This window comes from Pinus tabuliformis, chromosome 5_2, assembly GCF_031772625.1.
Source record: "Pinus tabuliformis cultivar Carrire ecotype Pingquan chromosome 5_2, CPIR1, whole genome shotgun sequence".
Classification (NCBI taxonomy): Eukaryota; Viridiplantae; Streptophyta; class Pinopsida; order Pinales; family Pinaceae; genus Pinus; species Pinus tabuliformis.
The window spans coordinates 126,533,938-126,606,026 of NC_142306.1; the positions used below are offsets into that span (position 1 = coordinate 126,533,938).

Below are 72,089 nucleotides of genomic sequence, written 5' to 3' on the forward strand. Positions count from 1 at the left end.
CGTTTGTTTCCTGCTTCACCTTAAAGATCCATCTAAAACCCACTATTGATTTATATGCTAGTCTTGGTACCTTTTCCCAAACATTGTTCTTTGCAATGGATTCCTATTCCTCCATTATTGCATCAACCCATACAGGTTTCTCTATTTCTTCCTCAAAATAGGATGCCTCAATATCTATAAGCTCAGTCATAAGGTCCATGTAGCCAATGTACCTCTCAAGTGACCTCCATTGCTTATGAAAATTTGAAGGATATCCCACATTATCCCTTGCATCCTGCACATGTCTATCAACTTAGTTATTTTTTTGCCTTCTCTGGAGGTTTTTCTTTAGTGAATGTCTCCACTCTCTGCTCCATAGTTTTTGGTTTCTCTACAACTTCCCGAGGTTCCTCTTTTGAAGCTATAATATCATCTTTTGGTGGGATCTAAAGCTCCCTCTCAAGAGAGCACCACATAGCTTTCTCCTCATCAAAATTTATATCCCTTCACACAAATATAATTATGAGTGATGGAAAGAACACATGTTAGTTGTGGGGAGTTTCTGTGTAACCCACAAATACCCCCAATTCTACAGTTGGCTAAATATTATTCCTTGATTCTTTGGAGAGATGGCAGTAAATAGAGGCTCCAAAAATCTTGAAGTGTCACACTTCTGACTTTCTTCCCGAGAAAGCCTCCTCCTATGTAATGATGCCAAGAATCTGATGAGGACTTCGGTTCTACAAACAGACTATTGTATTGCATACCTCAACCCACAATGCAAAGGTAGGCATTGGTCGTGAAACATCACCCTCATTGCTCCCAAAATTATATTGTTCTTTCTATCAACCACCCCATTCTGATGTGGGTTGTGGTGTGTTATCAACTCTCATTGAATTCCTTCTTTTGCACATAAATTTTTAAATTCATTTAACACATACTCACCTCCATTATTGCTCTTAAGAGCCTTCACCTTCTTGTTGGTTTCCTTCTCAACTAGTGCCTTGAATTCTACGAACTTGGAGAATGTATCATATTTCTTCCACATAAAGAGATCCAACACTTATGTGAGAAGTCATCAATGAAAAGGAAAAAATATTTGTGTCTGACAGTGGAGGCTATAGAGAAAGGTCCACAGACATGAGAGTTCATCCTTTCGTGGATTTCATGCACTTTGTTGTCCCGATCATGGAATGCGGATTTTATGTACTTCCCCAAGGTACATCCTTTGCATACATCATGTTGCTCAAGTTCTCCTTTAGGGAGGCTAGTGACTATTTGTTTTATAATATTCAAGGTGCCAATATGCAAATGGCCAAGTCTTATGTCCTAAAGTTCACTTACATTGCGGCCCTGCACCTTCTCTTCCTTAGTGCTTAATGCAACACAATCTTCCACATCTAACTTATATAGATTCTTCACACAAACCTTAATCTTATTCACCTATCCCGTGGCTATGTGTATCAAGAATGTTTTTCCTTTGTTGAAGGTCACGTCATAACCATGGTCTTCCGAAAATGCAACAGAGGTGAGATTTTTCTTTAGGCTTAGAACAGACATGACATCCCTAAGCTTGAGAGGGAAGCCTGACTCCCTCTGAAAGGTGTCTGTAAAAATACTAGTCATGTTGTACCTTCCATCATCCCCTAGCTTGATGTGCATATGGAGATATTTCTCCTCCAGGTCACTGAAAAAATATCTACACCTTGTCATGTGGAATAATGCACCTAAGTCCAAGTACCACACACTCCCCATCACTATGTTGGACATGCATGTGATAAGGGTAAATTCAAGGTCGAACTGTGAAGCCAATGTTTCACCCACTGCTCCTCCTAAGGTCTTCTTGGTTGCCTTTTTATATGGCATAGTGCCCGTATTCAGGACAATGGAAGCATTTAATTTTTGACAAATATTTCTTCTTCCCCCTTGGCTAGATTTTGGTTTGGTTAGAGATTTCTTTCCTTTTTCCTTATTTCCCTTTCCAACCAATGCAAATTTTTCTTCATCCTTGCCCTTGGATGAGGTCCCATATCTGGTATTCTACCTTATTTCCTCTTGTACCAAATCATCCCATAAGTGTTCCCAATTCGGTAGTTTCTCCCTCCTGTTCACTTAATCTTGATAGATATGCCAACTCTTGGGAAGGCCTAGAAGGGCTATGCTTACCAAGTCACCCTTTGAAACAGTAACACCAAATCCTAGAGGATCATCACAAACTTGTGTGAACCTCCTTAGATATTGCAAGATAAAGTAATTCTTCTACATCTTGATGTTTCAAAGTTTATCCTTGAGCACCAAATTTTTGTTGTCACTACTAGTCTAGAACAGATTTGTCAGTGCCTACTACATTACATAAGGATTTTCTTTCCCATGGAGATTTTTGACAATGTGGTCTCATACTCCCTCCAATATTATTCTCCATGCCTTGGCTACAACTTTCTTCCACTGAGCAAGGTTTTGGGCATTAGATTTTGTTGGCTTTGTAACATCTCTCTTGATGTATTCTAGCAATCCATTGTCATCGAATACCTCCTCCATGTGATCCTTCCAGTCAATGAAATTAGAGTTTCCTTCCAAGGAATACTCTAGACTCAGCCAATTGAAGGTCATACTCTTAGCTCTTAAGAGATCTTGCTACACTGAACTGCAAATTCGAACCTCTTGAGAAACAAATTCGAAATTCCTGCTCTAATGTGGATCCTGTTATGATATGATGTAGAAATTATGGTGTAGATTTGCAACTTCTCATGAAGTTTTTTCAAAATCATAAGACACAAACCTACTCTACTACTCTACAGAAGTTAATTCACAATTTAGAACAAAAAATTCAGACATGCAATAAGAAATAAAACACATGCACACAATATTTTTCATGGGGAAAGCAATCTTGCAAAAACTCCAATGCTTTCTTGCATCAATCTAATGAATATAGATGTATTAAAATTGCTTTACTCAAATGTGCACAACGTGTGAGTGAATAACCTATCTCTTTGCTCACTAAGAAGCCCAAACCCAAACTTTGTCAATTTCTGCCTCTACTTGAACCCCTATTTCCTTGTGCAATTCCTTGAGAAATTAGGCCCCTATTATTTAGGATTTTTTACAAAATGGATTGTGCAATTCCTAGGTTGATCATGTGACTGCATGCAACACCTATACGCTCAAGACTAGTCTATAGCTAATGTTACACTACCTTGGAATCTCCACCATAGTTGGGGAACTTGAATTCTTTTGCATGCATTAGATATTTTGGGTTGATTAATCAGTTAATTAGATGATTACTACATTTGACTTAAGTCCCACTGCACAACTAGCCTTCCATTAGTTCCTCCAACAATTAGAACTAGTTTAACTGAAAACAACTTGAGATAATTGACTTTGATTGCTACAAATTAGTAATCACACATGCTTAATTGAACTCTAACTCCTCCAAATCGAATTTCTTGAGTAGAATGGGTGACACATGCCATGTCATACAAGTTAATTGCATCCAAGTTGTTTACTGATGTGGAAATTCAAATTTTGTCAATTTAATCAAGGCAAAATGAAATTGACAATTTCTTGCTCCATTTTTCAACAATCCTTCGCGTGAATCTAATCCATGTTGCCAATCCAGCACAACAATGTGTTAATAACAACAACCAACGGACATAAGTAGTGTTCAAAATAAATAAAACAATCAAAAAACACATATTAAATCACAATTGATGGACACCCCGAAAAGTACTCCAACTATGTTACCACCTATCCACGTTCATCGAAAGTGCCTCCATTACTCCTCTCATGATGCACACCTTTATTTTCAGCCTCCAACACCCTAAATCCTATTATTTTTTGTCACCCTTGATCACGCTACTTCACGAAGAACCCATCAATAGTGTAAAGACGAACCCCTAATCCTTTATCTTTTTTACTAGCGCCTCATATTGAAAATTTTAAGACAAAAGATTTATTTTGTCTTAAAAAATTGTCTTAAAATTCCCCTCTGTGTAGTAGTGTCGAATGCAATGACATACAAGTTGTCTCTAATCATATCAACACAGATCGAAGGGACAAAAGAGTAATTAATGTCTAGGAAATCTTGTCAGGGAAAGTTTTCAAGTTCTTCAGAGTCGGCTACATCCACTAAACAAAGAGCCCAACAAGTCATTGTCTTTACATAAGATAACATGAATGGAAAGTGAAATAATAGTGTTGGTATAGGTGTGATATAGTAGTAACTGTTAGCCTCACTAACAAAAGGCCCAAAATTGGATCCACATATGCTCTTAAAGTCTCCAAATTTGCTTAAAATCATCCCATGGGATCCATATATGCTCTTGAAATCTTTAGCATTTGCTCAAAATCATCCAAGGGTCAAAATCGGCACAAGAGGAGAGCCCATGGAAGGGCATAAATGCACTATCGGGAGGTAAAAATGCTTGAAAACCATGAAAAACCCATAATTGCAGGCTTGAACAAAGGAATGAACAATAGCCGTTAGATCTGGATGATCAACGGCCCAGATCTAAGCGGCTAATCGCAATCAGCTGTGCAGAAAGGACAACTTAAAGTTGGGCACATGACACCACCGAGCAACAATCGCCAATGATCGGATCGGTGGGTCACATCAGCGGGGAGCATATGACATGCTATATAAATGACCCGAGGAGTGAGCGACACATGATTGCGATTTATCGCATCTCTATATCACATCAGCACTATATCACGGGTGGGGCCTATGCACATACATATGGGCGACCCGATAGCTGGACCCGACGGCATTATATATGAGAGTTCATAAATTTTGAAGTCCACGCCAAAGCTGTTTTTAATGTGTTTTCCATGTATTTCATTATATAATGAAATACAAAGGGAAACAGGGGTAGTGCGATAGCGATGGAACTTGGACCCGATGGGTTTCGGGAAGAAAAAAAAAAAACATATATATATATATATATATATATAATATATATATATATATATATATATATATATATATATATATATATATATATATATATATATTTTCTAGTCCGTAAAAGCCCAATTTTTAATGTATTTCATGTATTTTCATTATATAATGAAAATACGAAGGGAGAATTGGCCAGAAATGATTGCAATGAGTCCCGGACCCGAAAGGGTCTGGGAAGTGAAATACATAAAATTTGAAGTCCGCAAAAGCCATTTTTTAATGATTTTCAATGTTTTGGTGCATTTTTGAAACACAAAGAAATCGGGAAATAGGCAGGATTTCAGGCGGGCAGTGGGCGATAAGTGGTTTAGGCCAAGCTCTGCCCAATGCCATACAGCTGCTACCACGTGTCCAAGACAAGGAGAGAGAAAACCACCCTCATGAGGCGGTTAACTCCAGTACAAAAGAGGCACCCGAAATGGATCACCACTGTTGGATCTAGGAATCCCAGATCAACAGTGGAGATGTGTTACCACTGCAAGGTCAGACCCAAGAGGAGAATAAGTCATATCTAAGGATTCTCGAAGTCTGAAAAGGACACAGAGGGGTGGGATGTCTCAGTATTGTTGTGTTTTCTATTTAAAACAGAAAATAGTCACATATTAATAGAAAGGCGCCATTTAAAGGGATTATAAGGACCCGAAGACCCATTCCACCATATAACAAAGCCTGGGAGACATATTTCCGGGAAACAGGGGTCGGAAAGGGAAAGAGAAGGGCCACAGCAAGCAGCTCACCCGAAACAAAAACATCGTGGAGTAGACAGTGCAACTATCCAAAACAAACAGAAATATCAAAGGCCATAGTGCAACTCATCAGAACAAGCATCATGGGTATCTCTGGCACGAGAGAGCTCCCAGATAGCACATCAAGCTACGCAAAATATCTGAATGCGGTTATTATTCTGTCAAAAGGAGAAAAAACCTCCAAGCCATGCTTGCCTTCAGGGAATCAAACAGTTAAGGGACAGAGTGGATAGATTAAGAGTCTGAGCCTTCTAGAGAGCTTAGAAGCATTTTAGAAGGCTATAAATATCTGAAAACTAGATGTAACAAGGGTTCAAACTTTTGGAGATTGTTCCTCCTCTGTTCCTTCAAACTTCTCATCTTCATTCTAGCAATATAATCTTCTTTTGCTATTATATGTTCAATGTCCATTCTCTTTGTTGTTATATGCTTGCACTTGAATAGGTTATTCAGGTTTTCTGTTGTGTCTAATGCCAGATAACTGTCATCTTATCTTTGCATTTATAAATTAGATTTGCAAGTCTCATTTACTTCATGTAGCTAGTCATTCATACATGTTTATGTATGCAATCTATTGGTACAGTCAGTATTCTCCATCTATCTATTCAATCTATAAATTATTGAGCATTAGTGGTCTAAAGCCTTGTATTAGTGAGAGTGTTCATGCATGTCTTGAGTGAGAATAGAGCTGAAATGGCTATCTAACTTGATCCAAACCATCATTTATTCCAATAGTTCAGAGAATAATATTGAAGATTATATGTTACCAGGCATCTCCGAGCTACAACCTAGGAGATTTTCTGGAGTGATAACATAATTGGCACTGTTGCCGAGGAGAGGAAACTGAAGCTCAGCTTCCCTGGGAAACGACATAGATCCAGCTTTGATGATAGACAAAGTCTGGGCACTTTTTTGGTTGTAATCATCTATCTGGTGACTCTATTGGAGGCCGAACCTCTTGGCGACTCCACATCATAGTTCTGGCTTAGTTTGTGAGGCATACTCGGAGAAATCCTCAGAAGCTACAAGCTGACCCAGTACCTGACCCTGAAAAAACCATCAAAGAGAGAAAGGTATTGCAGAAAGGAGCATCAAGTTTAGGTAAACCTAAAAAATCTCCTATATCTCTTCAAGAAAGTCCTGTAACAGAAAAAATACATGTTAAGAGTATAGCATCTAATACTAGCAGTGAAGAAAAACTCTCAGAGATTCATAAAGCTCCTTGTTCTTTAGGTTCTCCTTTTGCTTTAAGCCCAAAGGAAACCTCACCTCCTATCCATCATAGTCCTTTAGTATTATCAATCACTCCTCAGCCCTCTATCATATAGATTGCCAGTACTCTTTTAGCCACCACAACTACGGCAGGTCCACAAGCACCTACCAAAATAGAAAGAATAATAGTTTCTAGGTATGGACCTCTAATATTGCCCACTTCCTTGAATTCCATGCCTACCGGAGAATATTAGAAATATAGGCCTAATTTCACTAGGACTGAAGGTGTTACTGTTGAAGAACATCTTGAGTCATTCTATAGCTATGCTAATAATTTGGACATCAGTGAAGATGATGTGTGGATGAGAGTCTTTGTCCAAAGCCTAGATGGAGAGGCTAGAAAATGGTTCAGAGAACTAACCCCAAGATCTATAGCAAATATTGAGGTTCTAGATGATGCATTTCTAAAGAATTGGGGGGATAAGAAGGATCTCCTCTACTACCACACTGAGTTTGTGAACTTAAAGAGGGAAAATGGTGAGTTTCTGTTTGATTTTAATAAGAGATTTAACCGTATGTACAACAAGATACCAGCTGAAGTAAAACCCACTACTACCTCTGCTAAACTCACCTATGCCAGTACTTTTGATTCTGACTTTTGCCTACTGTTGATGGAGAGGCGATGTGCTACTTTGGCTGACATGCGAGATGCAGCCTTGGAAGTGGAATCAAACATCATGGCTGCAAAGAAGCTCAAGGGAAATGTTGATAGAAGACGACAGAGGGGCGAGTCTTCATCATCCTCTGATCTTACGATAGATAAAATGACCAAAATGATCGAGTCATTAGCCTCTGAAATCTCCAAATTGAAGGTTGAGCAGCATCTGGGGAAAGGAAGAGTGTCTAATACCTTTGCTCCTAGAAATCGAAATCCAAATCCATATAGAAGAACTAATGAGCAGTTGCAGATTTTGCAAAGAAACAAAGATGCCAATGAAGACCAAAGGGTGAAGGCTCCTTTTCAAAATTCAGTTATGGAAGAAGAGCAGTTTGAAGAAGATGATGAGATCCATTGTCTGGAAGACAAAGGCAATTCTTCCTTTTTGACCTCAGCTGCCTATGAAAAGTCATTATTCAATGACCAGATCAGCCAAGAATGGGATGGTAAAGCTATTCTACAAACTATAGATCAGCAAAGATATAATTTGAGGTCAAAGATAAATAATGCCAAGGAAACTCTTGTTCAAAGAGTTGTTGTCCCTACAGTACAACAGGCTAATAATAAAAGACAACCAGTAGTTGATCCCATCATCCTCAAAGCTCCAGCTCATGAGGTAAGAGGCGTTAACAAGTCTCCTTCTCCTTTTAGTTTTCAATCAGAGATTTAGAAGCTAAGAATACCTATGCCTCCAATTGAACTAGTAAAGAATGAGTCATTCAAAAGATCCATCATCAAGGCCCTTGAGCCTAAAGCCATCCAAGCCTCCAATGACCATGTAAATCTGCAAGATGAAAAGCCAGTTGTTATTCTCAGCCTAATGATTGAAAATTGTGAAGACATCTCCCCATCATTCTATGTCTCTCTGGCTATTCATGAAAAATTCCTTCACAACTACCTTTTGGACACTAGAGCCAGCCATAATCTAATGCCCAAGGTTGTCATGGATGAGTTGGGTCTTGACATCACCAAGCCTTATCATGACCTATTCTCTTTTAACTCTAGAAAAATGAAGTGTCTAGGATTAATCAAGGACCTAGCCATCACTTTGTCTCAGCTACCTATTAAAAGCATGATGATGGATATCGTGGTAGCAGATGTACCCCGCAAGTTTGACATGTTACTTTCTAGAGGTTGGATCAAGAGATTAGGTGGATCATTAAAAAATGATTTGTCCTATGCTACTATCCCATTTTTCGAAGGTGAGAGCAAGAGATTATACAAAGAAGCTCAGTTGGCTTATATCACCAGCAATGAAAGGAATCCCACTAATCATCCCATCTATGTTGTTGACACTGATTTTGGAGCATGTATTCTTCATATTGAAGAATCCCAGTTGGCCTCCACACAGCTTAAGAAACCAGTTTGCCAGATCATTGAGGAAGAAGGCCCACAGATATGGGCACTGTTCTTTGATGGAGCTTTCTCTAAGGAAGCTACCGGGGCAGGTGTAGTCCTTGTGTCCCCCACACAGGAACACATTCATTTATCTTTCAAATTAACCTTTCAGGTCACAAATAACATAGCAGAATACGAAGCTTTGATTTTTGGCTTAAGTGTTGTTAAAGAAATGGGTATCAAAGGCCTAAAAGTGTTTGGAGATGTAGACCTGATCATTCAGCAGGTAAATAAAGTGTTCCAAGCAAAGCATCCAAGGCTGAAAGCATACAGGGATGAGGTATGGAGGCTCAAGGATTCTTTTAATGATTTCAGCATTTCTTGTATTCCGAGAATGAAGAACCAGCTTGTCGACTCCCTTGTTGTGTTTGCTAGCATGTTTATTCCTCCTTTGCCTCCTAAATTGACATATGAAGTTCAGGTAAAATATAGACCGTCTCTTCTTGACAATTTCAAATATTGGAAAGTTTTTGAAGACAATGAGGAAATTAACAGGTTTTTACAAGTTGTCGAGGAATTTTTTGAAATGCACATTGACCAAGAAAATGAAACCATGGAAGAATGCAGCCAGTCCAAGCTAACAAATGAGATCGGCCGAGGAAGCATCATCCAGCTGCCTAGTAATCACATACCAAAAGGATTGGTGCCTCTAGAGAAGCTTTTCAATCATAACGATGTGCCCTATAAGCTTGCCAAAATAGAAAATGAGTTTGTTGTCTGTAAACATAATATAGGGAGCCTAGCCCATCCGAAATACATCAATATGTCCACTCATTTGTCTTCTGCCCAGAATTATGAGTATTGCACCCTCATGAAGCAATTCACTAATAATTTTTCCTAGGAATACAGTGATCTTAAAACCTATGATACAAACATCATTCAACACAAGATTCCACTGGAAAAGAACACTACCACTTTTAAGAAAAAATTAAGACTTATCAGCCCTCTCTTATTTCCTTTGATTGAGAAAGAGATCAAGAAGTTGTTGGATGCCAAAATCATAGTTCCCCTAAGGTATTCAAAATGGATAGCTAACCTTGTGGTAGTGAGAAAGAAAAATGGAGAAATTAGGCTTTGTGTTGACTTCAGAAATCTGAACAAGTGCTCTAAAAAAGATAACTACCCCCTGCCTAAGATGGAACACTTGCTGCAAATAGTTTCAGGGGCCAGCGTCATGTCTTTCTTAGATGGATTTTGAGGTTACAATCAGGTTGTTATACATCCAGAAGATCAGGAAAAGACCGCCTTCACTACTCCTTGGGGCACTTTCATGTACTCCAAGATGCCTTTTGGACTAATGAATGTCGGGGATACTTTTCAGAGGGCCATCGACATAGCTTTTGTGGGAGAGAAGGACAAGTTTGTCCTTATTTATCTTGCTGACATAATAGTCTTATCCAACAACCACAAAGACCATTTAAAACATTTGAAGAAGGTCTTCCTAAAGTGTAGATAGTTTGGAATTTCAGTTTACTCAAAGAAGCCACAGTTTGCTCTAGAAGAAGGCAAACTTCTGGGACATATTGTTTCTATTGAAGGTGTGAAGATTGATCCAGAAAGGGTTCAAGCCATTCAAACATTGTCCATCCCAAGGTCAAAAAGGGACATTCAATCCTTCCTAGGTAAGATTAACCTTGTAAGGAGGTTCATTCCAAACTTTGCAGAGCTTGTAAAGCACATCACTACCATGCTGAAGAAAGGATCAGAAATAAAATGGACAGATGCTTCAAGAAGCTCTTTTGAAGCCATCAAGTAAGCCATAATGGAAGCTCCCACTCTAATCGGCCTAGATTACACTAAGGATTTTTGTATCTTCTCTTTTGCCTCTTATGATACACTTGCAATAGTTTTGTTGTAGAAAAATGATGAAGGCATAGAGCACCCTGTGGCCATTTTCAACAAAACTTTAAGGGATGCTGAATTAAGGTATGACCTTATTGAAAAACAAGATTATGCTCTCATAAAAGCTTTAAAGGCATTCAGAATTTATATTTTGCATTCCAAAGTAGTTGCATATGTACCTTCAGCCTTAGTAAAAGATGTCTTAACTCAACCAGATATTGATGGAAAGAGAGGTAAATGGATTGCAAAATTCATAGAGTTTAACATAGAGGTGAAGGCCACTAAGATTGTCAAAGGCCAGGGCTTGGCCAAACTTGTGGCTGAAGAAAATTGCAGCTTGTTAGACATAAATTGCATGGGTCTAAATTTAGATGATGAGTAGACAGAGGGAGTGGCAGAAGAGCAAAAGCAGAATCAGTCTTTGGCTAAAAATATAGCCACATGTGAGTGGTATTACAGCATAGTTCATTTTTTGCAAAAGCTAGAAGTCCCTCCAGGGCTTAGCTCAAGTCAAGCCCGTGCCATTAAACTCAGGTGAGCCAAATTCTGCGTTAATAAAAATCTATTTTATTAGAAAGACCCATCAGGAATCATCTTTAGATGTCTAGATAAAGAACAATCTTTGGAAGTCATACACCAGTTCCATTATAGCGTCTGTGGAGGGCATCATTATTGGAAAACCACAACCCACAAAATCCTGATGGCTGGGTATTATTGGCCTACTCTTTTCTCTGATGTGTTTTCTTTTGTGAAAGCTTGTGACAAGTGTCAGAGGTTTGTAGGAAGACAACAACTAAAATCTCTGCCCTTGAAGCTAGTACATATCAATGGTCCCTTCCAGCAGCGGGACTTGGACTTTATAGGTGAGATCAACCCACATTCTAGTGTCCAACACAAATGGATCTTAGTAGCCACTAATTATTTCACCAAGTGGATTGAGGTTATACCCACTAGGAATGCCAATCATCAAGTTGTCATAAAGTTCTTGAATGAGAATATTTTCACTAGATTTATTTGCCCAACCAAACTAGTCACTGATAATGCAGCATCTTTCAAGGCAATAGAATTGATGGACATGACTGAATCCATGGGCATTCAAGTGGTGCATTCTACCTCATATTATCCTCAAGGCATTGGTATGGCAGAATCATCTAGTAAGAGTATGGTAAGGGTAATCAGAAAATTTTTAGAGGACAACAAAAAGAGTTGGGATTCCAAGTTGAATTTTGCACTATGCACTGACAGAGTTACTGTCAAAAAGTCGATAGGGAATTCTCCATTTAAACTAGTCTATGGCGATGATGTTGTTTTCCCTATCCAGTTGATTCTCCCTATGGCTAAATTCTTGCAAGAAGAACAATATGAAGAGGATGACATGGTAAGAACAATGAATAACCTGGTTGAACTATAGCAGATCAAAGAGCAGTTGGTTGAGAAGTCAAAGGCTCATTAGAAGAAAATCAAAGAAACCTTTGACAGGAAGGAAAAAGTGGACAATTTCCAAGTTGATGATTGGGTCCTTAAATGGGATGCATTTAAGGAAAAGAAAGGTAATCATGGCAAGTTTGAATCCTTATGGACAGGTCCATTTGTCATCGCTCAAATTCAGCAGAACAATACATTCATTCTGCACAGTCTTGAAGGAGGAGGTACTTTTAGTGGCCTAGTAAATGGGTGGTTCTTGAAACTTTAATTCATTTAAGGATTTAAAGACTTGCCATTGTAAATATGTTTTTCCAGATTTTATTTCATTACAAAATAGACTCCATGCCCAATGGAACACTAGAAGGAAGATTTAATTTTTGTTTTACAGGAAAGGCATTGATCTAAGATCCTTGAAACCTCACAAGGAGGATTTCATCTCCAAAAAGAGCCAATGTTAGCCTTGCTGACAAAAGGCCCAAAATTGGATCCACATATGCTCTTAAAGTCTCCAAATTTGCTTAAAATCATCCCATGGGATCCATATATGCTCTTGAAATCCTTAGCATTTTCTAAAAATCATCCAAGGGTCAAAATTAGCGCAAGAGGAGAGCCCATGAAAGGGAAAAAATGCACAATCGGGAGGTAAAAATGCTTGAAAACCATGAAAAACCCACAACCGCAAGCTTGAACAGAGGAATGAACAGCAGCTGTTAGATTTGTCCGATCAACGACCCAGATCTAAGCGACCAATCACAATCGGTTGTGCAGAAAGGACAACTTAAAGTTGGGCACATGACACCGCCGATCAGCGATCGCCGATGATCGGGTCGGCGGGTCACATCGGTGGGGAGAATATGCCATGTTATACAAAGGACCCGTGGAGTGAATGACACACGATTGCAATTTATCGCATCGCTATATCGCATTGGCACTATACCACAGGCGGGGCCTATGCACATACATATGGGCGACCCGATAGCCGAACCTAATGGCATTATATATGAGAGTTCATAAATTTTGAAGTCCACACCAAAGTTGTTTTTAATGTGTTTTCTGTGTATTTCGTTATATAACGAAATACAAAGGGAAATAGGGGCAGTGCGATAGCGATGGAACCTAGACCCGATGGGTTTTGGGAAGAAAAAAAAAAAAAAAAATATATATATATATATATATATATATATATATATATATATATATATTCAAGTCCGCAAAAGCCCAATTATTAATTTATTTCATGTATTTTCGTTATATAGTGAAAATACAAAGGGAGCATTGGCCATCAACGATTGTGATGAGTTGGGAAGTGAAATACATAAAATTTGAAGTCCAGAAAAGCCATTTTTTATGATTTTCAATGTTTTGGTGCATTTTTGAAACACAAAGAAATCGGGAAAGAGGCAGGATTTCGGGAGAGCCATGCGTGGTAAGTGGTTTAGGCCGAGCTCCACCCGATGTGATATAGCTGCTGCCACGTGTCCAAGACGAGGAGAGAGTAAATCGCCCTCATCGAGTGGTTAACTCCAGTACAAAAGAGGCGCTCGAAATGGATCACCACCGTTGGATCTCGAACTCCCAGATCTACGGTGGAGATGTGTTATCACTACAAGGGTGGACCAAAGAGGAGAATAAGCCATATCTAAGGATTTTTTTTATCTGAAAAGGACACATAGGGGCGGGATGTCTTAGTATTGTTGAGTTTTCTGTGTAAAACAGAAAACAGTGACATATTAACAGAAAGGGGCCATTTAAAGGGATTATAAGGGCTCGAAGACCCATCCCACCATATAACAAAGCCCGGGAGACATATTGTTGGGAAACAAGGGTCGGAAAGAGAAAGAGAAGGGCCACAACGCGCAACTCACCTGAAACAGAAACATCGTGGAGCAAAAAACACAGTTGTCCAAAACAAACAGAAATATCAAAGGCCACAACCCAACTCATCAAAACAAGCACCATGGGTATCTTTGGCATGAGAGAGCCCAGACAGTGCATCAAGCTACCCAAAATATCTAAATGTGGTTATTCTTTTGTCAGAAGGAGAAAACACCTCCAAGCCATGCTTGCCTTCAGGGAATCAAACAGTTAAGGGACAGAGTGGATAGATTAAGACTCCGAGCCTTCTAGAGAGCTCAGGAACATTGTAAAAGGCTCTAAATATCTGAAAACTAGATGTAACAAGGGTTCAAACTTCTGGAGATTGTTCCTCCTTTGTTCCTTCAAACTTTTCATCTTCATCCTAGCAATATAAGCTTTTTTTGCTATTATATGTTCAATGTCCATTCTCTTTGTTGTTCTATGCTTGCACTTGAATAGGTTATTTAGGTTTTCTGTTGTCTCTAATGCCAGATAACTGTCATCTTATCTCTACATTGATAAATTAGATTTGCAAGTCTCATTTACTTCTTGAAGCTGGTCATTCATATGTGTTTATGTATGCAATTTGCTGGTACAGTCAGTATTCTCCATTTATCTATTGAATCTATAAATTATTGAGCATTAGTGGTCTAAAGCCTTGTATGGTAAGAGTGTTCATGCATGTATTGAGTGAGAATAGAGCTGAAATGGTTATCTAACTTGATCCAAACTATCATTTATTCCAATAGTTCAAAGAACAATATTGAAGATTATATGTTACCATGCATCTTCGAGCTACAACCTAGGAGAGTTTCCTAGAGTGATAACAGTAGCCCGCAAGCTGGAGGACTTGGGGTGCACTGCCAGAGCCAATTTTGTAGTTGTTAGATAATATTTTCTTAAATTGATATGTTTTTGTCTAAATTGTTAATTGTCTTAAATATGAATTTGTCTTAAAATATTTTTTGTCTCAAACTGCTTTTGTCTTAATTATAAAGTTTTGTCTTAAAATAAATTTGTCTTAAACTATTTTTGTCTTAAAATAAAGTTTTGTCTTAAAATATTTTTGTCTCAAATTGTTTTTGCCTTAAAATATTTTTGTCTTAAACTATTTTTTTCTTGAATATAAAGTTTTGTCTTAAAATATGTTTGTCTTAAACTTTTTATCTTAAATTTAGAATTTTGTCTTAAAATATATTTGCCTTAAGTTGTTTTTGTCTTAAATATAAAGTTTTTTTCTTAAAATATTTTTGTTTGAAATAGTTTTTGTCTTAAATTTTATATTTAAGACAATTCAATTGATATTAAATTTTAATGTAAAATAATTAAGATAGGTGACTTTTTAAGGCAAAAGATTTCTTTTGTCTTAAAAAAATGTCTTAAAAGTGCCCTTGGTGTATTAGTGTAGTATACTTATTGATATAAGTATATGTGTGATGGGGAGTGTATACTAATCTATTTATGGATATTGTATAAGGATTTTATAATGTAATAGGATGAAGAAGTTTGATTCAAACGAATGTTTTAAGGAAACAAAATTATGGTGATTTTTGAAGGAAGTGGAAAATCAAGATTAGTAAGTGGAAATTTGGATAATACATTAGGACTAACACATTAGTGGTATAAATAAAAAGTACTATGTCATGAAAAATACATCAAGATATTTAGTGAAAATAAAGACTATATAATTGGAGAGTTGTATCACCAAGGGGTTCAACAACTAAGTTTTAGGATATTGAAAAAGACTCGAATATTATTAAATATCACATGAATGGAATCGTGATGACATAGGCTTACTAAGTGAACCCTTATAGGAACACACCTATTATTTTTTGAAGCTAACTATTTTGTGCGTCTGCCCATGCAGCAACATCATCCAAAATTAAGTGAGCCCTTTAATAAAAGGGGAACACACCTCGAGTCTTTGTTAATTTATGAGGATTTCTAAAAACGAAATACTAATATCTATCATGAACCTCATAATAGTTCGAATAAGAGAAAATGAAGTATTTTTTATTCCATAACTTATTTGTATGATAATCATAATGTTTGTGATGAGTAGTCTTAATCTTTCCTTAATGAGGAGGTACCCTAACTCATTGAAACTTAAAGTGGGGTCAATAAGAAAATTGGCCTTAAATATAACTTAAAGTGATGATATAATCCTTCTTAATTGGGAGATGAGTATAATTATAATAATGAAGGTTAATTTGAGTAGTTGGGAAAATGGTTTGTTATAGAGAGACTTATTCCAATGGTTTAATGATTTATGATGGTAAGAAAAATAATAGCAATGAAGTGTAGGATATGGCAACTCTTTTGTTGAAATTCAAATATGGTGTAGATACTTTGTGAACCTCCTTCATAACTACTTTATATGAGTATCTATTCTAAACATATTTACACGAGTATATCTATTCCAAATATGTTTACATTGAAGAAAGTAATTTGTGGGGATTTCTCCATTCATGACGTTAAAAGAATAATAATAATGAAGTATTTTAACATTGAAGAAAGTGACTGGTGGGAGGGTTAGATTTATGATGGGTAAAAAAAGAAATAATGAAGTGTAGAGGAAAACAACTCTTTTGATGAAATTCAAATATGTTCTAGACACACTTTGTGAACCTCTTTGATAACTACTTTCCATGAGCATTTGTTCTAAATATATTTACATGAGTGCATTTGTTCTAAATATATTTACATGAGTATTTATTCCAAATATTTTAACATTGGAGAAAGTAATTGGTGGGGGATTTATGATTCATAATGGTGAAAAAAATTAATATTGAAGTGTAGAAGAAAACAACTCTTTTTGGTGAAATTCAAATATGTTTTAGATATACCTTGTGAACCTCTTTAAAAATTACTTTCCATGAGTATCTATTCCAAATATATTTACACATGAGTATTTATTCCAAATATTTTAACATTGAAGAAAGTAATTAGTGGGAGATTTACGATTCATGATGGTTAAAATAATAATAATAATGTGTATGAGAAAGAAACTCTTTTGGTGAAATTCAAATATGTTTTAGATATAATTTATGAAACTCCATGCTAACTACTTTATATGAGTATTTGTAATGTGACACCTCCCACATTTACCATCTTTTACAACCTTTCTGGGTAAATGTGAAGCGAAGTGCTACTATGACATGACCCGACCTCCAAGTTTCAGTTATGGAAGTGGGGCTGACAAACCAACAACTTTACTAATACCCCAGTGTCCATACCACTCAGAAGGTTGCATACCAACTGAGATGGTCAATCCTTGAGTTGGACCTATTTTTCACTGACACAACACCCCAACCACATGCACAACAAGGAAATGGTGCGGTTATAGATCTCTAGCCACATGCATAGGCTTACCTCCATGTCATTATGACATGAATTCCTTAGTTCAGTGCGTGAGGTCCCGCAGTCTACGCCACTTTTCTAGGCTAGCCTCCAGAACACTGCACAAAACTTCGTGTAACTTTCCACAATCACATTTGACATGGAAATGATGCTAAACCTTCAAATTTGAATAAAAAACTTGACCTAGACTTCCTAGAACACACTAGAGATTTCATCAAACATATGGTAAACCTGTAAGCTACAAGTTGACTGCATATCTTAGTGTAAATCATTATAATTTAGTTGAAAATCACCGATAAGGTGTAATGCCATCTCAAGTAGCTGCAACAACACTATTTAGTCCATGCATTCATCAACCATTCAATAACTTATAAGGCATAACAAAAGCCAAAGCTAGAGCACATCATAAATCATGATTATAATCAACATATAACTGGAATATTGACCATGGCATAACAATCATTAAATCATCATAATAACAAGTAAAAATACTCACGAATCATAATAGGAAAATAATTCTTATTAACTTAAGCAAAATCCAACCAATTTAGGGACTTCCACCTACCACCTAACCATAGATTGGGCTAAACCAAATCTTTATTTTAGTCAATCACTCCTGTGCCATATTCCAAACATGAATGTGGGATTTCATGGGATAAACCATGACATAAACAACCCAAGGGAATCCAGAGGTTAAACCAACTCCACCATCAAACTACCATGATCTCACCAAAACCGGTCCCGAGATCACCAAACCAAACCAACCTTGAATGCCTCAGAATTTCTTCACCATACCTTAAGGAATTTTCGTGTCTCCACCCACATGTCGAGGGCTTCCCAGAGAAAACCATCTCCAGCCCCAACCGTTGGGAATTTTCCTAAGACCACCTCACGTGATTCCAAAACCTTCCGATAATCCAAAGCTGAGTTAAGAAATGAATTGCATCACGCCCTGGCTATCTAGGAAATGACAAGACAAGGTTGAAACCATTGTCAAACCCGTAAAAACCCATGCCAATGACAACAAATGAACCAAATAAACAAATGCATGTACTATGCATTCACACCTCAATTAGGAAATCACACATGCAACCAGTTATCTGCAAAATATTCTTGCTGAGGTTATTGATCCAACATTCTCCTTGCTTTCCTTTACTTTCATTTACTTGTCTTTGTTTGCTTGATTTCTTCTCTTGGAAGTATAACTAATCCAAGCCAAAAATGACCAAAAAGCTAAACTAGCAAAAGCTATGAATTGATGTCTTTTTATTATTGATGTCTCATTTTTCTTCATTTTCCTTATTTTTCATTCTAATTTCCTTAGCATACAAATATGTTTCTCTTCACCTTCTTTTTCTCTTATTTTCCTTTATTTTCATAAATAAATGTTGTCTTTGCAAAATGCATTTGCCAATTTCCATAGCCATTAATAAATCAGAAGTGATGCCGCCCAACATTCAACTTGGAATAAGCGTCCCATGGCCTTGGTCTTTTTTTGCCTTTATTAACCTTTTTTCCTTTTTTTGCCTTCATTAACTTAATACATGAACTTTTATCTATTCTAAATGTATTTACACTAGTTTCTATTCCAAACATTTTGACATTGAAGAAAGTAATTGGTGGAGACTTTCTAGTAAAATAATAATAATAATAATAAAGTATTTTAACATTGAAGAATGTAATTGGTGGGGAAATAAAGTATTTTAACATTGAAGAATGTAATTGGTGGGGAATTTACTATTCATGATGGTTAAAAACTAATAACGATGAAATATTGGAGAAAAACAACTCTTTTGATAAAATAGATTGAAGAATGTAATTTGTGAGGAATTTACTATTCATGATGGTTAAAAACTAATAAAGATGAAATGCAAGAGAAAACAACTCTTTTGATAAAACTGAAATATATTTTAAATATATTTTGTGAAATTTTTTTTATAACTATTTTATGTGATTATCTATTTTAAATATATTTACATGAGTATTTTTTCGAAATATTTTAACATTGAAAAATGTAATTGACCTATAATTTGATTGTCATATTTAAATTATTTATTTTATAAACAAGAATATCATACATTAAATGTTGATATTAAAAATACAATATTATTATTAATAAAAAGAATAAAAAAATCAATTATTTTAATAAAATATAAAGTTAATCAAAATACACTTTTAGTAAACTTCATGTATTATTACTCTACACATATTATTACTCTACACATATAGCTTTTAAATATTACAAGGAAGTAAGTCGTTAAAAATGGTTATTATCTCTTTTAAATAATAAAATATATAAAATATTAGGAAAAAAATATATTTTTTTATTATTAAAATTAAAATTAGTTAAACACTAAAATTAAAAACTGAAATTTTTTATTGATAACAAAATTGTTGAATATAATATAATAGTTTACATAAAAATTTATTAAAATTTCAATCAAAATTCGAAAATTAAAAACTAAAAAATCTTTTTATTGATAACAAAATTGCTAAATATAATAAAATGGTTTACATAAAAATTTATTAAAATTTCAATCAAAATTCTAAATCTATCAAAACTCAACTTGTTATATTATTAAATTTTAAAAACTAAACAAGAAATTTATTACAAAATAAAACAAATCCCTTCACCTAATGCAAAAGGCAACCACTTATTTGAATATAATATTCCTCCATCGTTTTAATTATAGCGAGTTAACCAACAACTTATTTGAATATAGCATTTCTATATCGTTTTAATTATAGCGAGTTAACCAACAACTTATTTGAATATAACATTTCTCATAGTTTTAATCATAGCGAGTTAAACATTGTTCCATTATAAAATTGGTGTCTGATAATAAGTGCAGAATGTAGAGTAGCAAATCGCCATCAGCTTCTGTCGATTATTTCAGGCTTTGACTAATTAATTAGAGTTGTTATTCAGAGGGCTCAAGTCATTGACAGTATGATGGGGTGCTGACCATTATTCCACATCTGTTAGGTATACCAAACCTCCCACGTTTTAGAAATTCGTTCATTAATTTTCCCAACAACTATTCACAATAGCATCTAAAGAGGAAAATAAAATATAACTACTTAAGTGACATTTTTAGTTATTGTTTTTATGGTCAATGGGATCCTTGACATTTGGATGGCAAACACTAACATGGAAAGACCAGTACATCAGCCATTCTCCATAAAGTCCACACACACTACAAGATTCTACGGACAGCCAACTCACTTCTTACTAACTGTGCATTTGAAGGATTTGGGGTGAAAAACAAAAAACTAACCAGTAAGGAATTTAATCATCCTGCACCTTAAATTTTGATTCCTGCTAAAACCAAAAAGATGCTTCCCATGACATTGCAGTCACATCATTGTTTACATGAGATTCAAAACTCTCTTTTTCTTGATCATCAATTTGCTTGTCCCAGCTGCCAAGTTGAGGCATTTCTTGATCTTTCTGCTGCATGAATTCTGCTTCTTGCTCATGTACCCACTGATCAGCGCTGCAACAAATCTCATTCTCAGCGTTGCGAACGTCGAAGAAACTGAATACGTCATATTCCGGGAACTGGTCATGTTTCTGCACATGGCTGTCATTGTCACGTTCTCTGCTATCACATATTGGCTCTGATTCTGTATGTGGAGTACTGGGCTTCAGAGATCCATAGTCTTCAGTCAATGTCTGACTGTAACATTCATTAGAGTTTCCCTCCATAGACAAGTAGTGATGATCATCCTCATTGGAGAAGTGGTCGATCAAGGAACAGCTGGCAGCTGAATCACTGCCGCAATATACAGTACTATCATCGGTTTGTTTCCCGGCATCCGAGCTTGCAACTGGGTGGGGCTCCATGAAATCTGGATGAGTGGTTTCTCTGGTTTTTTCTGATGCAGAGCTACAACGAAATATCGGATCTGCTGTACTTAACTCTCTGGACTTTGGCTCAATCTGTACATTAATTGGAGAAGAGGAGCTGATAGTATTAGAGCTTTTAAATTCTCTGATTCTTGCAATATATTGCGCTTTTAAATCTGCTTTTAGATTGTGAACATTAGGAATCACGAGCCCTGTTGATTGGCCGGCCCTCGCAACATTTCTTTCCGGCTGTCGAGGTCTCTGTGGGGAATCATATATTTTCTCACCTTTCCTCTGGTTGAAACGATCACGGTTGACTCTGTTCGTGCCGTCCATCGTGATTTTTTTATGAGTCTTGGGATCGATTCCCCTGACAGCAAGTTTCTTGCTCAAGTTAGTGTTCCAGTAGTTCTTTATTTCGTTGTCTGTTCGGCCGGGGACTCTCCCTGCTATTATCGACCATCTGCCCATAACAAAGAAGCATCCATTAGTCACTTCACCATTTCGGTATGAAATATGTAAGGCAGTTGATTGAGATTTTGGAATATTTTGGAAATTTAAGAAACAATAATATTTTTTTTTAGAAATTTGATAAACATGAGGAATGCTAATTTTCTATGAAATATTTGAATCAAATTTGTAATCCCTCAATAACTGCTTTTAAATTTCTAAGTCTTTAATAACATATATTGAAATATTTTGGAAATTTTATAAACAAAAATATTGCTGAACTCTGATAGACATAAACTAAGTTAAATAGTTTCTCTCTGAAAAAAAACTAAGTTATATAGTTGACTTCTCTTATATCCATCTTATTTCTAAAATATTCTTAAATCCAGCATGCATGATATTTGTTAAAAAAAAATTAAGAACATGAATGAGATTACTGCAGATCAATTCTAAACACCAAAGTAAATCAATTTTAAACATTAAAACTCCAGAAACTGGAATTGATAATGGAACTTGCTTTCATATTACTTATATCCTCCTACACTATTAACCTATAACACTAACAAATATATTACAAGAAACAACTTCTTATATATCCAAAACATCCCAATAACAAATCAATATTTTGTTTCTTTCTATTCTATATTACCCATTGCCCAAGAGAGCTTGCATTCTGATAATCATCCAAATAACAAATCAACATTCTGTCCTGTTCTATTCTATATTACCTGTTGCCCAAGAGAGCATGCATTCTGATAATAAGTTCTTCTTCATCTGTTGTAATATTTCCCCGCTTGATACATGGCCGAAGATAGTTTAGCCAACGCAGTCTGCAGCTCTTTCCACATCTTCGCAGCCCTGAAAATGAGTAAACAAACTAAAATTATATATATCAATAAAGTTGGGTAATTAATATAATATTTGTTGTCGATTGGGTTCATCTTAGATAGTTAAGAGGAATTATTAGAAAGGCTTTTTATCCAAATCCAATTCACACCCATAAACTTTGATTATATGTAAAAACCATTACGACCCATGAAAATGTAAATCTATATCTATTCAAGTGATCCGATACTTGTATTTGTGCTGGTCTCTGTGATGAAATAGATATCTCTGAACTTATGAAACTTTGTTTAAAAAAACATATGTAACAACTGATAGGATAGGTGGACTGAGAGGCTAACCTGCTTTCTTGGGCAGAGACCTCCAATTGCCTTCACCATGAGTTTGAATGTATTTGCCCAGAAGACTATCCTCTTCGGCAGACCATGCTCCCTTGTTGAGACCAACTTTTGTGCAGCATGGAGCACGACCCATCTCTGCTTTATTGGACTAACTAACTGAAAGAGAAAAAACAGAAAATCAACTTCTAACACAAATACAATCTCGCCATGCAATGCAGATTATTAAACGGCCATGCTTAAATCTAAAAAACATATATTTCTCTCTATATATATGGATGGATTCATGTCAGCAAGCAGATTCGACCTTCAAACCATCGACTGGCTGAAATGCAGAGACATAGCCCGAACTTGCTATGTGGGCTTGTTGGAGGTGCAACTGGCCGATACTTAAGGACCGGGCTGGCTGGAGGCCACGTTTTCGGTGCGACTCTGCCTACCCCTCAAACATTATTGTCCTCATTAGACCTTACACAAACAATTACGCAATTATCAATTAATTGTCACCATCAATCTTGATTTTCAATTGTGGAATTATGAGAACCGCAGGAGCAGCTTTCGTCCTAATTAGATGGGCAGGAAGAACGATGGTTATTGGCTTCTGGATATTTAATTTCACCTGCCTGTCTTCCCAACTGCCATTCTTCATTTCTGAATCCGACCTGAGGCTGTACTCGAGCCACCGTCCCCGCAGGTGAAAATCAAAGGGAAAAAAACAACGTCCATGTGAGAGTATATACGGTGAGTATATGCACATGCTACTTACAACTACTTACAATCATAAAGCTTAGTTTAAAAAATTTACAAATTAGCTTCTAAAATAATAGAAATTTCTGTTAGATTATGATAATATTTAGTATAAATTTTTGAAAATTTGAGTTATAGTCGTCAAATTTCAGGATTGATTTTGGATGTCTCAGGATTCTTAAAGACTGAATCCATTTCAAATTCAAACACTCCAGATTTTTTGATTTTTTGAAATTATTTTCACCGGATTTTGGCAAGAAAACTGAGCAAATTTGTAACATCTTAGACAAATCCCAATCATAAAAGTTCATTTTATCTTCAATGCCCACACAAGGATACATCATTATCATGAATGAATATATCATCCCTAAATTTAATTTTATGACAGATTTTACAAATGAATATAGTATAGCTGTATTTAATTTTATTAAGGATTCTGATAATGTTTCAAAATTACTGACAGAAGTGTGAAGTTGAAAAAATTTAGGCACATGTGTGAAGTCTAAAAAACTGACCTCACTCCTATTTATCATATTCCAAAATATTCTCAAAAACTACAATCAAAATAATAATCACTATAAATCATAAGTTTGACAAACTTTCCAATTAGTCCTTGGATTCAAGGTAGCTAACACACAGTTCAATCACCTCACCTACACTAAATTATTTTCCTAATATAAACCATTTACACAACTTCTAAACTATTAATTAAACTTAACTCTATTGCAGATTCTAAAAATATTTTAAAATCTAACAAACACTGGAAAACTATATCATTAATTAAACTTAGCTCTATTACAAATTCTGTGAATATTTCAAAATCTAACTAACACTAATAAAATAAAATAAAATTACTCTCACTTCTATTAATCAGATTCTAATGTTCAATCACTCTAAACCCAGGTTGTTGGAGTCAAAATAGCTTAGCGCAAGCGGCTTCACTTTCGCTCAATTATTTTTTGAATATAAACTATTTCAGCCACCTCATACAAATTTCCAAAAATGGGGTGCTAAATAAATAAAATCCATACGTAAGGAGTTATATATTTGCCCTAGCTGCCTTTCAAAGGCAGTTATGACAAACATAGAAGCTTTCCACGTAATGCCTTCTTTCAAGCCACACAGGCCACGGATTCACCAGCATTCGATTTGTCAAATCAAATACGTCACCATGCTGTGTATTGATATAACTTGTTTAAAATAAATTCTTCAAGGATTATTTTAGGCCAGGCTTCTTTATTAATATCATTTTCAACTTTAATAATATTATTAAAATTTTAATATAATAATAATTATGAATTATTTAATTGATTTATAAATTTATAAATTTATAAATTAATAATATATTAATTTAAATACTAACACATTTTAATTATGATTAATTTGGTCAAAATAGTGAACATTAAAATCGTGTTGAACCATGATAATTGATAGGTATTATGTTTAAAATCCTTACAGTTAAGCATAGATATCTAGAGTCATTATGATGACATAGACAAATATATTTAACCTTTATAGTCAATTTTTGTAGTCAATTTATAAATAGTTAACCATGGTCAATGTTAATCAACTATATGTTTACGATACTCAATGATAGTCAACATTGTTCAATCATAGTCATCCTTAGTCAAACATGGTCAACCATGGCTAATCATGGTCAACCACAGTTAATCATGCTCGATCATGGTCAACCATGGTCAACCATTTTTTATAAAATCAATCGTGGTCAACCATGGTTAATGATGGTCAACCATTGTTCAACGTCGCATTGTGGCAAAGACTGTCAGAATATGAAAATCGATCATTGTCTCAAACATGGTCCAATGTCGGATTATCACAAAGATTTATATAATATGATAATCATGGCTAACCATGGTCAATCTTGGTTAACCATGTTTTATAAAATCTAACATGGTCATTGGTGGGCTCCAGTATTGCAGCAATAATGCTGCAACTCCTAGGGCTCCCTTCTTTACTTTTATCAACCCGGTAGTTCGTAACAAACTTGGAAGCGACGGTGCTATATGCACAAGTACTAGCTTTTGCCACAACTGTCACTTTATCAGCTAGCACAAGTCCGCTAGGAGCTTAAGCCAACTCCTATGAACTCTTAGAAGAAGCTTTTAAATATGATGGATGAAAGCTAACTCCAAGGAGGCTAATCTAGTTGCAAAAAGAAGCGGAAAGCTAAAAGGAAATGCAAACCCTAGCAAACCCTAGTTTTATCGACTAACCCTACTGGTGCAAGTAAAAGGATGAAAGATACAGAAATGGATGCCATTGACTTCTAGAAAGGTAAAGTGCATGTGACTAAGCTACTTCTGAAGAGAAATGTGAAGAAAACATCTTTTTGCATTTTTGAGTAATTTGTGAGAATTATTTTGCATGTGCTTTAACTGTTTTTTACTATGGAGAGGTTGATTGGCGAAAGGAAATGGAGTAGGCGCTTGCAGGAGGTTGGGAAGGTTAGAAGAGGGCCTAAGGGGTCCCTAGCACCCTTCCAGAGAGTTTCACAGTGTTCAGATCTCAAGAAACCGCTTTCATGAGCTTCTACAGGAAGTCTGCAGGGGTTCTACAGGATGTTCTATGGCTTCTACAGGATGTTTCTACAGGATGTTCCGGAAGGGGATTTTTGCAGGGTTGAGGGTGGAAGAAAGGTGAAGAAGTGGGTACGGAGGTTGGATGATGATGTGGAGGGACCCAAGACCTCGTGAACGAAGCAGGTGAGTGATAAGGATGGTTGGATTTGTTCAAGGAGGGGTAGAGCAATGTTGCACAAAAATATGGAAATTAGGTCAAAATGAGGGAACGTAGCAAATGTGAGGCAAGAATCAGAGTTACAGGACGGAGCAGATGATATTGATGGATTAGGGGTAGGCAAAGAGGTATCACAGGTGCTTTGCAAGTTATTTTCCAAACTATTCAAACAAAGACTTGGAAAACCAAAGACCTAGCTACTTTAACCTAATCTGAGCTAAATATTAGCAAAGAAAATGAACAGAAGTTTATTGGCAACAAAATCATGTGAAATAGCTTATGCAAACTAAACAATCATGGACCTGAACATGTAACCGCAACTGGTATCAACTTCCACAAATGAGAATCTAACACTAACAATTGCATGACGAAGCAAAGACAATTTTTTGGTGGTGGCAAGGACGCCTTGGTCCCAGCTCATGGTCCCATTGAGGGAGAGGTGAGATCAGGGTTGCTTGTCAGCCTTTTTTCGGAAGATCTTCTCTGTTATCAACCTATCAAACCAATCTGAACATGAAAAGCCTTTTTAATCATCAACAATGACCTAGGTAACCAAACAAGATTGTAATCTACTTAACAGAAATTATTTGATAAAGACATCAACAACACATAACAATACCCAAAGGAAGCCTTGGCACTTGGGTTGGGCCCAGCCCCAAGAGCTGCAGGCTCCTAAGAAGAAGCTCAGAACTGGTGCCAAATGAAACTGCTTTCCATTACTAAAAGATAACCATGTCACAAAAGAAGTTGTACAGCAGAAGCTACAAAATGAGCTGAGAAACTAGCAGCACTATAGCGCAGAATACAACTGTTCAAAAAAGTAACCTACGCAGGCTAGAAGCCTTCCTATTTATGCACCACGAGGACCTCCAACAATCCTCCTTGATTCGAGGGGCTTGGCTGCCCAAATTGCTAGTACTCAATCACTTCATAAAAACTGCTTAGCTGTCCTTGGGAATCAACATTGGTGGGCTGCTAAACTCCAAGTTGATGGTGGAGAACTCAAGGAAGAGGCCATTTAGTGCAGGAGGCACCCTCCCTACGAATCCTGAGCCTTGTTCCCTTGCATTCGGCTGTCAAATGGCTCATAAATGCTTGACCTTGGTCCAAAAGTTGTACAAAAATCTGCAATAAACACGTATTAGTCTTCATGGTCAAGTGACTATCCTCATTCGTTTAATCAACATAAATATACTCAAAAGCATGCATAAACTATGAAGAATGGTGGATTAATGGAGAACAATAGGCAAAATGAGCCCAATAAGTTACCCATTTTTGGGGCTCATCATCACCACCCTGCTAAATGGGTTGCTCATCCTCTGAGAAACTAATCTAGCTCATCATCCTTGATAGCTTTGATTGCCTCTCTCACATCCCAGGCCTCCGAGGTGATGTCTTCTTCCTAGTCATGAAATCCTGCCTTTCTTTCCACTTCCTCCCACTGCCTTTTTTCCTCTTCTTCCTTAACTCCTTCTAGCAATCCCAAAAGCAAGGGAGGACTGAACTTTAGGCCGATCCAATTGCCCTGCGGATTTTGCATTGAATGTTTATAGAGGGGTACCCTTGCCAAGGCCTCCCTCATCCTGGTTAGAGAGTGGTATTATCTTATCTTCAAATTGTGGGGCAGTGTGTTCCACCTCCTTATACAAGCATGAAGGCAGTCATCTCCCAATAGTCTCTCCATGTCCTCGAAGTGGGCAATAGCTTGAGCTTGTCGTTCAATGTAATCTGGTAAATCCTGAGGGTTGTTGGCCAAGTGCTGGTGGGCGCTTATCAATACTGAGGGATCCTCTGGCTCTTCTCTGATCATTAGTGGCTCACTGAGTTCCCTGTTCATAATATTTCAGACCTCTGCTGCCCTTTTTTCCTCATGATTCATCGAAGAGGCCATGGCCATAGGTTGCACATCTCCTACCACAGCATTGGGATCCCATGAATTCATGTTTGGAAGGGCCAATTTGTGTAAATAAAACTCTGATAATTTAGCCTTGTCCTTTGATGAGCTACTGTCACATAAAGCCATGAATTGATGATAGTTTTGAAATGGAGTAGTGCCCCTTTGGGCCAAGGTGTTAATCTGGAACTGCAACCATTGATCTTTAAGGTACAAAGTGTATGACTTGGCAGGATGCCTACACTGTATGGCCTCTATTGCCCAGCTGGCCATGCAGGCTAGTTGGACTTCCTTCTCATGTACCTGTTGCCTTAGAGATTGTATCTCCTCTGCTGCCTGCAACTCCTTCTCCTGTAGTTGTTTTGTTAGTGCCTCGATCTCAGCTTGCAACCCATCCTTTCTTGGTTGTTCATCCAAGGTTTCTTTGTCTGTTGGAGGCTTTTCCCATTGCTGTTGTTCTCCTAGAATGGAGGGCATGTCTTCCTTATGGATTCCCTATAGTTGTAGCTGCTGTTTCAGTAGCTCATTCTCTTCCTGTAGTTTGGCCCTATGAATGCTTCCACATGCTTCACCATGGCCAATTCTTTCCTTGACTCCCTGAGTTGTTCGTCTAGGGGGCCTATGTCTGCCACTTCCTTGGATTTGACAATCCTCATCCAAGTATGAGTCATAATTCTTTCTTCCTCCAATGCAAAGAATAGTGGCACTGCAAATTTCTGGGGAATTATTTTCCCAGCTTCTAACAGGTTATAGTATGAGCCCAAACTGGGATGAGGGCTTGGTTCTAATATTTCCTCTGTCCTTTCTTCTTCCTGTGGTTGTTTGGCTGCCTTTTCCTCCAATTTCTCGGTCTCTTTTAGCTTAGCACGAGTTTCCTGTAGAGATTTCTCAGCTTTCTGTAGAACTGTCTTTCAGTCCATTGTCTTCAGTCTTTCCCTCCAGGTGGAAGTTTTTGGGCTTCCTCGTTCATAGGTGACGGACATCTTTGAAGGAAACCCTTCCTTTGGTTTAAGAGTTGTGTCCTCAATGATAACTGGCTCCTTTGACTGCAGTAGGGTTTGCCTACTTTGATCCGTGTGCTCCTTCTTGCTTTAAAGTACATGGAGGTTTGCCTCTTTCACTTCCCTTTTTGTTTTGGAGGTGTTTTTAAGGCAGCAAGCATAGCTGCTACCTCTCTTGTCAATATTTCCGGTGATTTCCCCCTTTGCTGTTCTATTTCCATGCTTCCTGTAGAAGTCTCTATGTCAACTATTTTTGCCTGTATTGCGGCCATTTCAGGATCTGTCTTTACCTTTTGTTTTGGTTGATTGTTGTGGCTGTGCTAGCCTTTACTTGGGATGTTTCTGCCTTCTCTACTCGCCTCTGTAGTCTCTTTTCCCTTGGTGTTTGTGTTGTTGTTCCTTGCTCTGTTTTAGGATCAGCAATTTGGCCCTTTCCCTCTTTCTCTTTTTGTCCTGCTTGTGCTTGTTTGTCCTGTGTTTCTTTACCATTGGTTTTCTCTCCTGCTTCAATGTGTTCCCCTTCTTCAATGCTGGATGAGGTGAGCTCCTCGGCTAGAATTATAATATCATCATCTCTGGACATGTTTCGGAAAATTTCCCAAGAGAGGGGGACAGTGTAGGTGTGGAGAGAATCTTCCACTAAAAGTTTGATGAGCTCATGATGGGCTAACTGATCCGGTGTCCCTTCATTCAATTTTGTGCCACATTCACCTAATGACTGCAGAAGAAAATAGGGGATGCTCAACTTCTCTTCTGGAGGTAAATCCATTCCATGTCTTAGTTCATTCAACAACCTGAGATTATAGCCGTAGACAATGCTGAACCTACCTTCACAGGTAATGTATTTCATGATTTGGAAATTGACTTTGCTCCAAAGAGGAGGTAAGTTGGTTCTCCGGACCCCGTTCTTGTCTTCTACAGGATGTTCCTCAGGCAGGAAGAATGCTTTCTTGGCTGCCTACCCAATGACCTTTCTTCTTTGCTCCAAGGGAGCCCTAATGGGAGACCAGTAACACGACTGATGAGCTCAGGGGTAACTTCTAGGGTCAAACCCCTAAAATTCATTGTGGCCTGTACCTTTGATTCAGGTTTTAAGGACATTAAGAATTCCTCCATTATCTCATCGTCATGACCCTAAATTTTGTCACAAAAGGACATCCAATTGGCGTGGGTGAAGAGGTCCACCACCTTCGGCTGCTCACGCAGCTTGCTAGGATCCGAAGATTCTTTCCTGGTAAACCCCCCTGGCATGGTGAGAGTGCCCTGTTTTATGCTCTGATAAGAAAAGGGAATGTTGTTTATGGGTTTCTCCCCTGAACTTTGAGAAGGGATTTCAACTATCAATTAGCACCAATTCCCTAGTTTTAAGGTTGTTGCTGCTCAGAACTCTGTTGTCCGCTTATGAAGGAAGAAATTGGGTTTCCACAGACAAAGTACAGAGCTCAATGTTTATTCCCAGCATACATAGAAACATGCAAATTAAAATTCTTCATACATAGGCTAGCCCTCATAGTTGCGTATCTTTCCTACATGAGAATTTTCTTTTTTCCTTTTTATTTTAACAGGAACTATGGAGGAGAATTTTGACGCAAAAATGACTGAGAAATATCATGCAACACATAGGCAAACTGCTATTTCCAACTCGCAGGGGGATTTTTCTCGGACTCCCCAATTTGAGACAGTTCAATTCACCACCTTTTTGAAACATACCATGCATGGAAGAGTATTTTCGAGCCTACCTCTCTCGGAACTCCAAATTCGACGAAGAAAATTCCAGGCTTCCCTGCTCCAGAAAGTTGTGCCCTACTTCCTGTAGAACTCTTGCCAGCTTCTGTAGGATGTCACTGCGCCTCTGAACGAGCTCGGTACGTGGAAGATTTTTTTTGAAACAGGTCGCAAAACTCAGTGGAGGACGATGGGTTAACAGATTTTGGAAGCAGAGGACGCATACTTCAGCTGAGGATGTTGCAAGTGCGAATGAACAGAGGGTGGTGAGAGTCTTTAGCTGAGTATCTTTTAACTGCGGTGCAATTCGTGGCGAGGGGATGAGGTGGCCGGACCGAACCATTGATCCAACGTCACGGCCACCATTTCTCTGCATGTCTCTGACTGCCATCACCTCCCCTTCTCCCATTAACCGCCGCCACCACTACTAGTACCGACGATTTTCCCCAACTAGACACTCCACACGTGTCGGCTGCACGTCTCGTCGGCAAATTTGAACGTAACTGAGCTTGTTCAGATCCCACGAAGCTATGTAACTGGCTGAGGGTGGCCAGTTGACTGGCCACCGATCCCATTCAATCCGAACCATTTTCATAGGCATGCAGCTTTCGAAATATAGTTTATGCAATTGACGAATGGGTTTAGACACTTACTTGCGTGGCCATGGACACATTATGCAGACTTCGGGTCTCGGGACCATTCCTTCACTGGTTGTTGCCTCGTGCATGGGTGTTAGAACCCATTCCTTCATTCTTTGATGCTGTATGCACGGGTTTTGGAACTCGATCCTTCGGTTGTTAACGCTACATGTATAGGCTCTGTTTGGTTTCGGCTGCCGAGGATGTTTTCACGTCCAAGAGGAGCCTTTTGCATGTTCCCTTTGTTGGTTTCAGTTGTTCCTGCTTCTAGAATATGTCTCCCAGAGGGATCAGTTGCTACAGGATTCCTGTAGGATGTCCTGTAGCTACTTATCCTCCTGGAATGCAAGCTAAACAAGTAGGGTTATATTATTGGCGAGGGATTCGGTTGATGAAGAGTCCAAATGGAGATTGACACATAGGGTGAGCTAGATATCATTGCTTAATTTGTCGCTGAAAAATTCTTGCTGGCAATTTAAGGAAAACAGGGTTTCTTGTATGACTGTGCAGGAACACATAACTAGGTGGGTGACGGAGGTGTAAAGAGATGGAACAGGGTGCCATATGGTGATGGGTGGAAACAGGGGTGGCTACAGGCCTAACAAACAGATTCTGACCTTCAGATTCCCCTCCAAGATCGATTTTGGCTTGCCCAAAGGTTCTACAGGATGTTTCGTGTAGATGACATAGACTGACTGTAGAATAGGCAGAACTTACTGTAGAAGGTGAAATCTGCACCCAAATATGATCAAATCCTAGGAAAGGTGAGTGGTCATGGAGGAAGTGTCTGTGAGGGTGTCCTGTAGCCTGGTGTGGACCCCTGTCCTTGTTTTGCGCGACCTTCCTAACCTGCAATATATTCCCTGCAACCTGCAATTATTCCACAGAGATTAGGCCTGTTTTTTTTTTTCCTTTTTTTTTTTGAGAGAGATATAGCTGGGGCGCCTCCATGAGGTTTTCACCCTCACTGTCTGCCCCGGGTGCCTCTAAGAAGTTTTCACCCAGGGATCTTTTTATTTCACTTCTCTGTTTTTTTCCTTTTTTTTTCTTTTTTTGATGCTTAAGGTGTGGGTGGAGTAGAGACAGGGCCCTGCTCCACTACCAGCACTGATTTGTCCAAAGTTTTAATGAACTCCTACCTCGAAAGGGGTTTCCTGTAGATTTTCAATCGATGCCCATTAACGAGCATGGGGATGGCTTCTTCATCAATGGTCCTGATAAGGACTGAACCATTGTCGTTGCATTTCTCCACTGTATATCGTCCTAACCACCTTGTCTTCAGTTTCCCTTTGAAATCCTTGTATCTTGAGTCATACAGCAACGCCCAATATCCTAGCTGGAATTGCTTTTCATTAAGGTGTCGGTCATGCCATATATTCCTCTGGAGTTGAACTACTTCTGAGTGGAGGAGGGCCTGCATTCTCCGTTCATCTAATCCATTCAGCTGCAATAATCTTTTCCGTTGTGCATGGCTGAGATCTAGGTCCAGCTGAGCTACCATCCTCAATGTGTTGTACTCGAATTCTATGGACAGCGGAGCCTTCTTCCCGTAGACTAGCTCATAAGGTGTGAAACTTTTTGTAGTTTTCCAAGTGGTGTTGTAGGCCCAAGTGGCCTCAACCAAGCGATCTGCCCAATCCTTCCTGTTGTTGCTCACCAATTTAGTCAAAATCTCTTCCAGCGATCTATTAGTAAAGTCCACCTGCCCATTAGCTTGCGGATGATAAGGGGTGGAAGTTCTGTGCTTGATCTTGTGATGAGCAAGCAGGTCTTCAATCAGGTTAGAGGTGAATTGACTTCCTTGATTGGTGACTAGCTCTCTTGGGTAGCCAAATTTGTAGAATATATTTTCCCTTAAAAACTCAGCCACTTTTCCTTCTATCGCTGCCTTGATTGCCTTGGTTTCTGACCACTTTGTCGGGTAGTCTGTGCACACAATGATGTAAGACCATTTCTTTGAAGGAGGGTTGATAGGACCCACAAAATACATGGCCCACTTCTCAAATGGCTCGAAGGTCACTTGAGGTTGGAGGGGCATTTCATCCCTTGGAGTCGGTTTCCCCATCCTTTGAGATTGGTCACATTGGCTAATGTATCTTCTAACATCTTGATGAAGAGTGGGCCAATAGTATCCTACCTGTACAATTTTGAAGGCAGTCCTTTTCGCTGCAAAGTGACCTCCACAGGGCCCATCGTGATAGGTCAGGAGGATGTCGAAAACTTCCTCCTCCCTAACACAATGCCTCAAGATCTGATTTGGGCCAAGTTTAAACAGGTTGCCCCCAATCCAAGTGAATGGGGCACTTTTCCTCACAATTTTTCTCATCTCTCTTAAGGATAGGTGTGGAGGGAACTGTGCTGAGACCAAGTAATTTGCTATATCAGCAAACCATGGAGAGAGTACTGAAATAGAAAACAGGTGTTTGTCTAGCATCTGGTCATCCACTATCCCTTCTTCTCCTACAGGAAAATCCAATCTAGACAGAAAGTCAACAAAAACATTTTCCTTACATGGCTTGTCCACAATGGTCAAATCAAATTGCTGCAACAAGAGTAACCATCTAATGATACGAGCATTTACATCAAGCTTATTCATTAAATATCTAATCGCAGCATGATCAATGTGTACGAATGTTTGATAACCAGTGATGTAGTGTCTAAACTTGTTTAGGGAGTAGACTACAGACAGGAACTCTTTTTTGGTTACAGTATAGTTCATCTTAGCCTTGGACAGGTTTTTGCTGACAAAGTATATGGCATATCGTAGTTTCTCCTCAACTTGTCTTAAGGCTGCCCCTATGGCTCTGTTCGAGGCATCGGTGTGGATGTGGAATGGTAGGGCCCAGTTTGGACCTCTCAAGATCGGGGCGAACACCAGCTTATCTTTCAACTCATCCAGAGCCCCTTGACAGTCGTTAGTCCATTTAAACTCAACATTTTTCCCTAAGAGGCCAAACAATGGCGAGGCTAGCTTACTAAAATCTTTAATGAATCTTCTATAATATCCTGCTAAGCCTAGAAAACTCCGAACATCTCTTACCTTTTGAGTAGGTGGAACCTTTTAGATGATAGCAATTTTGTTAGGATCCACCTGTAATCGTTGCTGAGAAATGCTATGACCTAACATGGTCCCTTCAGTCATCAAGAATTCACGTTTTTCAGGACTGAGGGACAGGTTCATCTCAATACACTTGGTTAAAACTTTTCCCAGGTTAGACAACGCTTCTTAGAAGTTAGACCCATAAGGAGTAAATTCATCGATATAGATTTCCACCGAATGGTGAACCAGCACAGCAAATATGCTCAATATTGCTCTCTGGAAAGTGGCAGGAGCGTTGCATAACCCACAGGGAAGGACCCGGTAGGCAAAGGTTCCCCAAGGACAAGTGAAGGTGGTATTATCTTGGTCTTCCGGGCTGATTTGGATTTGATTATTCCCGCTGAACCCATCTAGGAAAGAAAAGAACTTCTTCCTTGCCAACCCATCTAGCACTTGATCTATGAATTGCAAAGGGAAATGGTCCTTCTTGGTGGCTTTGTTAAGTTCTCGATAATCTACACAGATTCTCCACTTCCCATTCTTCTGGGGTACAAGCACTAGAGGAGAAACCCATTCGCTGTCTGAGATGGGGTAGATGAATCCTGCATCTAACAACTCTTGCAATTCTTCTTTAACGATGTCCTTAAGGGCTAGATTCATTCTCCTTTGAGATTTCCTGACTGGTTTACAATTCTCTTTAATGTAAATGTGATGGGTACAGACCGACATATGGACTCCTTTCATTTCCTTATAGCTCCAGGCAAAAGCCTCCAAATGGCAGTTCAATAGGCTACATAGCTCCTTCTCTTGAGAGGAAGATAGGGATGAGCTGGTCTTTAAGGTTCTCTCAGGGCCAAATTCCACATTTATAACTCTGGGTGAGGTCGGATCAGCCACACAGAGGTCCACTAAAGCGCTGGCTTGGGTACCTTCCACTAACTCTTCTAACGATAGTGCATTGGGAGGTGGATTTTGAATCAAATTCTCGATCAAGTCATCCTCAGTCAGAGGACCTCCCTTGGCAGCCTCTATTGTGCACAATGGTGTAGAGTAGGCTTCACCCTCATCTCCCTCCTCCAACCAAAGTGGTAAGTCATGTTCTAACAGAGGTTGGGTAGGAGGGTATAGGACTAGCTGCTTGGACATAGGCCCATTCTTGATGGTCATGCTTCCAGCGCGATAACTGATGTAAGCATCTGTAGTAGCTAACCAAGGCCTTCCCAAGATGATGGGGTATCCAGTGAGTTTTGCCTTTGGTTGAAGGACCAAGAAGTCCACAGGGTACTCCTAAGAATCAATACAGACCAAGACATCCTCCATAACCCTTTCAGGAGTCATGGTGGAGCGGTCTGCCAACTGCAGTATTGTCGAGGTCTTCCTTAAGGAACTCTGAAGGTTAAGTTTAAGCATAGTGTCCTTGGTCATCACATTAATGGCAGCCCCTAGATCAATCAAGGTGTGGGGGACTATGGTGCCATTGATGTGGACATCAACTACAGGACTCCCAAGATCCAAATATTTTGGACAGATTATTTGTCCCAACATCAGATCAGACAGTTTGTCCTATGACATTGATAGTCGGGGCATCTCTCTTGTACCTGCCTAGGTGCCTGAAACACTTCTCCTTGATCAATTTTTTGTATATTGGTACATCTTTTATGGCCTGGAGAAGTGGGATTTTCACACACAACTGTTTAAGTTCTCCCAGAAGTTCAATCTCCTCTAGGTTTGGTTGCATGGCTACTGTTAGTCTCTCAGGAAAGGGTGGAATGGCCTTGGGTTCACTTTCCTATTTCTCTTCCTCTTCCTCCAGGGGAGGAGGTTGGCGATCTGGAAGGACCTTTCTAGATCGTAGGTTGATCTCCTGAATCTCCACAACATAGGTAGGGCATGTTGTCTCTCTAGTGTATACCTGTTGGGCCTGTCTATTGTTGGGGTTCAGGTTCGGTTGAGCAGGCATCTGGGGTTGTCTTGGAGGAGTAGGAGGTAATGGTTGTGGTTGAGTAGGAGGTGGAGGCAAAATAGCGAGAGGAGAGTTGTATTGGTACCTCCACCCCGGTTGAGGTGCATTCCACTGAGGTTGTGGCTGGACATGAGAGTGAAAGGAATGAGCAGCAGGTTGAGTATGGTATTGAGATGGATAAGACCAAGGAAGAGGTGTGGACTAGGAAGGATGAGCAGGGGGCCCCCAAGAAGGCATGTGAGCGGATTGGTTGGGGTTGTAATAAGTTTGGGATGTTCCTTGCATCCCCTGCTGGTAAGTCTGGACCCATGCAGCCTCCTTTGGTTAAGTAAGTAGAGTGGCTCAGTGGCCCCTTCAGCCCCTTGGTACATGGCTTTAAGTCCAGGTAAGGTTGGGAACTAGTTTGTGGGGTGGTCTTTCTCACAAATGAAACATACCTCCATTGAGTGCAATGGACACTCGTTCTTAGGATGCTTCCTTGTACATCTGGGACAAAAAATGGCCAAAGCCCTCTCAGCTTCCTCTTTCTTCTGTTGGACTCAGAAAGTATCCAGTTGCATGGCAATGGTCTGTCTCATCACACTTTTGAGGTCTTCCATCTGATTAGCAAACTCATGCTTAGAGAAGGTGGTACTAGCTGAGAGTGGATTCCCCCTACCTCATTTCGGGCTACCCTAGAGTGGTTTCTAAACACAGTCTTTATGTCCTCATAAGGTAGTTGGTAGATGTCTCCTCCAGCTAGCAGATGGAGGGTATCTAAAAGGTCTTCGGGGACTCCTCGGAGCAGAACCAGCTTCAGAGATTTAGGGTCAAGCATGCACCTGGCCCGTTTATAGCTAAGTTGGAACCTTTCCTCATAGTATTCTAAAGACACATCACTTCCCATGGTCATGCGAAAGATCTCTCCCTTTGTTTCCTCTGACCTACAGTAGTCCCAATATTTTTTGTTAAAGGCTTGCTGCATCTGAGCCCAAGTTGTGATACTGTTTCCAGGTAACCCCATGAACCAGCGTGGTGTTTCATCCTTGAGGGTAGAGAGAAAGAGTTTCAACTTTTGCTCATCTTCTGCATAGTCATAAGTTCAACAAAGGATAGCAAACTCAAACAGGAAGGTATCAGGGTCTCCAGTGGTCAATCCATGGAAATGAGGTAAGGTTGAGGGACTTATGTTTTTCATCTTCATGTCCCCGTTGGTCTCTCGGATGGGAAAGACACCTTATATTCTCTCCTCATCTTCTCTACCGTTTCTGTTTTCAGCCATGGTCTCAAAAGGAATGTTTTCTTGCTCTTCTTCTGTTATAGGATCTTCGTATATCTCAGGAGGTTCACCTATAGGTTCTTCTGGATCACTGCCACCGAAGAAGAGAGAAGGGTGACTCAGTGATGTGGTGGGGGTGTTGAGTAGGAATTTTCCGGTATTGTCTCTATTCCTACAAGGCATGAAATGAAATATTTTTGTTTGCTTTTGTTTTTTTTTCTTTGCTTGTACCTGCAAAACCGAAATAGATTGAATTACAACAGACTAAAATATATCTTGTTGAAACGAAAATGCGGAATTGAAATGAAATCAGGAAAGGACTAATCTATTTTGCTAAAATGAAATTGTGGGAATGAAATTCTAGGCTACACTTCTAGAATTGAAATTGCGGAATTGAAATGCTAATTTATGCTTGCAAAATTGAAATTGCGGAATTGAAATGCTAATTTATAATTGCAGAATTGAAATTGTGGAATTGAAATGCTAATCTATGAAAGCAGGAAAGGTCTAATCTACTTTTGCAGAAATGAAATTGCAGAATGGAAATGAAATTGCAGAATGGAAATGAAATAAACTACTTAGCAGAAGGTTGTAGTAGAAAATAGAAGAAAAGCAGCAATCACAAATACTCTGACGCTTCCCCGGAAATGGCACCAAAAAGAATTGTGGGCTCCAGTATTGCATCAATAATGCTGCAACTCCTAGGGCTCCCTTCATTACTTTTATCAACCCGGTAGTTTGTAACAAACTTGGAAGCGACGGTGCTATATGCACAAGTACTAGCTCTTGCCACAACTGTCACTTTATCAGCTGGCACAAGTCCGCTAGGAGCTTAAGCCAACTCCTATGAGCTCCTAGAAGAAGCTTTTAAATATGATGGATGAAAGCTAACTCCAAGGAGGCTAATCTACTTGCAAAAAGAAGTGAAAAGCTGAAAGGAAATGCAAACCCTAGAAAACCCTAGTTTTACCGACTAACCCTACTGGTGCAAGTAAAAGGACGAAAGATAAAAAAATTGATGCCATTGACTTCTAGAAAGGTAAAGTGCATGTGACTAAGCTACTTTTGAAGAGAAATGTGAAGAAAACATCTTTTTTCATTTTTGAGTAATTTTTCAGAATTATTTTGCATGTGCTTTAACTGTTTTTGACTGTGTAGAGGTTGATTGGCGAAAGGAAATGGAGTAGGTGCTTGTAAGAGGTTGGGAAGGTTAGAAGAGGGCCTAAGGGGTCCCTAGCACCCTTACAAAGAGTTTCACAGTGTTCGGATCTCAAGAAACCGCTTTCATGAGCTTCTACAGGAAGTCTGCAAGGGTTCTACAGGATGTTCTGTGGCTTCTATAGGATGTTTCTACAGGATGTTCCAAAAGGGGATTTTTGGAGGGTTGAGGGTGGAAGAAAGGTGAAGAAGTGGGTATGAAGGTTGGATGATGATGTGGATGGGTCAAGGGCCTGGCGAACGAAGCGGGTGAGTGATAAGGATGGTTGGATTTGTTCAAGGAGGGGTAGAGCAATGTTGCACAAAAATATGGAAATTAGGTAAAAATGAGGGAACGTAGCAAATGGGAGGCAAGAATCAGAGTTAGAGGACAGAGCAGGTGGTATTGATGGAGTATGGGTAGGCAAAGAGGTATCATAGGTGCTCTGCAAGTTGTTTTCCAAACTATTCAAACAAAGACTCGGAAAACCAAAGACCTAGCTACTTTAACCTAATCTGAGCTAAATATCAGCAAAGAAAATGAACATAAGTTTATTGGAAAAAAAATCATGTGAAATAGCTTATGAAAACTAAACAATCATGGACCTAAACATGTAACTGCAATTGGTATCAACTTCCACAAATGAGAATCTAACACTAACAATTGCATGACGAAGCAAAGACAGTGTTTTTGGTGGCGACAAGGACGCCTTGGTCCCAGCTCATGGTCCCATGGAGGGAGAGGTGAGATCAAGAGTGCTTGTTAGCCTTTTTACTAAATATATTCTCTGTTATCAACCTATCAGACAAATCTGAACATGAAAAGCCTTTTTAATCATCAACAATGACCTAGGTAACCAAACAATACTGTAATCTACCTAACAGAAATTATTTGATAAAGACATCAACAACACATATCAGTACACAAAGGGAGCCTTGGCACCTGGGTTGGGCCCAACCCCAAGAGCTGCAGGCTCCTAAGAAGAAGATCAGAACTAGTGCCAAATGAAACTGCTTTCCACTACTCAAAAATAACCATGTCACAAAAGAAGCTGTACAACAGAAGCTACAAAATGAGCTGAGAAACTAGCAACACTATAGTGCAGAATACAACTGTTAAAAAAAGTAACCTACGAAGGCTAGAAGCCTTCCTATTTATGCACCACGAGGACCTCCAACAGTCCTCTTTGATTCGAGGGGTTGGCTGCCCAAACTGCTAGTACTCAATCACTTCATAAAAGTTGCTCAGCTACCCTTGGGAATCAACGTTGGTGGGCTACTGAACTCCGAGCTGACGGTGGAGAACTCGAGGAAGAGGCCATTTAGTGAAGGAGGCACCCTCCCTACGAATCCTCAGCCTTGTCCCCTTGCATTCGGCGCTCAAATGGCTCATAAATGCTTGACCTTGGTCCAAAATTTTTCCAAAAATCTACAATAAACACGTATTAGTCTTCATGGTCAAGTGACTATCCTCATTCGTTCAATCAACATAAATATACTCAAAAGCATGCATAAACTATGAAGAATGGTGGATTAATGGAGAAAAATAGGCAAAATGAGCCCAATAAGATACCCATTTTTGGGGCTCATCAGTCATCCATGGTCAATCATGGTCAACCATGGTCGAACGTTGCATTGTGACAAAGATTGTCCTGATATGAAAATCAATCGTGGTTAAGCATGGTCAACCATGGTCCAACGTCGCATTGTTACAAAGATTGTCTCAATATGAAAATCAACCATGGTTTACTATGTTCAATCATAGCCAACCATGGTCAACCATAGTTTACCATGGCCAATCATAGCCAACCATGGTCAATTGTCACATTGTGACAATGATTTTCTCAATATGAATATCAACCATGGTCCAACGTCGCATGGTGACAAAGATTGTCTCGATATGAAAATCAATCATGGTAAATCATGTTCAACCATGATCTAATGTTCCATTATGACAAGGATTATCTCAATATGGAAATCCACCAAGGTCAACCATGGTTAACCATGTTTATTTTAAGGTTTGTAATATTTATATGAGTGTTTATATACCTTGGGTTATAATTTTTATCCCTTGGGTTTATAATATCAATCCCTTGGGTTTATTAGTCTAAGGGTTCATATTCCTAGGGTTTAATATTATTCCCTTAGGTTTATAATCCCTTGGGTTTTTAGTATATGAAAATCAACCATGGTTAAGTATGGTCAACCATGGTGCAATGTCGCATTGTGACAAGGATTGTTTGAATATGAAAATCAACTATGGTCAACTATGTTTATTTTAGTGTTTATAATATCTATCTTTGGATTTATATACCTTGGGTCTATAATATTAGTCCCTTGGGTTCATAATCCCTTGGGTTTAATATTATTCCCTTGGGTTCATAATCCCTTGGGGTTTTAATATTTATCCCTTGGGTTTATAATATCAATCCCTTGGGTTTATCATGATGACATGGACAAAGATATTTAAACTTTGTAGTCAACCTTTGCAGTCGATGTATAAATAGTCAACCATGGTCAATGTTAATCAACTATATGTTTACCATACTCAATGGTAGTCAACATTGTTCACTCATAGCCATCCTTAGTCAAACACAGTCACCCATGGTCAACCATGGTCAATCATTGTCAACAATTTTCAATAATAGTTAATGATAGTCAATATTGTTCACTCATAGTCATCCTTAGTCAAACATGGTCACCCGTCATCAACCATGGTTAATCATGGTCAACCATGTTCGATTGTTGCACTGTGACAAAGTTTTTATGGATATGAAAATCAACCATTGTCAACCATGGTTAATCATGCTCAATCATGGTCAACCATGGTCAACCATGTTTTATAAAATCAACTGTGGCCAACCATGGTTAATGATGGTCAACCATTGTCCAACTTCTCATTATGACAAAGATTGTGTGAATATGAAAATCAATCATTGCCTCAACCATGGTATAATGTTGCATTATGAGAAATAATATCATAATATGATAATCATGGTTAACCATGCTCAACCATATTCAACCATGTTTTATAAAATCAAACATGGTCATCCATGGTCAACCATGGTCGAACATCACATTGTGACAAAGATTGTATTGATATGAAAATCAACCATGGTCCAACATCGCATCATGACAAGGATTGTCTCAATATGAAAATCAACCATGATTTTTTTAGTGTTTATAATATTTATCTTAGGGTTTATATTTTGGGTTTATAATATTAGTCCCTTGGGTTTAATATTATTCCCTTTGGTTCATAATTCCTTGGGGTTTTAGTATTAATCCCCTTGGATTTATTATTCCCTTGGGTTTATAATATCAATCCCTTGGGTTTATTGTTCCCTTGGGTTTATAATATCAATCATGGTCAACCATGGTCAATCATAGCCTACCATGGTCGAATGTTGCATTGTGACAATGATTGTCTCAATATGAAAATCAACCATGGTCAACCATGGTCCAACATCGCATGGTGACAAATATTGTCTCGATATGAAAATCAATCATGGTAAAGCATGGTCAACCATGGTCCAATTTTCCATTGTGACAAGGATTATATCAATATGGAAATCCACCATGGTCAACCATGTATATTTTAGGGTTTATAATATTTATCTTAGTGTTTATGTACCTTGGGCTTATATTTTTTATCCCTTGGGTTTATAATGTCAATTCCTTGGTTTTATTAATCTAAGTGTTCATATTCCTAGGGTTTAATATTATTCCATTACATTTGTAATCCCTTGGGTAATTAAACGATGGTATTATGGTTTTATTACCTCCTCTCTCTCTCTCCCTCCCTCTCTCTATCTTTCTCTTCTGGGTATTGCGATGGGAATACTTTTATATATACATATGTGAAATTTTAAATTAAAAATGAGAGTATGTCTCATTGTGACAAATGTTGTTTGAATATGAAAATCAATCAGTGTCTCAACCATGGTCCAATGTTGTATTATGACAAAGATTGTCATAATATGATAATCATGGTTAACCATGGTCAACCTTGGTCAACCATGTTTAACCATGTTTTATAAAATCTAACATGGTCATCCATTGTCAATCATGGTAAACCATGGTTGAATGTCGTATTGTGACAAATATTATCTTGGTATGAAAATAAACCATGGTTAAGCATGGTCAACCATGGTCCAACATCACATTGTGACAAGGATTGTCTCAATATGAAAATCAACCATAGTCAACCATGTTTGTTTTAGTGTTTATAATATTTATCTTAAGATTTATATACCTTGGGTTTATAATATTAATCCCTTGGGTTCATAATCCCTTAGGGTTTTAGTGTTAATCCCTTGGGTTTATTATTCCATTGGGTTTATAATATCAATCCCTTGGGTTTATAATATCAATCATGGTCAAAAATTGTCAATCATAGCCAACCATGATGAACCATGGTCGAATGTCACATTGTGACAATGATTGTCTTAATATGAGAATCAACCATGGTCAACCATGGTCCAACGTCACATGGTGAAAAATGTTGTTTCAATATGAAAATCCATCATGGTAAAGCATGTTAAACCATGGCCTTATGTTGCATTGTGACAAGGATTATCTCAATATGGAAATCCATTGTAACACCCTCCTCCCACATCTACCCAAGCAACTAGCCAACCGGGGTAAACATGTGACAAGAGGCCACTATGATATGACTCGATCGCCCAAGTCACATTAAGGAAGTGGAACCAACAAAAACAAACCATACAGACATCCAACATCATCAACAAAACCCTCATAGGACAAGGCAACCACGTAGACAGCCTGTCCTTGGGTCCCACTGTTGTTTTAGGTTTCTTGGGCCATAGTCACGCTCATGCTATGGGCAAGGGAGTGACCAACAACATAAATTCACTCACAAGCTTTCCTGCTAGTGATTGTGGACCAAAATTATCAGTGTTGTGCCAGCGACCCCGAGATTTAAGCCACTTTTTCAGGGTCAGATCCGAGAACACTTCCCATAACTAATCCATCTCTTCAAATCGATAAAGTAACATGGAAATGAAAGTACTACAGAAATTACTTGTTCAAGACCTTAACTGGATCTCTACTAGCCATGACACACATTTCGTTAAACATATCATCTACATGTAACCTACAGGTGTAAACAACATAATTAAGAGGAGGGATCTCATTCTTATCTAAGAATTGTTATGAATCATTGTTCCCTCACGTCATTTGTTACATTATCATATATTACGTCGTAGACACATTATCTATTCACATACAAGTAAAAACATGTTGAAACACGCGCATAACTACTGTCATAAAATGTGCATATAACCAACATAATAGGAACATAAATAAAATAAACATGACAACCATCAAATCCATAAATACTTCAGTACCTTTACACATTGAAATCAAGGGAAAGGATTTCTCATTAATGAATGTAATGAACCAATTAGAGATGGGACTACCACGTTCCACATGACCGTAGAATGGCTGAGCCAAATCACTCTTCAACCATTCACCCTCGTGCCATTTTCCAAGCATGAATGTGGGATCTCATAAACCACATCAATCAAAACTCATCCAGGGCTCCTAGAGGCCATCCACCTCAAACCATTAAACATTGGTTCCACCTCATGGTCATAAATCACCAAAACAATCATTACATTAGTCTCCATCAAAGCCTTCCAAGGCTTCTAGAGTGTTTGTCCAACCAAGGTTTCCAGAACTAGTAACTCACAACAACTTATATAGGGATTCCAGAGCGTTTGTCCAACCAAGGCTTCTAGGACTAGTAACCCAACCCACCAAGGGCTTCCAAAGCATTTGTCCAACCAGGGCTCCTGGACTATTAACTCAACCCAAGCTATTACAGGGGTTCTAGAGTGTTTGTTCAACCAGGGCTTCGAGGACTAATAACTCAACCCAAGCTAAGGAAACATGAGAACCAACCAAAACAAAACAATGAAAGTAAACCCACAATCACCATGGCTCTCCAGGAAATTTCAAGGCTATGGAATCCACTGTCAATCCAGGTAATCATCCATGCCAATGACAAATCACAACCAAGAAACCACATGCATATGCCATGCATTCCAAAACTAGTGAACAAATCATACATGCAACTCGGTACTTGCAAGAAAATCTGATGTAGTTGTTTATGTCGATGCCTTCTTGTTCTTTCCTTCTCTTAATTTTCCTTCTTGCTCCAAGAATCCAAGTGTGCCACACCCTCCAATATTGTTCCAAGAAATATCTAACTATCCAAGAGTATGAGAGAGAGAGAGAGAGAGAGAATAATGGGAGAGCTCCAACATTGAACTGACAGAAGATTACCAACTAATCCTCATAAACATTTTTTGTGAATGAGGCGTCTATTTTCTTCATTTTCCATTATTTTCTTTCATTTTCCTCCTCACATGCAACCTGTGACCTTTCACCTCCCTTTTGTCCATGGTAAATTTTAGGGGCGAATTATAGCCCAAAGGCGAAATTTGAGGGTTTTGCCATTTTAAGAGGGAAAATGTTTTGTTAAAAACACTTTTCATATAGTTAGCCCCAATTTTATTTAAAAAATAATTAATTTTTTTATTTTAGCCCAAAATAAAAAAAAATGGGCGGATAAACTAACCGAACCTTCATTTGGCCTAATTCACTGGTTTTGGGAAATCGTATTCCCTTAAAATCGCCAAATTTTGATATTCGCCCCTGTTTTGGGAGATTAAAATCACCATATTTCTAATTTACACTTTGGTTTTTCTGGTTTGGGAGTGGTTTGTGAGGGTCGATTTGGTCTTGGGAGGTTATATTTGTTTTGAAATGGAGGGCGGAGGTTAATTTGTTTTCAAATGGAGGGCGACTCCCTGTTTTCACGGATTCAGCCCACTATTTTCATGAATTCCAAATTCATCGTGTATATGGCTCCTTGTTTTCATGGATTCATGGTGTATATGGCTCCCTGGCTCCCTCTTTTCACGAATTCATCCTATATAAAATTGTTTTGAAATAGGGTTTTCGATCATAGTTCACAAATCCTAATTTTCTAGTTTTGGTGCGATCAACAACAGTTTCTATATTGGCAGTGCTATTTTTGATGTGAGCAGTAGCATTTTCTATTTAGACTGTAATATTCTTGCATTTTCAATCCACTGATTCTTCTCTTGTTTTGGTATCCATGGTTTCTTGGATCCGAATGTCTCATGCCACTGTAGCAGTAGCAACAACAGCTGGTACTTGACAGAATTGTTGGCTGAGCGCCAGAAATTAGGCCCCTTTATGCAGGTCCTACCCATCTGTAGCCGGCTTTTGAATCAGGGTAAGTTGGCTTCATATTCCTTGTTTTTCTTCAAGTTTGTTACCATTCTTCCCTATATATATATTGGTTTTCCAACGCACGCATATATGCTCGTATAGATTCATGATAGGGCAGGTTAAAGTTAATGTTCTCACTTCTACTTCACTCAGAGTGGCCAAGCTCCAGTCGGGCGGTTGCTAACTGCACTGTTTTAAATAGATTAAATGTGCGCATCATCTTGTCAGCAAAATGGTTTGCAGTACTATGGATAATGAAGAAAATATTACAACAAAATTGTAATATGGTGTTGCAATTGAAGTGGTGAATTTAGGATTTTTTTTTTAAAGCATTGAACTCCATGTGCTTTCCTAAGGCACATATGTTAGAACAAGGAATGGAGTGGAAATTAGGATTACTAGAACCCATTCCTGTTGTCAACTCTTTTCCTATGGGATGGTCTACTTAAGTAATTGCATGTGATTTTATTGATTGTTACATTTATTCTAATATAAATCATCTTGTGTAGCTCATTGCTATTAAGATGAACGGGTTTGTGCAATGTTAAACAGGTGGAATTAGGGGAATTAAGTAACTTACTTTATGAGTTCCAATGGACTGGATTTTATCGTGTGATTACATATTGTAGCGAAGATTAGCAGCATGGGTTACGTCGCCAAGTGCTTATATTATACACCATTACAGCTCTGAGATTTATGTCCATAACAGACATGCAAAGTAAATTCCAGTCAAAGCAACAATCTTCTAAACTGTTACAAATATTGAATACAATTGCAAGAAAGTGAATCCTTTAAATATTTAAAACATCAAAATATATACAACATATGTAACATATTCTTTGAATCAACAAGAATATATTATATTTCTTAGAAAGTCCTAAACAACTAACGCCAACCATGTAACGGCCATAAATGCATTAAAATTGACAAGCAACATATCATAAGCATCCAAGTTCAAGCATTTAAAAAAGGCTGGAACACGGTGGTTTTTATATCAGAATCTTTAAAATAAAAAAGAATAAAAAAAATCCTTTCCATTCCCTAAAACCCAATATTGACATTGTTAACACCCAAAAATTCTCAAAACATCATTGTGTCAGCTCTGCTTTTGGTCATGATTTCATGGAGGTCTAAAATTCATTTTAGTCTTGATAAAAGGGTAAGTGATAGGGTTTGAAGTCTTAAAATTTCATCTTTCATTTCCAAATAAATTCCTTTAGGTTCACTTCATGGTCACTTTGTGACAAACAACTTGCTGTCTAAATAGTTTCTTACAACTGTCATATTTTTAAGAGGGTAGTTTGGGTTATAAAGGGAAATTGCCATGAAGATGAAAGCATAAAAAGAAGGCTATGTGTTTGGATAGGAGCCTATAGAGCTTTAACTAATCATGGACGATGTTAGCATCACACAAGCTTTCATCCAGACAGGTTACATGTATTTCTACCAGGGGCTGCAAGTGGATTTGTGTGTTTCTTGGACTGTTTTGAGCTATTGGTTTCAAAAGGAATTTTCAGGAAAATGAAGATGAGTTTAAAAAATATGAAGGATTTTTCTTCTAATAACATAACAAGGAACAAAAACCTCTTTCAAATTTCTCCCAGGTGCTACCAATTTGGAGATTCGAAGTTTCCTTTGAGACCTATTTTCATAATTCTGAATTTTTCCTGTTTTATGCAATATTTTATAACACAGATTTCGGGCAACTGAAGCTGGTTTTCAAAACACTAAGAGAGGTTTTTCTTATAAACATTCTTATCTACAAATTTACTCCATTTTTGTAACATCTATCAAGGATCAAGAGATAGGAGCTCAGGAGTGCAGCCTTCCTTTTAAGGAAAAACATAGTTATTTTTATTGGTTAATGAAGTGGCTGAAGGTCAGAAGGTTGTTTCTTTAGGAGGGAGAAAGGTAAAACATAATTAAAGCAGTTCCACAAGAGCATGACAAAGAGTATCAGATCAGTCATTTGACAACTGGAGATATTTAGTTAAAGGAAGAGTTTGAAGACACTAGTCTACATGTGCCAGGTCATCAAATTGATATCTCCTTAATGATAGGCATAGTAACTTCACGAAGGCTATCAGAATATTAATGTTTGGCTGATGGTCAGCATGGTTAAAATATAGGATTCCTTTCGAGGAATATTTGGATCAGTTTGGTTTAAATGTAATAATTAGGTGTTTGAGTCATAGTAGGACTCTAACTCTTAATTTGAAAAGGTGTCAGTCCTAGTTTTATGAATCTAGTTAGTAGTTAGATTCGCTGTCAGTTGTAAAGTCTAATGGTCTAGTGACTTGGCATACTTTTTGTAAAGGCTAAATGCCGATAAGTAATGTAAACGTTTATGTACATAGGAGTTGGAAAATGTTATAGAAAAGGACTACTTTTGTAAATGCTGAGGAGGGACTGATATATACAGAAGCTGTTTAACTTTTCTGAATCTGAGATGCTTAGTGTACTTTAGTGAGCTTTATCTTTTATCTTTGATATGTTTTACTTCCATAGTCTTAATGTTTATTACTCAGAATTCATGGAGGAACATGCTCTGACTTCCGTTAAGTGTTAAACTATGGTGAATCGAGTTCTTGGGTCCTATCTTTGGATGTTTTTCTTCAATGTTTTAATACTTATTACACAGAATTCATGGTTATTCATGCTTTGACTTCCTTTAAGTATTAAACTTTGATGAATCACTTTTAATACTTTCCTTTTCAATACCTTGATGTGTCATTACTTAGAATTCATGTCCACATGCTCTGACTTCTATGAAATTCAAGTTATTAAGACTTTCCTGAATGTGTTACTCTTTCATTGAAGTATATACAAGCCTCAATTTTATAAGACAAGCTATTTGTTATCTTTATCTCTGTCACTGACTCCATAGCCCAATGGTAGCAAGTCTCCATATTTCAACCTATAAACATATAAAATCACAAACCATAGAGTTAGCCATCTATCTATATCTTTAATCAATATCATTAACCCTTGAGAGAGCCCTCTTAGGCTGAGGAGGCTAAGCCTTAGCCAAAATATTGGTTTGAAATAGTTACACTAAGATTGACTTGATGAGTAGCCTATCAGGGTCCTATTTTGGTGCGTCTGTCTGGATCTTGAAGATTACTCATTCCTGAAATCAAGAATTTGAACTTATGAAGGTAGCAGGAGCTCAGGAAGCTGTTCAAGGCTGCATCTACCTTGGCGACTCCACACATCAAATAACAAATTGGAAGGTGATTCCACTGCTAGAAGATCAGTAGCTTGATGAAGTTTCAAGATGAGTGTCATTGCAAGAATGAATGCTAGGTATGCCCCTATGAATCGGTCTCATATACCTAGTTTTCCAAATCCTATGCCAAAGGTTGAATGGTTAGATCATCTTCCAATATTCAAAGATGAAAAGAAAGACAATGCTGCTCTTCATTTGGTTAGGTTCCATATGCATTTACATAGTCTTAAGGTTCAGTTCCCTGAATATTGTCTCATGAATATGTTTATGACCACTTTAGAAGGAAAGGCATGGTCTTGGTATAAAGACTTGGAAAATGGTTCATTATATTCTCTTGCTAATTTCCATGATGTATTCTATGAGATGTATAAAGTGTGTCATCCCTCCTTATTGCTGGTCAAAGATTGTTGTAAACATTTTGTGAGTTTTATTCAATATTTGGAGGATTGTTATGATGATGATGATTTCATGGATGAAAAAATTTTAGAGGCTCTTCATAAAAATACATTTCAACATCAAGAAGAAAGGATAAGATCCCATAAAATGCAACATGAAAATCAACAAGGGTTTACTTATGAAAACCATGTTACATCCTCTGAGATTAATGTAAAGATGCAGCAAACTTGGCAGTATTTTGATCATAAAGAGTATGAAAATCATTGAAAACACCAAGAAGAAATACTGGAAGATAGCTTTTATAACTTTTGGGCAGAGGAAAAGGTTGATTTTTATGTCACACTTCAGCAGCTTACATCAAAGAATGATCATAATAATGAGGAAAATTACATTGTTTGCGGGAATCATTCAGAAAAGTAGTTGGATAGCATATCAAAGGAATCTTGTGTGGCTGAGAATCAGTTGTCTGAAGAAATGGAATGTTATGATGATCATCAAACTAATCATTTCCTCTTTGACCCTATAACTGAATACATGGCAAAGCTTTGCACACCAGTATTTCATTTTCATTTTCATTATGAAGATCAGATACATTATAAGTTGATTTGGTCATCTCACTATCATGGTTATTTTGAGGTTGAATGCAGTTAAGAGCCTCAAATATCAAACAAGACAATTGATTGGCTTTATTGGAAATATCATGTTGCTTGATCTAATATGGAAATTGCACCTGATAGGGTAGGTAGGACTGTGCAAATAAGCTTAGGGTAGGTTGAATGAACATTTTTTTTAGTAGGTGCAATTTGAGTCCCTCTTGCAGATATCATGAAAGCTTGGGGAGAAGATTGGGCAGAATTTCAGAGTTTTATTCTAAAGGATGGATAGCATCACTATAGCTACCGGTTCTTAGTGTACCACTGGGACACACTATCCCTAGTGGAGCCACTGTTATCACCCAAAAATTCTCAAAACATCATTGTGTCATCTCTGGTTTTGGTCATGATTCCAAGGAGGTCTAAAAGTCATTTTAGTCCTGATAAAAGGGTAAGTGATATGGTTTGAAGTCTTAAAATTTCATCTTTCATTTCCAAATAAAGTCCTTTAGGTTCACTTCATGGTTACTTTGTGACAAACAACTTGTTGTCTAAACAGTTTTTTACAACTGTCATATTTTTAAGAGGGCAGTTTGTGTTATAAAGGGAAATTGCCATGAAGATGAAAGCATAAAACGAAGGCTAGGTGTTTGCATAGGAGCCTATAGAGCTTTAACTGATCATGGATGACCTCAACTTCACACAAGCTTTCATCCAGAATGGTTACATGTATTTCTACCAGGAGCTGCAAGGGGATTTGTGTGTTTCTTTGACTATTTTGAGCTATTGGTTTCAAAAGGAATTTTCAGGCAAATGAAGATGAGTTACAAAAATCTGAAGGAGGCTTTTTCTAAGAAAATAACAAGGAACAAAAAAATCTTTCAAATTTCTCCCAGGTGCTACCAATTTGGATATTCGAAGTTTCCTTTGAGACTTATTTTCAGAATTCAGAATTTTTCCTGTTTTATACATGATTTTATAATGCAGCTTCCAGACAACTGAAACTAGTTTTCAAAAAAATGAGAGAGGTTTTTCTTACAAACATTCTTATCTACAAAAAAATCCTCCATTTTTGTAACAGCTATCAGGGATCAAGAAATAGAAGCTCAGGAGTGCAACCTTCTTCTCCAGGAAAAAACAGAGTTATTTTTATTGGTTGATGAAGTGGCTAAAGGTGATAAGTTTGTTTCTTCAGGAGGGAGAAAGGTAAAACATAATTAAAGCAGTTCCACATGAGAATGACAAAGAGTATCAGATCATTCATTTGAAAGCTAGAGATATTTAGTTAAAGAAAGAGTTTGAAGACACTAGTCTACATGTTTCAAGTCATCAAACTGATATCTCCTTAATGATAGGCAGAGTAACTTCAGGAAGGCAATCAGAATATTAATGTTTGGTTGATGGTCAGCATGGTTAAAAGATAGGATTCCTTTCGAGGAAGATTTGGATCAGTTTGGTTTAAATGTAATAATTAGGTGTTTGAGTCATAGTAGGACTCTAACTCTTAATTCGAAAAGGTGTCAGTCCTAGTTTTATGAATCTACTTAGTAGTTAGATTTGGTGTCAGTTGTAAAGTCTAATGGTCTAGCCACTTGGAATAATTTTTGTAAAGGCTAGATGCCTATAAGTAATGTAAACTTCGATGTACACAAGAGTTGGAAAATGTTATAGAAAAGGACTACTTTTGTAAATGCTAAGAAGGGACTAATATATACAGAAGCAGTTTAACTTTTCTGAATCTGAGATTCTTAGTGTACTTCAGCAAGCTTTATCTTTTATCTTTGATATGTTTTACTTCCATAGTCTTAATGCTTATTACTCAGAATTCATGGAGGAACATGCTCTAACTTCCTTTATGTGTTAAACCATGGTGAACTGAGTTCTTGGGTCCTATCTTTGGATGTTTTTCTTCAATGTTTTAATACTTATTACTCAGAATTCATGGTTATTCATACTCTGGCTTCCTTTAAGTATTAAACTTTGATGAATCACTTTTAATACTTTCCTTTTGAATACCTTGATGTGTCATTACTCAGAATTCATGCCCACATTCTCTGACTTCTATGAACTTCAAGTTATTAAGACTTTCCTGAATGTGTTACACTTTCTTTGAAGTACATACAAGCCTCAGTTTTATAAGACGAGCTATTTGTTATCTTTATCTCTGTCACTGACTCCATAGCCCAATGGTAGCAAGTCTCCATCTTTCAACCTATAAACATATAAAAACACAAACCATAGAGTTAGTTATGTATCTATATCTCTAATCAATAACATTACCCCTTGAGAGATCCCTCTCAGGCTGAGGAGGCTAAGCCTCAACCAAAAGATTGGTTTGAAATAGTTTCACTAAGATTGACTTGATGAGCAGCCTATCAGGGTCCTATTTTGGTGATAACAGATATCTCGAACATGCTTATTGTTTCTTATAACCTTTCAACCTGTGTCCAATCTCAGGAAGTTGGGATGCCATCATTTAATGATGTGGGTTTATTGTCTTTTTCTTTTTTTGATACTATTATTTTTAACATTTTGCTATCCCTACTTACTACATGCACATATGCTTCACCTATAATTGTGGATGATGGAAACACTAATATCTATGAAGAATGAAGCGACTTCATACATAACTCTAGATATTGCAGGACATATCTTTGGTGTTGTAATTGAAACTGTGATCTAAACAAAAGCAATGTTGGAATATGTCTACTATAGTATAGATGGCTTACATGATGACAAATAATTCATTCATAATAGAAAAAACATCTTGAAATTTTGGTGACTTCACCTGGAATTTTGGATGATGGAAGCACAATCTATGAAGAATGAAGTCGCTTCTTACATAACTCTAGATATCACAAGGACATATCTTTGGTGATTGTAATTGAAACTGCGATCCAAACAAAAGCAATGTTAGAATATGTCTACTATAGTATAGATGGTTTACATGATGACAGATCATTCATTCATAATAGAAAAACATCTTGAAGTTTTGGTGATTCCAAGACACATAATTATGAAACTTGAGCTGCAAAAAGGCCCTTGAACTCAATACTCTGTTTGACCAAGATTTAAAAGAGTTTCACTCTACAACCTTTGTTGGAAAAGGTAATAAAAAAAAATTGATTTTCAAGTCTAATGTGAAATGAAAAGAAAAGGTTGATGTAATAAAATAATTAAAAAAATAAGAAATTAGCTTAGATACATCTTAACCTCGGATTGTTTAAGTAGGGAGAGGTTTGCACATGCTTTTTTATTCCTCTTAGTGCTTAATAGATATTGGGTTAAGATGGACCTATGCTAGTAGAAGAACATTTTGAGGTTTTGGTAATGCTACTTAATGTATTATTATGCAACTTGCATCGCAAAAATCCTGTCAAACCCTTGACTAAGATTGAAAGTGGCTGCACCAAGAGCCCAAGGGCAATATATTTGTCAGATAATGTGTGTAATTATAATAAATTAAAATGGAACAAGAATTAGATGTTCGAGTCTAATGTAAAAAAAAAAAATAAGGTTGATGTAAGAAAAGGAAAATCCAGCATAGATCCATCTTAATCTTGGAGCTTTTAAGCAACGAGAGTTTACATGTGGGTACTTTTGATTCTTCTCCATGCTTAATAGATATGGGGTTAAGATGGATATGTTGGAAATAATACTGAGAGGGGGGGGTGAATCAGTATTATCAGATCAATCAAACTTTTTCAATTTCATACTCAGAAACATATACGCTACTTCAATTAAGTGAACCCGCGTGTACACGCTACTGTGTCTAATGAAACTCGCGTATATCCAGAGATCTTATAATTCAGTTAGCTTAATATTCAGTAAATGCATCAGATCATTATTAAGCATATTAACAGTAAACAGGTGCAGAATAACAGAACAAAACATCACACAAGAGCCACACACATGAACACAAAGATATAAGGTGGAAACCCAATGTGGGTGAAAACCACCTGCTGCAAGTCATCTCAATCTTCTTCTTAATAAGAAAATCCTTTTACAATATTTGTACTGGTGCAGTCTTATACCAGTACGGGAGCTACAACCCCCCTTGCTCTTGTACTAGCCGATCCATTTACTAGTACGCAGGCTGCTACCTGCTACAATGCTCCAAAGATCTCCTTTAGCTTTTGTACTAGCTTAGATACTAGTACGTAGGTGCTTGCCTACAATCTTCTCACCTCCAGGTACCACGTTTCATCAATTTTCAGACTGGATACACTGAAGCACAACACATAATCTGTAAGGCCACTTTTCATCCAATTTTCATACTGGACCCATAACTATCATTGAAGCTCAAAACAATCATCAAACTCTGAATCACTGAAACCCTGTTAACAACAGTCACCAGAACACAGAGCAGACACAGAACTCTGTAATAACCATCAGATCCATCTGCAACTTCAAATATCAAGCTTTACAATGTATACGCTACTTCGATGAATCAAACCCGCGTGTATACGCGCTTTTGCCAAAGACAACCCGCGTACAGATCTAAAAATAATTTCTCATAACTTGCAGCTGTACCAGACATCAGTCATACTCATAACATTTATAGAACAATACATGCGTCAGTATGTAGATCTAGAATAAGCATCATAAAGATAGTTCATTTCAAACCATTTGATCCCGATCTCTCCTTAGATCTTGTTCTCCATCAACCGGTGAGATCTCTCCTTAGCTCAGATCAAGCAATGCATCATCAACCCATAACCCTACATACTGGATCTAATGCTTCATCAGATCTTCAAGACATTTCAGATACACTTGCCTAATGATTTCCTTCTCCTTATATAGCCTTAGGCCTTGTTCAATACCAAGAGCCAAAACCATAGAAATCCAATACCATCAACTTCAAAACTAGGGATCGACACGCCCGTCGAGACGCAATGGTCCGAAACCATAGGCACAACTTCCAAGGACTAACCGCCATGGACCAAAGGTACTTTTCCACATACACGCGCTTTTGCTGAAGCCAACCTGCGTGTACACGCGACTTGGGCTTAACGAACCTGCATGTATGAACTTTCTCTTCTTCTTATAGTCTGATCATCAATTCCTTGTTGCTGACCTTCTGTACTATGATTTGTCATTAGTGAGGTTTGCCATCAAGGACAACACTTATCTCATAATGCCAACAATCTCCCCCTTTGGACTTGATGGCAAAGCTAACTTGTCACACTTAGAACTATCATCTGATTCCTTTGAGCTGTCCTCCATCAGTCACATCTGATATCTCTTCTGAAGATTTATCATCTGATTCCTTTGAGCTGTCCTCCATCAGTCACATCTGATATCTCTTCTGAAGATTCACCCAGTTATACATAAGTGAGATATTCTTCTATGAGAGGGTTGCCATCAAGTACAACACATGCATCATAATGCCAACAATCTCCCCCTTTGGACTTGATGGCAACAACACCAAATCACTCTCCCCCTTTGACATCAAGGGCAAAGGGTGGACCAGGATGTTCTCTTCCTTTGCTGAACATTTCGTTGTCCATACTCCCCCTGAATACCTGCTGAAATCTCTGAATAGTCTCCCCCTTTGTATATGCCAAGGTGTACCAATCTGTCCATGCTCCCTCTGAGTACATGCTGAATCTCTGTACCACTGAAGTGTGTTGTACATGCTCTTCCTGACTGTAGGCAAGATCTGCAAAAGATGTTCTTCAAGAAGAACATGACTCTATACATCATAAAAGACCTTCCTATCACCAAAGACTCATACATACATCCATCTCTCAACTAAGTGAGGATATACAAAAATTGACTCATCCACCCAACCAAGTGGGAATACATCAAAATTTTACATATGACAACCAATCACATTGCATCAATCATCCCAGGCATAGTGGGGAAACCAAAATAGGCCGTTACATGACCTTGACACCATGAAAGAGATACCACAAAAGAGATATATGACATAGAGACGAAATAACTAGACCAAGACTTATGAAAGTCACCAGCAGCATCTGATAATCACCATTCAGATCAGCAACCAAGAGATCCTTCTGTTCTCCTTTCGCCTTTGTTCCTCCTGAAATCAACACCAAATGTGAACTAGAACCAAAAGCTTTAAGATAATGCCAACAATGCATCATTGGAAGATTATCTGCTCCCCCTGAACCTGTGCCAGATGATCTCTGTCAGACCTATATCAGACTTTCTGCAACCAACATCTGTCCCTGCTGATTTCCTTCAAATCTCCATATACGCGTCTGTATACACATAAACAAGCGTATATACGCAGATATCCCTTACGCAACACGCGTACACCATATACGCGACTATCCCCTTGTAAAACGGCGTATGCACGCGGATATCCTTTAAACAACACGCGTACACAAATTTCCATATCAGCAACCTGTAAATGTCCTGTAGAGAATAGGTCATCAACCTATAACAAGGTATGTCTGCATCAATTCATCCCTTTGAACAGAATTCAGAGTCATTCACATTGTATCATGTGTGAAACCACCATAGCCATTTCATCAAGCTCTACATGATCCAAGTATCATTACTTGGGAACATCTACATCAATTAACATATGTAAGTATAAACCTATCATCATATAGATAAGAACTCATCACCATGTCTCCAAAAAAGCAACTTTGAGTAGTCATCCATGTATCAGCATTATGTATCTTGAGCTCAAGCTCATTTGACAGAACTTCTTGATATCATCAACAGCAACAATCCTTATCCACAAGAGTGCCTGCATCATAACTGTATGATTTTTATGCATATGACAACAACAGTATATGAGTGACCCATCATCAAGTGAGGAAGATGTATATTCAAGCTTTGTACTTCTCCTTGTCCTTATGAAGATCACCATGTAAGCACCATATATGCATCATCAAAGAATCATCCATAAATCTGATCTGAACTTCTTCTATGTAACTTCAAGAATCATATGAGAGTTTATCATAGACAACTCACAACCACATCATAGCAAGATATATCATAAGCATCATCACCAAGGCTATTAACCATAATGCCAACAATGAAATAGTAAAGGCATATGCTCCCCCTCAACCTGTGCCATCTGTTAGATCTGATCATGCATATATCAGCAATAAGCATCAAGACATCATCATCATCAAGTTAGGATCAAAACACTTCTAGACATCTTACAGGTATCAAAACATTTTTACACATCCTCAACAGACTGTAACAATTAACCAATAGAGCAAATAATGGACTGAATCATGTCAGATCCCTTTTCTGAGCCTGTCCCCACTGCTTTTCCTCAGACTGATATATACGCGACTTTTCAGTGTCTAACTCGCGTATATACGCGACTTCCCTTTAAGAAACTTGCGTATGAGATTCAGGACACTGAAGTTTTACACTTTCAGCTCCCCCTGAGTCTGATATGTCTGTGCTGTGCTGTGTCTCAGTACATTGTGCTGACTGTACTTCCTTCTTCCTCCATATCTTCAAGTGTGATGAGGTTTTCTCCTTTTGGTGTGATGTCCATCCTTTGTTCCTGCATTCCTTTGCTATATGTCCAAGCGTGTTACTTGCATAACATCTTACATATTTCATATTCCTCCTGTAGCAATCAGCAGCTTTGTGACCAAACATATTGCAAGCAAGGCAATATCCATTAAAGTACCTTGAATGTGATGATCTTTCTACATGATGGTCTTGAACCCTTCTTCTTTCACATCTAGCTGCAACATGTCCAAGATTATGACATACATAACATTCAACATTATTCATAGGAGGAGTAAACGATTTTCTTTGAGGAGTCTCTTTCCTTGATTGTTGATGGGGTTGACCTTTCATCTCCCTTTTGATCATTTTAGTTTTCTCTTTAGAGTTCCTTGCCTCACCTTGTGAGCTAGATTCACCTTCAACAGATTCATGAAAACCAAGACCGGTCTTGATAGCAGGAGACCTTTGACTACTAAGAATATCATCCAAGACTTTAGAACTATCTTGAAATCGTAAAAGCTTATCCTTTTCTTCTAATTTACCTTTCAAGATATTTACCTCAACTTGAAGTTGTTCCTCCTTTTCTAGACATTGCTTCTTCATGTCTTCTCCATCTTTTCTTCCTTCTTCCATTTGTTGCCTTAGATTGAGTATCTCCTTTTCTTGCTTTTCATACAGATCCTGCTGAATTTGACGAACTCTGAAGGCACATTCCAACTGTGATTTTAAGCTGATGACTTCGTTGTCTTGTTTTTCAATTGCTTGGTGTAGATCTTCATTCTGCTTCTTGGATTCTTCAAGATCTTCCTTTAGTGAGAGGATCGTAGCTTCAAGATTTTCATAGTAGCTGGATCTATCTTTGAGTTTCTTGATGGTTGTGCTTCTTTCGTTGACTTCTTTTCTTAATGATGTCACTTCATGCTGCAATTTTTGACATTGGTCTTCCTTGTCCTTGAGTAGCTTTCTTACCTTGTTTCCTTCTTCTAGTTGGGCCTTTAGTTTGGTAACTTCTTCTTTGAAAGAACATTCCCTTTTGTTCAATAGATCTTGTTGATCTTTAACTTTGTCTGTAAGCCTTCTAAATACTGCCTCTATTTGATACTTTTCTTGCTCACCCATAAAAGCATGTTCAGTAGTTTCACTATCACTTCCATCACTTTCACAAGGAAATATAGCAGGAACATCAGAGGATAATACATTCATACCTGATAATGATTCTGAATCTGATTCTGAATCTGAAGAGCTTCTTATACCTAATCCCCAATCGACTCTCCCACTGTCATAGATCTTCTGAGATGTCTTCTTCTTCTTATGAGCTTTCTTCTTAAGCTTCTTTCCCATTGTTCCACGGATCTCCTTCAAGCGATCAAGCTTCTATCAAAGGACCTACTCTGATACCAATCGTTGGAAATAATACTGAGGGGGGGGGGGTGAATCAGTATTATCAGATCAATCAAACTTTTTCAATTTCATACTCAGAAACATATACGCTACTTCAATTAAGTGAACCCGCGTGTACACGCTACTGTGTCTAATGAAACTCGCGTATATCCAGAGATCTTATAATTCAGTTAGCTTAATCTTCAATAAATGCATCAGATCATTATTAAGCATATTAACAGTAAACAGGTGCAGAATAACAGAACAAAACATCACACAAGAGCCACACACATGAACACAAAGATATAAGGTGGAAACCCAATGTGGGTGAAAACCACCTGCTGCAAGTCATCTCAATCTTCTTCTTAATAAGAAAATCCTTTTACAATATTTGTATTGGTGCAGTCTTATACCAGTACGGGAGCTACAACCCCCCTTGCTCTTGTACTAGCCGATCCATTTACTAGTACGCAGGCTGCTACCTGCTACAATGCTCCAAAGATCTCCTTTAGCTTTTGTACTAGCTTAGATACTAGTACGTAGGTGCTTGCCTACAATCTTCTCACCTCCAGGTACCACGTTTCATCAATTTTCAGACTGGATACACTGAAGCACAACACATAATCTGTAAGGCCACTTTTCATCCAATTTTCATACTGGACCCATAACTATCATTGAAGCTCAAAACAATCATCAAACTCTGAATCACTGAAACCCTGTTAACAACAGTCACCAGAACACAGAGCAGACACAGAACTCTGTAATAACCATCAGATCCATCTGCAACTTCAAATATCAAGCTTTACAATGTATACGCTACTTCGATGAATCAAACCCGCGTGTATACGCGCTTTTGCCAAAGACAACCCGCGTACAGATCTAAAAATAATTTCTCATAACTTGCAGCTGTACCAGACATCAGTCATACTCATAACATTTATAGAACAATACATGCGTTAGTATGTAGATCTAGAATAAGCATCATAAAGATAGTTCATTTCAAACCATTTGATCCCGATCTCTCCTTAGATCTTGTTCTCCATCAACCGGTGAGATCTCTCCTTAGCTCAGATCAAGCAATGCATCATCAACCCATAACCCTGCATACTGGATCTAATGCTTCATCAGATCTTCAAGACATTTCAGATACACTTGCCTAATGATTTCCTTCTCCTTATATAGCCTTAGGCCTTGTTCAATACCAAGAGCCAAAACCATAGAAATCCAATACCATCAACTTCAAAACTAGGGATCGACACGCCCGTCGAGACACAATGGTCCGAAACCATAGGCACAACTTCCAAGGACTAACCGCCATGGACCAAAGGTACTTTTCCACATACACGCGCTTTTGCTGAAGCCAACCTGCGTGTACACGCGACTTGGGCTTAACGAACCTGCGTGTATGAACTTTCTCTTCTTCTTATAGTCTGATCATCAATTCCTTGTTGCTGACCTTCTGTACTATGATTTGTCATTAGTGAGGTTTGCCATCAAGGACAACACTTATCTCATAATGCCAACAGGATATATGCTTGTAGAATACTCTAAAGTTTTTGCAATGCTATTTGACATATTGTGATGAAACTTGAACAAAAAAAATCTTCAACTCAATACTCCAATTGACTAAGAATGAAAAGTGATAGTTTACTAGAGCTTGTGAGTGATGTACCCCTTCAAACAAGGGTACTCCTAAACTTTATACCATGCCATTCATAAGCCCAATTGTGTGCAATTTATAGCCTTCTAAGGCCATGTGGGATGAAGTGTAAAAGTGTATCCTAGATCCTCGATGGTGGATGGGCATGGTAAGTCTTCTTAGCTACATGTTGATGGTGCTTGGTTTTGTGGCTGCTGAGTTCCCCTTGGTGGGCAGTAACTCCCTACCTTGATGTTCCTTCTTATGTCTTAGGTTGGTATGTGGGCATCATGGAGGTGGACCTATTAGAGCACATGATTAGAAGGAACACTAATCATTTAAAGCCCTATAAATGTCAAAATTAGTTCCACAATAGTAATTTTTTCTGTCGAAGAGACAATAAAAAATCCTTTAGAACATATATGTATTTCGCACTCTATAGACCAATTAGTAAGAATCCAATGGAAAAGGTCTACTGGTTTTGGCTAGAAGTAGTTGAAATGACATATAATGGCTTGGGATTCAAAATATTTGCAATACTCTTCTGTTTTTGGCAAGTCTAAGTTTAGTTTTGGGGTGTGGTTCAATTGCTCCACTATGTATGGGTTTGGGGCAGACCCTGCCTGTTTGGTTGGTTCTGTGACTGATTTTTTCCCTTGAAGTATATTCTTGAATGATTGTCTCCCATTTGCAAGTTTCTGCTTTGCTCCTGTGTCTTTTGCAGAGTTGCTTCCCTCTCCCCCACTTGCATTTTTGGGTTTATTGGGTGCCGTCGCTCCTCCCTTGAGCCTCAGATTGAGGATTATTGTGGAATCTGATAGAATATGATAATCTTGCAGGAGATTATTATCCTGTAATATACTACCTCTGTATAAAAAAATTTGTTTGTTCATAGGGTATCCGGGTTTTTTGTGTGATGCATTGTTTCAGAATCATCACACTATCTGCTTTATTTACCCAGAATATAAGTGATGTCCCAACAGGGGCTTTATGAAAATTTGAAAGCAGGGGGTACTTACTAGCCTCTTAGTTCCAGTAACATCCTTAAAACCACAGGGCAAGACTATTTCGGGTATGCCTTTCCCAGAGCTTTGATTGAATCAGAGGCAAGGAGCCTGTGACTTGACCACTGCTGAGTCGAGACAGATTTTCCTGCCCAGAGAAGCCCACCCAGAAGTGACCCTGCATATGCCTTTAACAAAAACCACTGCTGGAACAAGAGCAACCCAGGCCTGCACTCTCCTGTGGGAAGCAAAGGCAACAACCCTAAGATGCCCATTCTGCAGAAAAGCATCGTGGACCAAGAACAAGAACCTTAACTTCACACCATTAATGATCCAAGAATCTATCTGGGGAAAGAAACAAGTGTTTCCACAGTAGGACCAAAACCCCTATCAGTGAGGAGCTCCCTGGTCTTCTGTCAAGGTAAACATAGAGCAAAATCTGCTTGAAATGGCACAGTACTGCCCTATCCGTTACTCGGTCCACTCCAAAAGGCATTTTCGCCTTGGCCATTGTCCCTGCATGTCACGAAAAGGAGCCCCAGCCTCACGATGGTGCCATTCGAGCAGAAACCAGGGAGAAAAAACCTATTTCGTTCTCTGTCCTGAGAAATTTTTCGTTCCGATCGCATAAGTGATGTTGTTTCAATGTTATACAAATGAATTATTATATTTTATATCTTAAAATTTAATAGTTTCCCATTATCATTGTTAAATAATTTTTGTGAAATTCCATTTTGCCTCAAAATTCAATTTCTGATATATGTTCTTTCAATGTTGACTCAACAATTATTTTGCAAAGTACAATTCTATTTTCTATGAACAAGTGAATTTATATGAAGCATATCTCAATGCTTGGAAACTATTGATGTAGGTTTGCAGATCGATTTGAAATTTTACTTGTGGAATATTCAGTGAGATGTCAAAAGATAATCACGGGAAGAAACCATCAAGGCAAACAGATGTATTATCATACTTTCAAAAGGCTCCATCCAAAAATACACGTTCTCTTCATGATTCAAGCTCCTTTGAACAATCTGTTACTGAGAGAGAGGTTAACTCTTGTGGAAATGCATTTTATATCCATACGATGGATGAAATAATAGGTTCCTCAAGTGGTTAGGGTGAGATAAATGCAGTTTCAACAGAAATTCGTGATGAAAATGTTAAAGATTTTTCCTTGGAAAGTGACACAATCTATTTGCGGAAAAGGAAAAGAGGCCAGTGGACCATAGGGAAACAATTCCAAGAAAATTGCGTCTCAAGTTTTCCATTTATTGAAGAAATACCTCCTACAAATGAGAACGAGGTTTTCTGACAAGTTAGATGTATTGCATGTAGTTGGAAAACTCAAAATGTAGTGATATTTCAGATGAAGCTAGATATAGTACAAAATCATGTAGGAAAGGTGTATGAAAAGAAAATTGTAAATGGTAAAGAGAAATCTATTGTTAGATGGAAATCTTCTGAAGAATGTCGACATGTTGAATATCCAGAAGAATATAAAAAATATTTAATAAGTAAGAGGAAACTTGAGGCAGGCAGAGGAACCATCATATCTCTATTTTAAAAGACAATGGAAATAAGTTTGTTATCCAAGATGATACAATTGAGCACTGTATTTCACATCTTATCTAAAGGTTGTCCTATGACAGATTATCCATATCACATGAAATTTCTATCTTTTCTTGAAGTGCCAACTTTCCATCTTCTCATTGGTCTGTAACCAGTGGTTGGAGATGGGCAGGATATCTAGCTCAAGTAGAAAAGGATGATTTGAAGGAGAAGATTGCAAATGCTAGGTTTTTGGCATTGTCTTTAGATGAGGTTACGGCTATATATAATACTTCATGGATTTGCATGAGCATTTATATGGTTAATGACCATATTAAGCATTCCTATCTACTTGGGATTAATAAGATGAGAGAGACTTCTACAGGTGAAAATATTTATGAACTTGTTCTTAATGGATTGAAGGAAAGTGGTATGGATCAATTAATGATTGCAAAAAAGTTGGTATGTGTTGGAGCAGATGGAGCAGCGGTAATGCAAGGACAAAGGAATGGCCTTTGTGTTAGGCTACAACTATCAACTTCACCACATATGTTTAATATTCATTGTATGGATCATAGGATGAATCTTGCATTTAAAATAGTAAGCAAGTTTCCATCAATTTCAAAAGTTGAAGATCTTGTACGTGAGACTCATGCATACTTTTCTCACAGTCCCAAACGATATTTAGAGTTTCAACAATTTGCAGATGGTATTACGGATGGAAAAATACTACTGAAAGATGTTGATACAATATGGATCTAATTAAATGGACCAGCTCAAAGACTATTTAGTGAGTTCAAATCGTTAGTAGGGTTGATGTATGAAAATGGCTATAATGTAGACAAAGCTCAAGATCTTCTTTCTCGACTAACTAATATAAAGACATTATTGACATTGGCTAGAATTATTCCTATGCTACATGAAATGAATGTCCTCGTGAAAATGTCTCAGAATCGCACAATGTATATTGTGGAATACAAAAATGCGAGAAAGTTAGCATGTCTTGCATTAGATAATTTGTATATGATGCCAGACTCTTTTACTGGTCCAGAGTTTAAAAGTTGGACTAAGCTCATCAATATGGAAAATACTGAAAAACATTTGACGTTTGATGAAAAAGGGATACTATCTATCGCAGTGCATGGGTATATGGTTCCCTTTCATTAAATTAGTAAGACGGGACAAATCACCAAATATTGCCCCGTGTCAAGAGATCAATTTGATAATATTGAGATTTCAATGAGACAAAATTTGATAGAAATTGCAAGGTCACTATCATTAGAGATAAGAGAACAATTTCCTCGAGATGAATTGTTGGAGGCCATGTGTGTGGTATACCCTCAATATTGGAACAATTGTCAATGTCAAAGAAATTTAAAATCTTATTTTGAAAAAAGATTAAAATGTTTAGTAGACCATTTTTGCAAGAAAGTCTCGATACATGGAGAACAAATTGAAGGTATTTTAGATTCATCAAAATTGTATCAATAAGGTGGACTCTTTTCTGAAACAATGTGGAAGCAATATCCTTTTTTGGAGAATCCTAATGAAAATGGTACTATAACAAGATTATGGACTACTTTAAGTGCTAGCCAATGCCTGCAAGAAAACATATCAGAATATTTCAAATTAGCATATTTGTGTCAAACCATGATTTTGGGATCAGTGGAGGATGAGAGAATGTTTAGTGCATTATCATTCTTGAAGTCGAAGTTGAGGAACAAGCCTGATAAACATGTGGATACATGTTTAAGATTATATGTAAAAAAGTATGACATTAACAATTTTCCATATGAAAGAGCGCTAACTCTTTGGCGATCAGATTACGATAGAAGGGGAGAAAACAATATAACAAATCTCTCTAATGAACTTCATATAGAACATAATGTTTTGGAGGCTCATAATGACATTTCATTTAGAGAAGATCGTGTTCACAATTTAGAAAATGAGGACCAAGATGAGAACTGGGAAATTGAAATACCCTAGGAATCTTATTTGGTATACATGTTCCATTGATCATGCAAGATTACTATATGTCAACTTCAGGTAAAAATAGGTTCTATATTTGTATTTTTCATTGTAACATTGCAGTGACATTACTTTGATGTGTGTTATTTTAAGATTGATGTTTCATATTTAATCATTACATTGTTTGTTTCTTACGTGTGACAGGAAATAAAGTTGGATTTGGTGAGGTTGGGACCTATTTCTTTTCACATACATAGTGTCTAACTATTATTAAATGATAAATAACAAATTTAACAAAATTTCAAGTCATTTGTTAGCCATTTCTTGTCAGTCATTTGTCAGCCATGTTTTCAAGTCTTTCAAGTACTAAGTTGTTCGGGTCCCCACATGTCCTTAGGACCATTAAGGGATGAGATAACATGAGTCAATCCAACTCATGCCCCGAAGTTACCTTTTACCTATTGATGTAATTGTTTTGTTACCACTTATCACCAACAAAATTCTACCATAACATAAACCAACTTGAAGACAACACTTCTAATCTTCCTTTTACATAAATGCTCTATGGATCTCCCTACTATATTTCCCGAGACCAACGTCCCTTCTTGGTAGATCTCTCCACCATACCACTAATTGAAAAATAGACACACAGTAGTAACTACTGCATTCTATAAATCTCTCTAGTCTCAGTTATTGGTGTCCCTGTCACACTCGACCAATACAATCTTGCAGGTCTATTTTTTTATCATATCTTTATTTTTTGTTATTTTGTGTATTTAACTTTAGCACCATCCAAGAGTAACGAGTTAGTGTCCTTTGGATTTGATCTTTGATTGGAAATGAAGTCGGATTTGATGAAGCTGGGACCTATTTATTTTCACATAGACAGTGTCCTAGTATTAAATGATAAATAACTAATTTAAGAAGTCTAACGCTAAGAAACAATGGGTTTATTCAAGTACATGAAATTGCATTGATGTCTAGCTCTGATATATTTAAAAATTTTAGCAATTTGTTTGCTGCTTGTTTAGAGGATTTTGTCAAGTTTGAAAATTTTGGTTTGTTTTGGTCAGATTTTTTTAGTCGCTTGACTCATTTCATGCATAGATCGATAGATCTAGTTTTATTTTTATAATTATTGTTTTCTTTATATATTTGGTGGTTCAGGGAAAGATATTTGATTTCCTTTCACTTTGTGGCATGATTTCAGCATCTTCACCTTTTAGAATATAGTAAAATATTATTCTTATTTTATGTTTTCTTGGAAAGGAATTATTGATATTTGGAGAGGGAAATAAGCCCTAGGTAGCTAAGCGAAGAGAAAAATGGTCTTTGTACTAGGTTCCTACGCATTCATCGTAGGAGACCTATTGGCATGAGACCGACATTCCTTTTATGCAATTACACTTTGTCAAGGCGGAGATGAGTTCGTTGACTTGGGAAGAACACTGATAGCTGATCATAATGCTAAGGAGATTATAATGTTGGTTTCAAAAGCAGTATTGTGAAAATTGTTTGCACTGGTTCTTCTTTTGGTCATATTTACTATCAAATTTGTGTCTTGCTGATTTTTTACATTTGTAATGACCTTGTGTAGAGTTGGTTTGAAGAGCCTGATGTTAGAGTGAGAAGACTCTCTACAAACCACAAGGACTACATTGTCTTGGAGGGCACTTAATGTTCTTGGTTTTGCCGAGTCTCTTCGCTCGAAGCGTAAATGGATACAATGGTATGGCCATAACATCACTTAATTTGATCCTCTTTACTAATCTCCTAATATCATTTCAATACATCAAATGGTTTTGTTTTCATGGAATTCAAAAATACATCAGTAATGTTATTTTTTCTTGGAAATACTAAATTATTTTGTTTTGATATCACCCAATTTGAGTTGTTCTTCGTAGCTACCACCTGATCCTTTAACAAGAATTTGAAATTCAAAGCATAATAAATCTCTTTTAGTTTTTTTCCAGAAGAAGGATGCTACAAGCTAATGAATACCATTGTGATTAAACTAGATGTTGCACTTGGTACCATAGGCCTTGTAAAAGGGTTGTACTCCATTTTAGTCTATGGCAGTAGACTGATTTCTAACTGCTCCATGTACCCACATATGATATAATATTTTTCATTGTTTGCTCACTGAATATATAAAGAGAAAATTGCTTAACAATATTGCCTAATTTGACAATAATTTTACTTTTATCTAATACAAGAGTGGAGGTAGTCTTAGATTTTACCTATTTCTTAGTAGTTGTTCTCCTTCAGCAACAACATCATCCTTCAACAAATACATTCCATCTTGTACAGAGGAAAGTTGATGTTTAGTAGAGGGCCCATAAGAGATCCTCTAATGGAGGCGCAATAGTTTACTAGGATCACTGGATGAGGCACATGTATGAATGTATTGTCTTCAATTAGGAAGGCACAGTTACCCATCCAGGGGAGGGCATGCATGAATGTCTATTTTGTGAATGGCGCAATTTTCTAAGTGTGTTGGGTGCATGAGTTCATGCATTCAGTCTACCCTACTGGGTATTGTATTTGAAGCAGTGTTATTCACACGTGATGGTGATATCCACTAGGTTCATTAGGGTTAGGGTTAGGGTTAGGGATATCCGATGAAGCCAGATTAAATGGTTCAAGTCTTATAAAAGCTAGATTGATAAATTACAAAGAAATGATTGGACACACATCTCACTCAAAAACGATGACTCAAAATCCCTATGGAATCTTGCGATATGTTGTTATGGATAGTGCTTACCTATGACTTTATACCTCTACAACTTCAGCCGAGTTCTGTAGGGGGAATTATAATTTCCCCTAGTGTTAATTGACCCTACTACTTGACGTCATGGAAAATATGCTTAGATAGTGGAGCATGAGGCCTGAGGTGGGGTGAGGTTCTTTTTATGCACACATGTGAACCCTTAAAAATTCCATTCCTAGGCTAGGGTGGAACACTGTATCTAGAATAGGTTTCTTGCTAGTTTTACACACTTACCTAATGTTGTTCTCAGCCTGAGCTGCCATTCTAATTCAAACAAGAATCTCCCACATATATTGCATTGCATGTATTTCTATTGAAAACCTTTATGCACTATAACCTTTCATGTTTTTGTAGAGATTTAAATTTGAAATTTGAAGGGTTTTCTGATTTGGATTTTTGGCGTATTGGTGACTGTAGCATTGTTCGTATTGGTGACTGTAGTATTCCAACATTGAGCACAGTGGATAGAGCAGCAGAGAAGACAGGGCAATGGACAGTGTGACAGTTGTCAAGAAGTCTGATCAACATACTTTGAAGGGTTAAGCATCAAACAGAGTAAACAACAACAATGAGTGACCAGTGCTACTCAAAGGCGTAAACCAAAAAATGAAGAGGATGCATGCTAAGTGTTCGATGCATAAATTGTATAACAACTGAAGTCACAGTCCTATTTGTGCAGTATTTTTACAGGACTTCTGATGGACTTATACATGGACGTTAACCAATTCCTTGAAATATTGTCAGAGTCTCAAGCTTTGCTGGAAGTAACAGTGGTTGAAGGTCAAGGGGTACAGCTTGAAACTGGGGTCCATGAAAAAACCAAGGAGTCAAATTTTTCATTTTGGACAACCCAAGTAAAATAAATTTTGCAAGAACCTCCTTTGATAAGATTATCATTCCGATTTGGGCTTGTAACATGTGAAAAATTGCTTTGCAACATTTTGGGTTTGGACTCACCACATGGAGGACATGTGTCTCATGGATTCATGACAACAAAAAAGTGAGTATTTTCTACATCAATTTACTTTGAATCAATGTCATACCGTCTAGATGAGTCCACGAGGGAGCTCGCATTGCCAGTCTAATAATAATTAGGAGGGAAATAGTTCCATGATTGAAAAATATTGAATCAGTATTTTGGGGAAGTGTTCAAAATGTTAATGGTTGTGTTTTTTTTCTTGGGTTATAGGATTCATTGACTATGAGATGCTTGAGAATATTGCTTCCCTTTTTAAGCCCAAACTTATCATTGTTGGTGCTAGTGCATATCCCCGAGACATTGATTACCCTCGCATAAGGCAGGTATTGAAGCTGGGTATCTCTACAAATCTTATAATGGTAGTCCTTTGAAAATTTCTCTTTCCAGTAACGTTTATTCTAGCAGATTTTATTAATATGTTCTTTTAGTATGTAATGTTGGATTTTTTATGCTTTTTAGTACTAAAAAGTTTTTGGTTTGGGAATATTGTCGATACAGTTGGGGCATACTTAATGATGGAGATGGATATACCTGTACAATTTGTTACAACAAATAAGTGGGAGAATTCTATCTCCAATACTCATATTTGTTCATCTCCATCTAAATATAGATAGGATGAGTAAAAAATATTTCACAAAATCCATGCTCTAACATAGCTACTTGGCAACTATTTTACAAACTAATTATATAGAAAAATACATAGATAGATCATTCCTAATTTTTCCATAGGCCTCAAAGGAAGTACCCAAACTCAACGAGCAAGGATTGTAATCCCAATGCTTTGTTCCATTTAAATTCTTATTCTCACATTTCTTTCCCAGATTTCCTCCCTCTCATGATTGGCATAGAGCTTAATGTTTGTTTAGCTACACTTGCATAAGTGAGAGTTCCAATGTCTACCTTTGTTACCCCTAGGCTGAGGGAACATCTTCCCTCACTATCTCTAATCATTGTTCCTCCCATGGATTATTAATTTGTTGTTTTACCATTTTTCCCTTGTATTTCTTCTCAATTTTTCCGTTTTCACCTTTTTTATTTTTTGCACTTATCTTCTTCATGTCAATTTTCTAAGTACTTATTGTGGCTCATTTCCCACTCCTCACTCATATATTTTTATTCCAATACATGAGAAATATATTTATATTTATATTCATATGAGTAATATACATATTTCAATCCTCGAGGGATTGCTTAGAAAACAAGGCTCATAGTCATTACAAGAAATACTCATTATGAGTCCAACACATTGTCACATGTAGGATTTCTCCCTACCACCTGCGCTAAACCTAATTGACTTTCCATGAGAAATATCTTTATATTCCATATAAGGAATATACTTTTAAGGAAAATACTTGTTTTGGTTCTTGATGGATTGATTAGCAAGGCTTCACGCCATTACAAGAAATACTCATTATGAACTTTGTTAGCCCTTTACAGAGCCTTTATTATTCAGTGAAATATTCGCCAAGATCTTACAAGATTTTATAATCCAATGAAAGATTCACCATGATTTTACAAGATAATATAATTTTGTGAGAGATTAACCAAAACAAATTATATATACATATTATATTATTGATTAAATGGCCTTCCATTTTTCCTATGTATCATGGGGATTCACCCATTTATTATATATATAAATTTAGGGGGGTTCTTGAAATTTTCCTTGCTTTTGTCCTAATGTCCATTATTTTCATAAATAAATGTGCCAAAAATGATTTTTTTCCTTTTAATGCCTTAGCCATTGCTTTGCCAATTTTCTTAGCCATAAACATCCAAATGAACACCCCCTAGGATGTCTTGCCCAACATTCAACTTGGAATAAGTGTCCCATCGACCGTGTTTATTGTTTTTTAACTCTTATTACATGGAATTTTCGACAGGGTTGTTACAGAGCCCTCCCCCTTAGGGGACACCATCCTTGGTGTTCAATCACACATATACCTCAGCAACCTACTAAAAGAAGACATATTGCTCATGCATATTTCTAACATAGCTCGATGTAGTATTTACAATGAAAGATCTGCTCAAGAGAAGAACATCATGACAACATGATAACATACCACATAATGGAGCTTTATATCATAACTCATTACGGTATTTACAATGATCATCGTGTTGAGTGCCAACTCATATACCATCATAACATCGTGATAACATAAACACATGATAGCATAATAACATGATACCCATACCGCATAGTGGAGCTTTATAACATAGCTTGTTACGGTATTTACATCCATACACGGGTGTACATATAGCAACATCATCCAAATATAGATACCATAACATATGCCAAAACATATACCATAGGCATATATCAAAACATCATATAACATATATTAAACCATCATAAAGCATATATCAACCACCATAAAGTAAATACCAAACCATCATAAAGCATATGGCAAACCATCATAAAGAAAATACCAAACCACCATAAGAAAATGTCAAACCACCATAAGCAAATACCAAATCACCATATCAAGTTGCTTTGCCTCAACCGAAAACAAGGAAGGATACATGGCCTGCATCTGATCCGTCATATCCCTTGTAGCTTCATTGGGCCCAAAGTGCTTCCATTGCACTTTAACTTGCTCTATTGCTCGGTTACGGAGCATGAGCACCTTTTTCTGCAATATACACTGAGAG

The 72,089-nt window shown here is 37.6% G+C and overlaps 1 protein-coding gene across 1 annotated transcript; it reads right to left on the reverse strand.

The window, feature by feature from the left end:
• Positions 1-20,558: 20,558 nt before the first annotated feature.
• Positions 20,559-23,419, reverse strand: LOC149157826 (uncharacterized). The gene is made up of 4 exons (XM_089436031.1): positions 23,280-23,419; positions 22,976-23,131; positions 22,520-22,649; positions 20,559-21,804 (listed from the first exon to the last, which is right to left on the reverse strand). Exons 2-4 carry the CDS (start codon positions 23,106-23,108, stop codon positions 20,814-20,816), a joined length of 1,254 nt encoding a protein of 417 aa, XP_089292157.1. The 5' UTR covers positions 23,109-23,131; positions 23,280-23,419; the 3' UTR covers positions 20,559-20,813.
• Between the last annotated feature and the right edge of the window lie 48,670 nt (positions 23,420-72,089).

What these genes read in the sequence shown, in the direction of transcription:
- LOC149157826 (XM_089436031.1), bottom strand. Translation starts at nt 23,108, where the DNA reads ATGGGTCGTGCTCCATGCTGCACAAAAGTTGGTCTCAACAAGGGAGCA. An exon ending in GTCTCTGCCCAAGAAAGCAG is followed by an intron (nt 22,650 to 22,975) that starts GTTAGCCTCTCA and finishes ACTCATTTTCAG; the next exon opens with GGCTGCGAAGATGTGGAAAG. An exon ending in CATGCTCTCTTGGGCAACAG is followed by an intron (nt 21,805 to 22,519) that starts GTAATATAGAAT and finishes TGTTATGGGCAG; the next exon opens with ATGGTCGATAATAGCAGGGA.